Below are 72,089 nucleotides of genomic sequence, written 5' to 3'. Positions count from 1 at the left end.
AAGGAGTTTGTGGTGAGATGGCTGTTGGTCTCTTCTCTCAAGAAATGCAACAGGAAGAGAGGAAATGACTCCAAATTGTGCCAGGGAAGGTTTGGATGAGATATTAGGGAGAATTTCTGCAATGAAAGGGTAGGCATGTGAAAAAGCTGCCAGGGAAGTTGCGGAATCATCATAATTGAAAATATTCAAAAGGTGTGTGAATGTGACATTGGGGACATGGTTTAGTGGTGAACAAGGTGGTGCTGAGTTAACAGTTTGACTCAATAATTTCAGGAGTCTTTTCCAACCTTAATGATTCTATGATTCTACATAATGACTAGGAAGGAAGATTGTTCAGACATAATTAGGTGACAACTATAAAGTGCTGGGATAAAATAAAAACAAAGATGAAGGCATATGCCTATTTTTATTATTCAGAATAATTATAAAAACCTAAATTTAAGTTAGTAAGAAAATATCCCCATTTGTCACATAATTATTGTCAATGACTGACGAATAAAGTAGTTCATCTAGGCTTTTTTTTTGTGGATTCTGTCAAGTGCCAGCTCTAAATCACCACACAAAAGAGACATGATGCATGTTTAAAGTAGCTCAGGCCATGGTAACAAATGAGCTTGGATAGGATGGAAGTATAATGATTTCTACATTAACAAGTAATGCAGGTCAACAGGACTGCATCTGGAGAAAAACAGATGGCACTCAGGAGCTGACATTCATTCCATAAGCATTTAGAAGGATTATTACTTCAGGTGGTCTCTAAACCAAGCCAATGGGTTCAGTGCCTGGGAGTAGTTAAGAGAGCATTAGAGGTACCCCTGGAGTGCATATTTCATTTTAGATTCATACAAAAGATTCTTGTTTTCGTCCCAGAGACTGGTCTGAAATGTGAATCAAAGCACATTTGAAGGGCTGTTCAGAAGATTGGATTCAAAACCTGTATTAGAACTGAACTAAAATGTTAATGCAGATGCACCAAATACATGCATATCTCCTCTGGGAAACAGAGCAAAGATTAGTCTGAGATCTGTGCTATTTTCACTTGCCATAGCGGAACTTTTACTGCTATAAAGCTTTTTATTTTCTATGAATGTCTATATGTTTTTTACTTAAGAGGCTGAGATCTTTCTATCTTGGAGAAAGTAACCTTTATACCACAGGTTTTGAAAGATGAAAAGTGATTGAAGGAAAAGAAAGAATGGCTGAGAGGGCTCAACATTTTATAAGTCTAAAATTTTAGATAAATATACATTTCTTAGTGTATATGTGTCCTCTTCTCTTATTTAGAGAGAAGGAGGTTATGACGGACTGCGTCAAAGGCTTTGCAGAAGTCCAGATAAATGACACCTGTATCCCTTTCCTTGCTCACTGATGTAGTCACTCCATCATAGAAGGCCACTGGGTTGGTCAGGCAGGACTTGCCCTTGGAGAAGCCCAAATCCCCTCCCTGTTCTCCATGTGCCCTGGCATGGCTTCCGGAAGGATCTGTTCCATGATCTTCCCAGGAACAGATGCTGGTGCTGCTGATGGGTCTGTAGTTCCCAGGGTCCTCCTTTTGACCCTTTTTGGAGATGGGTACAATGGTTCCTCTTTTCCAGTTACCAGGGACTTTACCTGACTGTCAGGACTTTTCAAATACCATGGAGAGAGGCTCGGCAACTACACCAGTCAATTCCCTCAGGACTCTGGAATGCATCTTATCAGATCCCATAGACTTACATCCATTCAGGTGCCTCGGGTGGTCACAAACTTGATCTTTACTTACAGAGGGAGAGACTTTGCCCTCCCAGCCCCCATCCTGCTTTCTATCCACTCAAGGGGTGGGAAGAAAGGTTGCCATTGAATATTGAAACAAAAAATTTTCTCCTCAGCTGTTGTTACCAGTTTTCCAGCATTGTTTATCAGGAATGTGTGTCTGTGTGTGAGTGATACAATAATGCTGCACACTTTTAGAAGATTTTATGGTTTAAAATTAAAAAAAAAATGTATCTTTATAGCAGAATAAATTATTTTAGCTATTTCATACTTACATTATCTGAGTCCTGGAGAGATCAGATAAAGGAAATGGAAAAAATTACCCTACAATAATAGGGCTTCATGGTGTGCACAGAACATAATTTAATAGTGCTTCTTTCTGAATGCCTACCAATAGTACAGCAGTCCACTATCTGTTATTATCTATAAACCATATAGTCTGAGAGACCATATTTTATACAGGAAAATAGGAAGTTTAAAATGAATGTGGCAAGATGAAACATAACAAGGAACAGACACGATTTGAAAGGATCTACTGCACATTCTTAATTCTCAATGTAGTTCAGCATCTGGTATTTACTTCTGCAGGGTTTATGTTGATTGTGTAAGCATACCCACAATGTATTTTGAAGTATGAGTTTGGTATTGTAGCTTAGGTGTCTGGAATATCTGAAGACACTACTACATGAAGACCAACATTGTCTTTTTGGTGGAAAAGAAAGTATTTACATTTCTTTTCCATTGCTCAAGGTACTTTAGCTTTTAAAATACTTTTATGCAAAGTGAATTACTAAAATTAGGGTGTGGCTCAATCATGTAAATGGAAAACTACATTAAAGGAAATACATGTTAGAAGATTGCTATACAAAAAATAAGAAAAATCTTTTATGTAAATAAGTCTAAAATGCTCTGAGTATCTTAAGCTATTAGATAGCAACTAAAAATTGTATACCCAAAGTACAGAGTTTAAGAGCTTTTGGCACATCTTTTTCTACTCTTCATCATTTTGTATTCATATCATCAGTATTGCAAGGAGAATTTGGCAAGATGTCCTCCTAAAGTAGCTATGAATTTGAAAGTTACTTCTTTGTAAATATGCAGGTTAAAAGCTTTTAAAGATAAAATTACAGAAAGCAGAAGTTTAAAAGCATTTGTTTTTTCATGAAAGAGTCTACTAGAAATAAACTAAATCTTGGATGGAATAGAGGTTTTATTTAACAAAAGAGTTGTGTAAATAGTAGCATGATAGTATGCACTTATTGGCAATATTTAATTGTTCAGAAAAGTACACATTATTCAACCACCATTAGAAAAATTGTATTAATAAAACACCAGACTAATCTGTTTTTTTTTTTTTCTTGGTTTCTACTATGCTACAAAATCTAGAACATAAAAAATTTAAGAGAAGAAAGACAATGAATTTGCTAATTAAAATAAACCCACTATGCAAATTCACATCAAGAAACGATTTTGCAAATATAGAGTGTTCTTGTGGCAGTTTAGTACAAAACCCTGAAAACAGCCTTCTCTCCCTTTACCAATCTCACAGTTTTACACAAGTGGCTTCTCTCATTAGATATGCTACAAGCTTCAGGTCTACCACAGAGCTGGTCCATTAACAAACAGTTTGTTGTTAAATATTTCATCGTTATGAGCTCATACTTAAACTTAAAAAGCAATCTGTGGAAGAATGGACTGTTAAAGATTTTATTGCCCATAAAACAACAGGAAAGTAACTTTGAAAAAGCTGTAGATTCTGGAAAAGGATGTCTTTCTTTTGCATTTTACTGCTTTTTGGTGAATATCTTCTGTTTAGTGTGTCCCTATAGTAATCACAGGATGAATGTTAAGTATCTTGTACAAAGAAATAAATTGATTGGAAAATCTGAATATTTCTAGTCAACTGTCTCCATGTCTTTTGGGGTGGTGCCCCTACACCCATGAGCACAGAATAATTGAAAAAAAATCTAGTTTATGAATCTTGATTCAACCTTGGATTATTTATTACTCAAGGACTGAAATTTAGCACTGGTAAAATAACCTACAATGGCTGGTGTGATGATGAAATTTTACCCAAGAATCAACACAGTTCTAAAGACAGATGTGTTGTCCAGGGAGAGGAAGCTAGAAAGGGATTATACAGTTTAATCATTTTGTGTTATTCTTCAGTTCGGAGTGCTGGTTTTGAGCTGATCTTTCTTAGAGGAAGTTGCTGAGGTTCCATCACTTAAGGACCTTCCTCTTTTGGCAAAACATGGGACATGGGCTTGCTACCTTTGGCAAGATGAACTGAATATGTAAATTGCTGCAGTTAATACTTTAGGATGGCTTTATTTTGCCTTGTATATGATTGTTATTCAGCTTCTTTAAAGCTGAAACCTCTTTTCACATTCATGTGCTTCAACTTTGTGCTTGTATTCAAAACCCAAATCTATCAAAATATCTACTAAATAATAGATATTAATAAATATATTATTTGAAACAAGAAGGAAACCTTTCTCAGATATATAGATATATATTTTAATGAAAAGAAAACAAGGTTTTCCCTTCGTTTGGAGTGTATACTGTTTTTTTTAAGATTTTGTTTTTTGAGATGGGAATTTTCTTACCTTGCAAATATGTGAGGTGTTCTAGCAAATATTCACCCTTTTTTCTTGAGTGGATACAGTAGAAGTACTTCCAAACAATTCTATTTCAAATGGCTGTATAATTTCACAAGAATTGAAGGCTTTTGCAGATTCAGAGAGTGGCAACTCAATCAGGGCTTGCATACATGCCACAGTTGCTGTGTTGCATTTAAAATCACCAAGTAGTGATGCAGGTAGTGCTTTCTCTCAGTGACAGGAAAATTGAATTCATTGTTGAGGCACATGCTCATTTTTTTTTTTCCAGGCCATTTACACATTAGATACAGAGCTGCAGTCACAGAGACATGATATGGTCTGCCCTTCTAGCAATTAGTGCACTCCATCAGCACATTCTTGTGTTTCTGAGATACAAGCAGAGCAATGATGTTACCTCTCAATTTTCTGAACCATGAACTCAGCTGAGGAATATACTGAAAGGACATAAACAATCGTAGAAGATAAAGAATGTTGGCAAGAGATTCAAAAAGGACTCATGGATAATGGCAGTACTTCAGACAGAGGTCTATTGATGTCATCTGAGAACTATAGTGAAACGGAAATCAGTTTAAAAAGCTCATAAATAAACCAGGAAATGAATGGGCCAAAGCTCATAGATTCTAAATTAGGCCTAACTTTTGAATGAATACTGTGAAGATGATTAGTTCCTTTTTCTCTTTTCTTTTTTAAAAGACTGAACTCAGGAGTAATGTGGAAAATGATTTTGTTTAATTTGAAATATTATTTTTTCTGCTTTTCTGTCTCCATTCTCTGCCTTTGGAAGGTTTCAACTGATAGTGAGACCAACACCTCTATACAACATCAATATGATGAGGTAAAATTGCCCATCCAGCTCTTTCCACTTTGAAATTATACCTCATCCATAAACACTGCCAAAACCCAGCTATAATGATGCCAAATCCTTGTCAGAAGCTCACTTAGTCTAACACAGGCCCATGCATTAGTATGAACCAGTGTACACTTCTCTCATCTCTCAGCTGTGTGTACCATAAACTCTTAAATTGTTTTGCGGATGGCTGCAGCTGTGGGAAATGCTTCTTGCTTTTATGTAGGATTTTAGAGGATTTTATTAGCTTGTTGAAATGAAACTGTAGTTGATATGAACAGCTCTGATATGAAAACAGGGCCTGGAATTAGAAAGACTTGGTGTCTTGCCAAATACTCATATCCTGACCAGGCCCCTCGTCTGGTGGCCATTCCCAGGAAGAAGATCAGGAGGGTGAATGTGTAGGTAGTTTGATGGCAACACTGGAATGATGGCAGTCCCCTTAAGAAGAGAGAAAGTAAACTGTCCAAGATCCCACCTCTCCCATTAAACAATAATGTGTCTGGCTCATGGACTGGTTGGTGTGGGCAGGTTGAGGAGTGGCTGTTTTAGTCACTGGTGTGAGTTGTGGAACTGCCTGCAGCTCATTGTGTTCTGGTGTAGCTGTAGACAAGTCATGGTAACTAGCAAAGACTTCTGAAGTCATTGTGTTTGTCTTGGTTCCTTAAAACAAAAGTTTTGTGCAATAAAAAGGATTGTCTCTGACTGCTAGAAATGTGCAATGTTCAGACTTGAGAAGGCAGCCAGGATCCAGAGCAAAAGTTGCTGCTAACAGATTTGTCATCTAAAGTATCTTTTTCACTAAGTGTTATCTTCTCTTTGATCTGAGAACTTTCAAAAAGGGCTGTAATCTTTCCAATATCTGTTTTTTATTGTCTTAATTTTTTTTTCAAAACCAGGAACATCCCTGACACTTTCTTACAGATGACTTCAAATTTTATCAGGCCTAATCTTTATGAAGCATGCTTTTGAATAAGTCTCAAACTGAATGTGTTCATTAAAAAAAATAATTTCAATGTAATAATTTTTGATTTCTTTTTTTCTGAGCTATATGCTTTTAATTTATGTCATGGATTTTTTGACTTTTACAATCAAGGGCACAAAACATGGTTAACTTTGATATAAATGACAAATCATTTGTATTATGTTGGAATTTCTGTGTCCAATAGTTTCATTGAAATTAATGCAATTTTTCAGCTCTAAAAAAATTTAAAATATTATCTGGATGAAGAAATTCTGTGATTCCTACTGCACAGCTCAAATTCTAACTTTCAAATTTCATACTAAAATACACCTTAGAAAGTGCATTTTTCTAATTTATAGGAAGAAAAAGGACATATTTATCTCAAGGAAAGCTACTTCAGTGAAGGAGCAAATGTGCTGATTTATTGACAATGATACACCCCCAAATGACCACTGCAAACATCTGTGAGGTTGCCAATTACAGCCACATATATTTGATCATGGAGGAGGTGACCAACTGGCCCTGTCACACCAGTCAGTCTGTGGCAGTACAGTTACTGAAGTTTAATATTAAAGATGTTCTATCCTGTTGGCATTCAGCACTAGCCTATATAAGCAGAAATTTTTCTCATTATGCAAGTACGTGCAAGCACAGTGGAGTTTTTAAAGTTACACAGAGGCATCTGACTCATAAATCATTTTGTTCTTAAATAAAAAAGAGATAGGAAAGATGGCTTGTATTTTGTCCTCTGACTGGAAGTGCTCATAGCTGATTAACCTGCTGTGAATTCGAGCCACTGCTGCTGCTGTATCCCTTTGTGTTATCAAAAAGATTGACAAGGGAAAGCTCTACATGAATGCTCATCTTGTCTCCAAGGCTGGAGACCTTTGAGAGACACAGAGGACTCAGAGCAGGGCAGCCTCCCCAGGGCCTCCCGTGTGTAGGTGGTCTCTTCTTGGAGAGTGGCAGAGAAAGGAGGCAGAACACTTGTTTTTGTCTGTCCTGAGAGCCAGAGAATTCTTCTCTAAGAGTGACCCTAAGTGACAGTGTGACATTACAGAGATTGGTAACACTGGGGGTGTGTATGATTTCCATGCAGAGAACAGGGAAAAGAAGCTCCAGAATGACATCCAGATGGGTTGCCCTGGTCTAGTTTCATGTTTTAAACAGTTCATACCTCTGAGACATAATTTATTGTAATTTACTCAACATTATACTATCTTAATGGTATTGAATTATATACTGGGATTTCTATAAACACATAAAAATGTCACTCTCCCACACTCTCACTGTCCTTTCACATCTGTTGGTTAGCACCTGCCAAAATTCTCTTGCATGAGAAGAATCTTTTGAAAAGTAATATAAAAACAGAGAAGAAAATAGAGAGATTCCATGGACTGAGATCTGTCCTATTGACCAGGACTCACATGGCTTTATAATAAAAAGAAACAGCGTAAAATCATTGAGGGACTATTTGATAATTTTAAATATATGACTGAAGAGGTATTGTTCACTGCATAAAACAAATGAAAGTAGAGGTCTAAAAGTGAGTGGTTATTAATTTGAGTGCATAGAAATCACTCCCCCTAAAGAAAGACATGAGAATGTCACTGCTAGAGAGGAGGGACATTCTTTCTGGTAGACCCAAGTGGTTGTCTAAACATCATGGAAAATTCTAAAAATTCTGTTCTGAAGTGGCTTTGCTTTTTGGTTACATTTAGAAATCATGAGATTTAATGAAGATCTAACATAGATCTTCATAAATATTCACTAAAAATCAAAAAGTCCCATTGAAAGACTGTATTTTAAGTATATGATGTAAATGAACTTATGAGGTCACTACAGAGGTTTCTTTTGTAAAAGATCCACAAGAAAAAAGCCCCAAAAGCTGACACATTACTGTCTTTCAAGTAAAGCCATCACAGAAAGAAGGCTCTTAGAAAGTCCTTAGAGAGCCCTGAACTTCATTTTCCCTTCTCAGTGTAAAGAAGCAAATAGAACACAACTGAGTTCAACAAACCCATGTTTTATTCTAAATGAATTATGGAAAAGGTGGGTAAGAGATATTAAAAAACAATAGTATACTCTGCAGTGTTTGCAAAGATACTGCCAGGAAACTGTCCAGAAAAACATTTTTGAAATCCCAGAAATATCCTTTGCAATAATTGAATGGCTATGATAACATTCATGAAGATACTGACACTCCTGGCTTTTTAACTCATTATACCTAATGTATACCTAATGTATACCTAGAGTATCTTAGCCTGTAAATTCCTACTTACAATAAATTGCAATAAAAGACCTGGAGGTTGAGATAGGAGAATAACAGTAAATAATAAGGTAGAAGATAAAGAAAGATGAAGAATATTGCAAGAATAATGGATAAATATGACAGTTTGATGCGTATAAATATAAAGAATTGATCATTCAGACAAATTTCTATCACACAGAACCATAGAATGTTTTGAGTTAGATGGAACCTTAAAGATCATCTGGCTCCACCCGCCTGCCCCAGGAAGGGACAGATTTCACTAGACCAGGTTGCTCAGAGCTCCATCAATCCTGGCTTTGAACACTGCCAGGGATGAGACACTCACAGGTTCTCTGGAATATTTGTGCCAGTGCCTCACAATTCTCACAACAGAGAATTTCTTCCTAATAGCTAATCTAAACCTATTCTCTGTTTAAAGGCATTCTCCCTTCTCCTATCACTGCACACCCTTCTCAAAAGTCCCCATCCACCCTTCCTATAGATCTCCTTTAGGTACTGGAGGCTGCACTGAGATCAATCTGAAGCCTTTTCCAGGATGAGCAACCCCAACTCTCTCAGTCTGTCTCCACAGCAGAGATGCTCCATCTCTCTGATCATCTTTGTGGCCTCCTCTGGATTCACTCCAGCAGCTCCATGTCCTTCCTTTGCTGGGACCCCAGAGCTGGAGGCAGCCCTGCAGGTGGGACTCACCACAGCAGGGGGACAGAATCCCCTCCCTTGCTCTGCTGGCCATGCTGCTTTGGATACAGCCGAGGACACTCCTGGTTTTCTGGGCTGTGGACGCTCATGTTGAGCTTTTCATCAATGAAAACACCAAAGTCCTTCTCCTCAGGGCTACACTCAATCCATTCTCAGAGCAGATAAGAAATGGAATGCAAGCAAAGACTGCTTGTTCCATTGCTGATTGATGAGAAATTCCAAAGAGAAAATAAAATAAAATTATGATATCTACAGACTAGTAATGGTTCACAATGCTTATTATGTAGTCCTTTAAATTTCATTAAGTAGAAAGACTACCAAAAATAGGAATAATAAAATCCTGCTATTGTCATATTTCAAATCCTGTATTCCTAAGTAAATGTGAAGGAACAGAAAATTGAGGAAGCAAAACTGAGGTGTGTCAATTATAAAAGAAGAATATACAAAGGGACATGAATATGTCCCAGACCTTTAAGCATGAATGTAACCCAGACAAAACCAGACAGCTTGCAAAGCCTGCAATTTACCATTAAGTTGGGATGGAGAAATCACCAAAGAAAACACAATGGTAATGACATCAGAAGTCTTATCTGATGAGAAAAAGCAGGGCAAGCTGGGTCAGGAACATAGGAGCTGCCATAGCAAATTAAATCAGTAACTCATTTGTTCTGTTATCCTGTCTTTGACAGGGAGCGGTTATCAGTGCTTCAGACAACACAGAAAAATAATAAAATGCATAGAATTCTGCAGTGACCATCTCATTTGATATGTTTTTTTCCCTGTATGTGTGGGTTAGAGGTTGTCTTATCATCTCAAGATTTAATCTTATTACTACTTTCAAGGAAACGCTTTAAATATTATCTAGCAAATATAGCAAATGCTGAATTTTATTCATGTCCATATTTTTATTTACAATTTTGTACAAAAATGCCTGTGAAAATAAAAACTTAAGAGCTGGAAGGAAGAGATTGTACCCCAAGCATCAAAGCATTTTATTATGCTTTCAAGGCTGGCTGAGAAGCTGTGGTAACAAGGTAAGTCCTGTTCTTCAGCATGTTGATTTAAATGTGGAAGTTCTATGTTGACCAGAAACACCCACAGTTTAATTAAAGCCATGTAAAATAAACAAATCCTCATCTTTGACCCTTGATTTCTGGAAAAACAATCAATTTCAGAGGAGGAGTTCTAAAAACACTCGATACCCTTAAATGAGACTTAAGAATTTGCTGTGATGATTGCCAGATTTAGAACATTGACTTTTCACAGACACCCTGCCTTTACATCATTCACTGGTTTACTTGTTCTGGGCCTTAGGGATTTTACCCATACTTAATCCCCCTTAAGGCTTTAAGCAAGTATTTTTAAGCTCTGATGATTCTTTCCAAGATGTCACTCATTTGAAATTCACTTGCTTGCCCTCCCTATTCCTCTTCCATCCCATAGGTGAGATGGTGGTTTTATATTTGTCATGTTCTCAGCCAGACTAAGAGAACAAAGTTTTTTTTTTTTTTTTTTTTTTCAGTCCCATGTGCCTTGACATGTAGCACAGAGTGATTCAGAGATCCCAGGTGAGTGCTGAAGGAGCTGCTGGTGGAGTCAGTGTGCCAGGGTCAGCTTGCCCAGACACCTGCCCTGAGGTGAGGAGCTAAGCAGCCATAGGGCAGCACTTCAGAAAAGCAGCCTCATTTATTCCAGCCCTGTGTGACATCTGAATATTGTCCTTGTCTGGCCTGAGGAGCCATCACTGTGGTGGTTCAGGAGAAAATGGGATTGAAACTCTCAGACTGAGATAAGAAAAAGACCAGTATTTGTAAGAGTAGGATAATGAAAATGTAGCAAGGATTTTGTTTCTGCACCGTCTGAATGATGGCAGGGCCGAGTAACTTTTTGTCACCAAATGTAGGTGATTATTCTTTGAAAAAGTCTTTGCATTTACTCTGTAGAGAAGCCATAGTAGATGTAAGAGAATTTGCTTAGAATGGAGTTTATTATGTATTTTGGTGCTTGAGAATTTCTTAAAAATGTCGTCATCTTTTCAGTAAAACTGTAGAAGTTCATGAGAATCATCCAAGGAAAAAAGATCTGAACAGCATGTTTTCCCTATAACATGCAACATGCCTCGGGAAAATATAAAAAGAAAAAGCAGATTTAGGAAAAGACTCTTCCAATTCTGTTTGCCTATTCCATTTGTATTAGAAGATGCCAAATGAAGATTATAAAACTATACAGAGATATACATTCAATATTCTCCTAAACACACAATTATCAGCCAGAAGTTGAGAAACTTTTACTTTTTAAAGCTTTTGAAAATGTACCCATCAACTTAGGATTTGTGGAAAAATTGGATTTCAGTTTGATTTTAGGTGAAGAAGGACTTCACCATTGACAAGAAACAGAATTTGGTTTGGTCTATTTATAGATGGAGTGGGAACATGGTGTTGTTTCCTAAAGGCTAAAAGCTTTCCTTAACTCACAAGTAGACAGGTTCTGTGACTTTTTTTCTCAAAAGGTTTTATACAAAAGTTTATAGTCTTATGAATTGCAACTTGAAAAGTTTCAGAATTGTTCTAGAAGTAATACACAAATAGCACCACTGTGAAGTAGTAGACAAAGCCACATTATTTGATTCTCTAAAGTCTGGCCTATAGACATTTAGTTTAAACCACAAAATAATGCCAACAGTGAAAAAATGTCATTCATTAAAGTGTTTCCATGATTCTGGTCTTCTCTTAATGAAGAGGTTGTTTACAGGTATGACAGAATTACATCTCCTTAATGGTTCTGTGTGGGGGCTCAGTGCATCTCTTGGGACCTTTGCCCGCGCTCCCTGGCTAGCTCTGGCACTGGCCCCCCGTTAAAGGTATGGTTCCGTATTCTGGAACCATATTGGCAGGGTCCCTGATCCTGTGGGTCCTTTTGTGCTCTGCAGAAGTGTGAACAGTGGCGAAGGAATAAAGGGAGGACTCTGGTGGGGAACTTCAGCTGGGTTTTATAAAGTCCATGCGTGACCTCTTCACACCCAGAGAGTCAGCCCTCCAAAGCTGGGTTTCCTCTCTGTACAGCACCTTAAGTACGGGGATGGGGAAATGGAAAGGAATAGCTTGGGACCAATCCAAAGGGTGGAGAGAGTGACCCTGAAAAAAGTGACCAAGTCAATAGAAGCAATCCATAAATCAAGGGAGGGGAGAACAGGGACCCTGCCAATCACTTGACGTCCTCACTAGAATCTTCTAGACAACAGGGCGAGGCTGTGAAGTGATGGACAGGACCCATGATTGTGATTGACACCTGACAATCACTTGGGGGAAACCAAGAAGGGTTTAACATGGGGCTACATGGGACAAACCATTATGACTTATGAAAAACAGTATAAAACAAAGAACAAATGCATACAGAAAACTGGTAAACCCCAAAATGCACCACTACAGTTCTGTTAAGACAGAATTAAAACATACATGGAGCTCATGACTCAGTTTCATTCTATTCAGTCTATTTACACTGTTCTGATCGTAACTGGTGCTTATAAGTCATATGTACTCCTTCACAAGCCCTTCTTATTTCTGCAGAATAATCTAAGTTCATATTCAACAGCATTGGCAATGAGCCCACCAATCTCTGAATTTTGCAAATGTTTAATTTAAAATTTATGTGCTTAAGAAATCTGAAGCCTTTGAGGGAAATTAGGCATTAGTCAGGAAAATCTGAGGGTCCATTGCATTTGACAACAATGCATGGAAAGTCTTCCATGCCTCTTCTGACTAACCATAGATTTTTTGGCTTGACTGTTAATTACGTTAATTATTTGAACTTTTTTCAGGAAGGGAAAAATGGCTTGGCTGTAAAGAAAAATGGCACGAAGGGGAGTTTACCCGTGAAATTCTACATCATTAGAGAAACAGAAAAAAGTCCAAAGGTAGTTCAGTAAAATGCTTTGCTACATGTCACTAACCTCAGAACTTTATAAACTCTTGGTAAGATGTAGATGGAAATGATCTTTTAGCTTGGCAGTTCCAGTGAAAAATGTGCTCTGTACTAGAAAGAGGCTACATACACCATTGTATGTGTACATGCTCAGCAGAGTAGTGTGGGACACTCATCCTGACCTCTGTCAGAATAAATCAGTTTGGATTAGATGAAATACTTCAAACATTAGATTTAAGTTGGTGGATTTTGCTCAAAGGAGGATCCCCTGATACAGCCCCTCCAGCAGAACAAATCCAGGCTCTGTGCATTTGTGGAGAGCTGGTGGTTGTGACCCATTTTGCAAATCTGGCTGAACCCTGTGTAAACTTCTTAATAAGTTATAAATACTTCATTTTAGACTTTTTCTATGTGTTTTACCTTTTTAGAAATAAAACTCATGCATTCAGCTAAAGAATCCCAAATACTATGTTGTACCTCTTATATCAGACTAGCTGAATTTAGATTGTTCTAAAAGGATGGGTATTCAATTTATATATCTCACTAGATTCTCACTAGATTTCAAGACTTCTCAGTATGAAATTAAAGATTTAAGAAACTTTACTGTTCTTCCAGTGAATTTCTCGTTTCCTTTATGGTGATTCTTTTCTTTGTATTATGTCTTAGAAGATTTGGGAAAAACTTTTCCTGAAAGTAAATTAAAAAAAACCCAAACCAAACAAACTGTGGGTTGGACTTCAACTGTATAAATTAGATTAACTTCACCAGAACAGAAAAAAACCAACAACTTGAGTTCCCTACATGAGTGGGAAATCTCTGCGTGATAGGAAAAGTGATTTCAACCCTCTTGTCATTATAGCCCATTTTGTTTAAAAAAACCCAGTATTTTTTCTATGTTTTTTCCTGAATAAACAAATCTAGGAAGTCTTTTTTCACCCTTCTTCTGGGATATTTTTTTTAAATCTCTTCACACAATATATTTACAAAAAATGATAGAAAGTTTAGATGAATAACCGCAGCCTACAAAGAGGATGACTGTGAAACAACACCTGCTTTTAGTCAGAGCAAATTATTTTTTAAAAAAAGCCCAGACCCAAACCTATTTCATGCTTCCACGAAGTGGCTGCCATCTCTCAAAGAGGAACCGTTATATTTCCTCAAGATGTGTCTTTCTAACAGTTTTAGAGTCCAGTGTTAAGACATCTCAGCTGACTTTAAGTGGCAGATGATTCCAGCTGATTCCACAGTAAACTCAAGGAGGAATTAGGGACAAGCCTCTGGTCACAGTCGTAGCAGTGAGGGATGGAGAGGACTTTCTCCCCCTCGCAACTTTAGTGTATCTTGCTAGGAAGATGGACTAAACTGAAGTTTATAATTTGTTCCTAAGCTCCTAAGAAAGGTGAAACAGGAAAAGTGAGTGTGAATGAAAGGTATGATGACTCATCTCTAATATCTCTGGGTTGTAATTACCAGCATTTGAAAATACAGATGAATGTCGTTACTTCTTACATGGTTTAGTCTAGCCTTGCTCTCTACCAGTCCAGCAAACCACTGCCACAAACTGTTAAAAAAAAAAAAAAAAGAAAAAAAAAAAAAAAGAAAATAGAAATCTCTCACTACTACTGCATCAGGCACTTATTTGGGAACAGGGAGAGAGCTCATCTTAATTTGAAGAAATGCCATTTTAGTATTTATTCTTGACTGTGTGCAATCCCTTTTTATTTTTTTTCCCCTTTACTAAACAATTCCAGGTAATTCTGCCTATCTTTTTTTACCATGGAAATCCACACACTCCATCCACTTTTAACTCAAAACTTAATTCCCTGAAGGTGTTTCCGTCTGCACTTGAAGAATGCAATTTAAGCTTATTCTGAGAGTGTTCATGGGATGAGAAAACATTGTCACTATTTCTCTTTGTCCTCAGAGGCCTTTTGAGCCTCTGCTGGGAGACTTTCCCTTCTGCCTGGCACTCTTGAAGGAACTTCTGATAATCCACTTGGTTCTTTTGAGACTAATAATTATTTGCTAAGCCAGCATCTGGAAAACCCTCGTGGCAGAGACTTTATTTGGTGATGAGCAGACCAACCCCTGGGTGAGTTGTACACTCAGTGCTTGCAAAGCATTAAGGCAAACAAGAAAAGGGCAGAAGTTACTTTTCTTAGCACGATAGCTAATAACTACTCCATGTACCTATCGCACTTGACTGTAATAGTGTTATATGAAGATAGTAATGCTACATGGATGTCAGTAAACCCTAATTAGGTCCTGAATTTCCTTAAATTTTATGATGTAAAAAAAAAAGGCAGTAGGACTTCTCAGTTTACAGATACCACAGAGAGGTGTGTAATATAACCATACTCAGTTTAGGCAGATTTCATGAGAGGCTGAAACTCTAAACTCAGATAAACATTTCAGTAAAATTCTCTGGATAGGCCAACAAGGTATACTTTATAAACCTCTTTTCAGCTTTTAAACAGCTCATAGATAATTTCATGCTGTTTATATCATTGTCAAAGTTTGCTCCATAACTAGTATGAAAGCAATTTTTGCTACTGTTATCAGCCCTTCGAGACAATCACTTTAATGGCCACGTGCAGGGATATCAGTGCAATATGTGAAAACGCTGTACAGTCATGATATTTTTTATTATTTTCCCCATTTATTTTCTGTGATTTTAAATTAAAAATTAAATGAAAAAAAAGTGCCTGTTTTCTGGTGTTTTCCTTTTCTAATGCTTATTTCAAGAGTATGCCCAACCATGCTGCTGACTCTGGCCCAAAGTTTTCAGCAGTACTGGAAAGAACCTTCAATAACTACAGAAATCACTCCCAACAGCCACAAGGAATTCATGTGTGAAGGGTGCCTTTTGCAACTTGCTATTTACAACTGAAAGGCAAATAAACACACGGAACTTATAAAAAGTGGTGACCTTACCATTAATTCAGCATAATCCTTAAGCTTTGAGAAGCATTAAGAGCTTTACCTTGATAGTCAGGTTTGACTTATTGGTTTGGCTTATTGATAGCTCTTTTTCATTTGCTTGATTGACATTTGCTCTTCTCATAACAGGCTGTTGTTGGTCCGGTTCTTCATCATCTGTAGTGCACAGTATAGATGAAAAACAAGGAAAAAACCCTGCAATATGAGACTACATATGAAAAAGCTTGAGAACCAGCACATCTTAGATTACACAATTTCTTTATAAACTTTCTTAAGAGGAAAAATTCTTTTTTCTGGAACATGTGTGTTTCTAAAACAAAGGCAAAATGAAATGTAGGTTTTAGAACAATTACCAATACTTGCCTTTTGTAAAAAAAGGCAAGTTGTGGTAGTGCTGTGGAAGTTAGAGCACTCCTGCTTTTGGGACAAGGGATGGAATTTTACAAAGTAAATTATTCCATTGAGTTCAGAAAAAGAAACACTTCCCACAAATACAGAGGAGGTTCTCCTTTAGTAGTGCAGTGTGAAGACAAGTATGTCTGAGAGGTCCAGATAAAAAAAGTGTAAATTTCTATAAATATGGAGTAAAAAACAAAAACAAAACCAAAACAAAACAGTACATGACACTGTCTAATTCATCTTTTGGGTCCAACTTCTGTGATTTAAAAGCACCAGAATAAAAAGGTTTTCATTAACTTTTGAATTTTTATGAGCTCTGCTTAGAAGCAGAAACATTCAAATCTAATGCAATATTTCTCATATTCAAAATACTGGAAGTTTACTCACAAAACCTTGAGTGTTTGTCACATGAGAAGGAGCAGTTTGACAGAGAAGAAAAGATCATTCTTCTGAGATTTCCCTAGCAAAACTGGGAGCTGAGAAACCTAGATAATTTAGATAAGATTCAAACAGGCATCAAAACATGAATTTCCTTATTTGAACTGAACTCTGCTTCCTCCGTTTTAGAAGTGCTTATGACATCTACAAGATTCAGTAATGAATGACTGAATGGCACAGAAGAAAAATTACAGCTGAAATGCTTTTTTTTTTTAAGAAAGGAAGAGCTGCAAGGTACAGTTCCTGAGAGCAACAACAACAAAAAATGGACAGCTTTTGTTCATGTTAGAAATATAAACTAGAAATGTTCTCTGCCTTGCTTTCAGGGAATTGTCACAAGATAAACTGCTCCCACTGATGCCAGCTGAAAAGTCATTTAGTAACTTGGTCTTCTGGTAAACTTTGCATTTGGTTTGAGCTGGAATGAGCATTATATCAAGAAGAATTTCTAGCTCATTTAAGAATGAAAAGTGTAGGCACATTCCTAAGATCATCATTATTTTCCAAGTTGTCTTAATTTACTAAAGTCAAATGCCATGTGATTATTGGGGAAAAGTACCTGTCCCTTAAGCTTGGAGCTAGAACTATTGAATTAGAAATTATATAAAGAGAAATACATATTTTCTTCCATTTTAGTTGGAATAAATTTCTCTCAGGACTGTGCCTGTTGTGTCAAATTTCTTATCTTGAAAAACTCTCCACATTCTTCTTTGAAAAATACAAAAAATAAATTTCTCCAGTTCTACTGGAAGAAGTTTTAAAACATGAAATTCTTCAAAAATCCACAGTCAAAGTGAAACAATAAATGATTGAAACAAGGTGTTTCAGATTATTGCAATATCACTTCCTTTACATATTCTCACTTGATATTTTTCATTTTATTTTGTGCTAAAGCTGGGAAAAATACAAAAGATGGGCAAATAACAGAAATATTCAAAGTTAGAGCAAGATGGAAGGTCAGATTCCTTTCTGCTTTGCGGAAAGAATTCAGTTACTATGAAAATCATGTCAGATTACATGTAATGATAAAAGGATGATGCACTGTTTCAGTGCACCTAGCCACCCAGAAACTCTACCTGGTGCATAAAATATACTTTTCTGCTCACAGGATCTATGAAGAGATGGATCAACTGTTCATGGAATGTGCCTTGAGAGGCTAGAGGACAGTGTCATTTTTGTGTTGTGGGGGGAAGTGAGTGAGGTAAAACATTCATAGAATCACAGAACCACAGAAGGTTTGAAATTGGAAAGGACCTTTGGAAGTTGTCTGGTCCAGCTCCTCTGCTCAAGGAGCGCCACCTAAAGCCACTTGCCCAGGCCTATGTCTAATTTTATTTTTTTTTTGTTATCTCCAAGGAGGAGATTCCATAACTCTCCTGGGGAATCTGTGTCAGGGTTTAGTCACCCTTAGTCACAGAGAAAGTGGTTCCTGATGTTCTGAGTGCTGCACAGACCCTCCTGTGTCTCAGTCTGTGCCCTTTGTCTCTCATCATGCACCACTGAAAAGAGCCTGCCTCCATTATCTTTGCAGCATTCCTCCAGTACTTACATGAACTAGTAAAATCTCCCCTGAGCCTTCTCTTGAGGCTGAAAAGCCCCAGCTTTCTCAGCATTTCCTTGTAGGATTCCTCTCATTGGAGATTTTCTAGTCCCTTAATTAATGTTGTGCCCCTTTGTTGGGCTCCCTCCAGTATTCCCATGCCTCTCTGGTACTGGGGAGCCCAGACTTGGACTCAGCACTCCAGGTGTGGCTTCACCAGTGCCACAAGGAAGAATCTCTTCCCTCAGCCTGCTGCCAAGACTTTGCCTAATGAGGTGTAGGATAACACTCACCTTCTGTCCTTACAGGGGCACATCACTGGCTCATGTTCAACTTGGCATCCACCAGCATGCCCAAGGCTTTTCCTATCAAGCTGTGTTGCAGCTGGGTGGTCCCCAGCATATACCAGCCCTTGGGGTTGTTCTTTGGTTAAAATGAGATCTGTTGAAAACTTAAGTGAGTCAATGCCACAGCTAATTTTTGACAAGAAAGAAAAGAGGTCTCATAATGGGTTTGTCCTTTCATACTTGGAAGTAGACACTGTTATTTTCTGTTAAATTTTGATTTAACCCTGGGATATATATCAGGCTCAAGAAGTTAAACATCAGTTAAAAATATCTTTAGTATCCAGAAAAAAATAGCCTTCACCAGCTCTCACCCTTTTCCTTACCAATCAGCCAGAGTGACAAGAGAACTTTTCTCTCCTGTTCAAAGCTGTTCCTTCCTCCTGGGTTGATGATGACACTTGCATCCATGGAGTACCCCATTTCTCTGCACTGCAGGTGGAGATGTGCTTGGCTGGACTGAGTGTGTGCTACAGGGACCAGCCAAGGTGATCCATGGCCAGCTTTCTGACATATAAACACAGAGTGAGATTAAGTTTGATTTATGAACAAGTGATGTACTAGAAATATGTGACAGTTCTGGAAAATCTGGGAGTTAATCCAGATTCCTAAAGTAACCTTTCCCCCTCTGCCTCAGTTTTAATGTTGCTTTATTACAGCAGTTGAAAGTGTTGTTCGGTCCTTATGATTGTGATCTTCCTTACGCTATAGAGTTCATTTTGTTGCATTTTGCTTTCTTTGCATTATTTGGATATTAAGAAAAAAAAAGACATTTAAAGTCATCTTAAAATCCATTTTTATCACTATGAACAAATGTAAATATGGATCAAAACCCTTTGTAACATTTCTTCTTTCTGAAAATATTTTGTTCATAAGTGCCTTTTCACTGCAGTTTTATTTTTCAAAAGCAGATATTACAACTGCTTAATTCTGAGACAAATGCTTTTTTTTTTTTCTCTTCACAGCTTTGAGGAGCTGAAACAAAAAAACATCAAAGGAGGTCTCATGCTATTTGAACAAATTGAATTCATATCAGAGGCAGGGTTCTCAATACTTTATCCTACAGTGTCAGATGTTTATGGGATAGGCAACAGTCACAGCCATAAAAATAATAAATTGAAGAGTGCTGGAACAGAGCTCTACTACATGCTTCACACTTCTGATTAATGGAAACTGAAATCTGAATTATCAAAATTCACTTAGCACGTCAATGTATTTTGTTGCAAAATACCCTCAATAAGCATTTTGTATGATCTCAGGTTATTAATTATCATTATTTTACTCCTTCTCTCCCCTCTCTTCTCCCCCACTTCTACAATACCAATATAGGTGTAACCTATATTTCAATTAGATCTAGAGGCCAAGAATACAAATTTTGGGGGACTACACCCTGGAATCAAATTTCCTTGTGTTTTCCCATTATAGTAGTGTAATTTTTTGTGCTATCCACATAATGGCTATAAAATACTGTCACTTCTGAATTCTACACCCTGTCATACCTAAACATCCTTTTTGCCTACATTTGTGTGTAAAATTCATGCATCACCCTTCGTGATGGAGCTCTACTCCTGGTTTTCCCCATGATCTAGTCAAGAGGCAATAGAGATCCCCTACTGACATCATAGATTGAGAAAAATGTTGAAAGGGTTGCTAAGAACAGCCATAAATTGCACAGTTATGAAGAAATTTGGCTCAGCTATCAAAAGATAGTGTTTCACCCCAAATACCATGATGAAACTAGAATAGCACATCCTTGTCTTAGTGGTTTTATACATTGACAAAGAGGGTTGAAAACACCTTCTCACTTTCCCATTAGTCCCCCAGATATTTGTTGCCACCTCTCACAGCTGCAAATTGCAGCTATTCCCATTGTCTGTCAGCTTCACAAGTCACGTTACGACTTGGCTCGAGACAATATTGGCAGCTGCCACAGAATGGGATTAGGAAAAATCACTAGGATGAAGTAAAAAGAAAATGTACATATAAACAGAATGAAATGATCTTCCTCCTAAAGTGCAAAATCCAGAGTGAAAGCAGAAGGTGCTGGGCTCGAGTATGTAATCTTGGAATTGATAACATTTACCTCTAGAGGAAACAATGTTTTCTTTTCAGCACAAAATGCAAATATTTGTTCGTAGTTCGAGTATACAAATAACTTGTATTCCATTGTCACTGCTGAAGTCAATGCACCAACAACTAAGTGCCTCTTTCTCTGACCTGCTGAGGGCTTGTTACAAGGGTATCCAGATAGAAGGAAAATTGTAGGTAGGTTTGGGAGCAGGAGGACAGTGTATGTTTAGTCTCTGCTATCTGTCTTTGAGGTTTGCTGTTTTTCAGAGCTAGGACAGTTCATTCTCGATTAATTGGGGTCAGGGGATCAGTTATAAACGTAGATTGTATTCCTGCAATGCCAATCATCTCCCTTTTGTAGAAGGTGTAAGCAGTCATAAAAAATGAATACAGAAAATGTATGAATTATCTGGATGCTTGCAGGAAATGTTCAATGGGTGCGCTGAGCCATTGCTCACCTGTTGACAGGACTCCCTTCTGAGCACAGCTTTCTCTGTGTCCCTGTGGGTTTCTTGGGAATACCTGTCAGCAGCCATTGGTTATGGCATTTGTCATTGCTCTGTTCTCTATTGCAGGGACAACTTGCTGGAGAGAACCTGCCAGGCCTCTGGGACTTCACTTTCTACCGACACAGCTCAACAAATGAAAATGTTCCCTTCTGTTCTTTGGTGACTTCATCTGGGAGGTTCTGCAGGGATATTTGCAGAGTGGGGAGGCACAGCAGCAGGGCTGAGCAGATCTGGCAAAGGTCATCATGAGAGACTGAGCTTGGCACAGCTCTCAAGGGCAGAAAGGGCAGATTGTGGCCACAGCTCTCTTTAGAGATGCTCAGCCCGCTAAACGAGAGGCTGGAAGGTGCTCGAGGCTGTGACACACTTACAGCCTAAATTTATTTCCACACAGTTACACTTTTGGATTCTCAAGTCAGCACAGTTTTTAAAGCTTACTCAGCCCTTCTTTTTTCCTGGTGTTTAGCTACCCCATCAGCTATATTTGCAGAGTTCAATAATATTCCCAATTGCCTGATTTTTACTAGACCGAACAGTTGAGAGTTTTTCAGTCTCCTCTTATGCAAGAGGTTATGCATTTCTTGAATATTTCTAGTAGCTGTTCTGTGTAGCTCTTACAGTACAAGGTAATTTTTTGGTGTGTGTGGCTAAAATTAATCACAGTACTTTATCCTCAATAATGTCCTCATTTTACTGGAAATACATTCCTGAATTTCAGGGTTTGGAAGTAAATAACTCTTTGTTTACTATGGATTACACTAAACAAGCCAGTATAAGTCAGTCTAAAAATCGAAATATATTTATAGAATAGAAGAAGTTGGCATGGAGTAATGTGGAAGTTTATATGCTTCAATTATACAGCTAGAAACAAGCAGCAAGGATGATTTTTATAATTTCTAGGATGTTAGTAAATCTCACCTGTTTTCTTTCCAGCCTCCTCAGAGATGCATGTATGTTTGTTTTTACTGACCCAGTACTGGGTTTGCTGCATTGTGTTTAGCTTCACGGATGGGATCATCCAGAAACTTGTTTGGAAAGAACTTCCCATAATGATGTGGTATTTGAATATCCAGTGGGATAAACAAGGCATTTCACCCTTATACTATGTAAGCAGTCATTTTCTCTTTTAGTCAAATGAATTCAGAAAAGTACACAGGGCTATTTTTATTGTCCAAGTCATTAGAAATTTTCACATTGTTCATTGTCTTCAGGCTTATAATAATTATTTTCAGTACCTATATCTCAAATATTTTCTAATAATGTACAAATATCAAAGTAATAGTGCACAGCAATGTGTGCTATGTACACCACCATTCTTGCACTGCTGCTATAATATATATATAAAATAGACAGAAATTGTTGAAAAAGCACAGCAAGACAAATAAACACTTCATAACAAATGTGATACTGAAAGGAGAAAATACAGAACTAAAACATCAGCACAGGTTAACATGTTGTTGATACAGAGAGAAACAAAGAATTCAGATCAAGGCTCAACAATCTTTCAAAGGCAAAAGTAAGCAGAACCGAATATAAAGGAAAGTCAGAAATGGCTTGCACTGCTTTATCTCTGGGAGCAAGACAGAGATGGGAAGAAAATAAAAAAGAAAAACAAAAGAACTGAAGCAGGTTTGAAATAGGAAGAAAGATTAAGCTAGACAGAAACAAATATGGAGCAGTAACAGTGGAATGAAAGAAAATAATGACGTTCTATCAAAGGAAAACAGAAGTAAGTTTTCCTCAGAATGGAAGAGGTGATTGTTATTCTGTGCAGATAATCTACATTTGCTACTCCAAAGCAGTTTAGAAATTTTATCTCAGTAAAATCAGGGGGGGTTTGTTCATTATGAAGGTCCAGGTTCTCTATATTTTTAAATCTATACCAGGCTAAGTTCTCCCAGTGTTGTGCAGTGATGTGCTATGCCCCTGGGAAAGAACGCATGCTTTACAGATTTGTAGTTCTACTAAACAAAAGTGAAAAAGAGAAAGAAAAATAAATTAAAGAATAGTTGTGTTGATTTTAGAATTATTTTATATGGTGCAGTGTTTCTCTTTTTCATTCTGTCTGTACCATTTTTATTAATGAGCTGCAAAGTACACTTTAGGTTATTCTACAACAGCAGTGCTTACAATTGTACAGCTAAGTCCCTGGGAGATTATTTTTTTCTTTCTTATGCATTTCCTGGTTATTTGTAGCATATTTTTACTTTCTGCAGAGATTTCTGAAGATTTGGGTTATGTTAAGTCAGTACTAGAAAGTAAAATAAAAATGGGTGAAGGAAGTATTGCAAATACATTTTAAATAAATGCCCAAGAGGAATTCCTTTGCATAACATATGCTTCTGTCCCCAGTCTCCACCACCAAGTGCTGCCAGCTCTGCATTTATTTGATGTATAGAATAGTTAGAGAAGGATGTCTTTAAAAAGGTGAGACTTGCCACTGGTCTTAAGAAATAAAATATACCACAGGAACGATTTACATATTAGACAAGTCTTTAGCAAGACAGGAATTTTGAAGGCATTTGTTCATTGTGACTACTGCAGGAGCATTCTGCTTTTCATCATGGGAAGCAACATGAAGAGAGAATAAGCTTTCTTCAAATACTGTGTCTCTTAAAAAAATAGTGTTTGTCCTTGAAGGTGACATTCCCTGACATTTTCCTCATTGTCCTTCTTGTGTCATTACTGAAATTGCAGAAGATATTTAGGAGAAAGAAATGTTAGTTACCAGATCTTCCTCTCAGCACAACTACAGGGGCAGGATAACAGTCTGAAAATGGTGACTAAAATAGGGTGAGTTTGGGAAGCTGAAATTCCAAAGACATTCAATTTGATCAAAAGTGTGAAGAAAAAAATAAAGTATCTCATTGATCCATTTTTTTCTTTTTTAATGTATACCATCACATCTTCATGGCATTTGGGTCTATTCCCCCTTATTTAATTACTTTTCAGCTAGTTGCAAAGAGCAATGAAATGCATAATTATCTTTGACTACTGAGTCCACAATATTCTCTTTAATAGCCAACTGCCAGTAGAGATAGACTGAGATCTGATGATGTCTCAAATGCTCTACATATATGTGTACTTACAACTGTGATTTTAAGTATATAGACAACTTCTTTATTCTTGTCACTATAGAGGAGATGGTATTGAATTGGTTTCTTCATGATATGGTTAACATAATGGCATATCACTCCTCCAGGTTTATACACTCACAGAACACAAGTTTGATAATGACCGTGATAAATGTCAGGATTTCTTGATAACTTGGATCACATTTTGTAAGTATTCTCCAATTCTAAATAAATACCTTTTGGTGGAAGTAGAATTTGAAGAGGGTTTGATTGTGATCTCTTCTCTGTGGTGATCAGTGACAGGACCCTCAGGAATGGCCTGAAGCTGTGCCAGGGGAGGTTTAGGCTGGATATCAGGAAAATATTTTTGAGCCAGAGGGGCTTGGGCACTGGAACAGGCTCCCCAGGGAAGTGGCCACAGCACTAAGGCTGGCAGAGTGACAAAAGCATTTGAACAATGGTCTCAGGCCCCTGGTGTGATTTTTGGGGCACCCTGTGCAGGGCCAGGAACTGGACTTGATGATCCCTGTGGGTTCCATCCAACTCAGCATATTTTGTGATTCTGTGAAGTTAAAAGAAAACCCATGTAGCAAGTTCTAACAGTTCATCAATTCACTGGAAAAGAATTCCTTTTTGTTTCCCAATTTAGACACCATGTCTGAATTAGATGAATTACTTAACAATAGCTAGACATAGTTCTAAAACTTGCAACATGTATTAAAGATAAAGGTTTAAAAAGGAGCAGGTTATACACCATAAGAAGAAAATATGAGGCTTTAAACACTGTTTTCTACAATAAATCTATCCTGAACTTGTCATATTTTGTCTTCATGACATTTGCAAATTGTCTCAGAACAGTATATGCCTGTTACAGGAAATCCTGAGTTCATCATCACACGCAGTAGGTATTTTAAATCTACAGTTAACTTTTCATGTATGATTAATAGGTCTGTTATTTCAAATTTGATGTGCAGTTCACACAATACACAAGTGAGTTATGTTTAATAAAACATAAGAGTGAGCTTCAGCTTTACAGTTCTAACTATGCTTGGCAATTTTTTTCACTATTGATTCAGATTCTCCTTGACTTTCAAACTTTCTTTTTTTTTTCTCTTGTAACAAGATCTTTTACTATCATACTAGGCAGACTGCATCTGTAAGCTAATTTCCTTTGATATCCTTATGGGAGTCCTCTTGATAGAATAAAAGTTCCTGATAGATTTCCAGTACCTATGACAGCCTAACAAGTGTCCTCCATTATTTAGTTCTATGAATATCATATTTAGTTGAAATATAAAATACAAAATTGAGATCATTGGCAGCTTCTAACATGTCCAAAGAAACTGTCTACAACAGTTTCACTTTTAATAAATATTGCAAAAAATTCACAAGAATTTAGGTGGGAGCCATTGAATTATAAAATAACTCAAGTTGGAAGGAACCTCTAAGGGTCATTAAGCCTAAGAACATGAAAGAATAAACAAAAATAAAGGCCCTGAACCATCTCCCAAATGCAGATGACCCCTCTGTGCAATCTAATTTTATTTACTCCAAAGTAGGCCAGGGCCCCTCAGGCATAGGAAAAATTGTTTAGGGGGTAGGTTTGTGAAAAGAAAGGATATAAATGTGGTGGTGGTGTTTATTAGTTTCTTTTTTCTTTGTTTTATTAGTTTGGGTTTTTTTGTTTTACTCTTTTCATAAATGGTTCCAGGAGGCCTCAAAGGTTTACACATCAGATATTTCTGACTGGATTACATTGATGAGATTTCAGTTTGTAGCAGATAATGTATTTCTAAACTATAGTTTAAATTTAGGCAAAAAAAATCCTGAGCGAAAACTGATTTTAAGCACTGTCCTTCGACCCTATGATAATCTAATACTCAACGGTTGCCAAGAGTATTCATTAGCAGAAATGCAATTTGGTTTTGACAGTCAATACTTTAGACACTGCTTTCTGATATCCAAAGAAAGAAATACTTACTATTATTACTACTGTTTAAGCAATATTTTTGTTGATTATTGCTAGTGAAGTCATGATTTTAGTATTTCCTTTTCAGTTCTAATTATCTGAATTATTCAATTAAACCATCATAACATGAAGTGAAATAGGTCCAAAATAGCTGTGTATAGCTCTGTAATTCAAGAAATGCAAAAAATATAACAATTGTTTTAAGACTGCTTATAACATCTTAAATTCACATGCATTTTTCAAGGTTATATATTCTTTATGTTGCTGGAGCACCTCCATGCATGTCTTGCAAAAGCTCCCAATGCCAGCACTGATTATAAACTCTACCAACCAGATGTTCCTTGGAATAGCTTTTTATATCTTCTATGTTATTAACTGGTGGCTTCTTCCAGGTAAAGCAATGCTTGCGACAGGTTATATGTTTGATTCTAACTGTGACTCAACTGCTTTTCTTTTCCGCCTCTTTCTCCTTTAAAGTCTTTTTTCTCTTGGCTAAAGTTTCTGCTGCTCTGTCACTATAATTTTGCTATTACAAGTCATAGATGTTTTCAATTTATTACATATTTAACAATCAAATACATTTACAATGTGTAAAGAAGAAGGATTAATTTATAACCTGAAAGTACCTTGTCTGTGTTTCTATAGAAAAGCCCATGTTATTTAAAGCACACTTTAGAATTCCTGTGCAATTTCCTGGTCCAGAGGAGTTTAGTATGTATTTATGACATTTTCTATCTATAGGAACATTCTTTTAAAATTATACCCAACTAAAACAATACACATTCCGGGCATGTGTTTTCATTTAAACTTATTTCAGTGCTGTTTTTGTATTGCATTCTTTTAATGCTTTTTAATGAAAAAGCTCTTGGAAAAGATATAAAATTATATGATATTGATTTTTTCCTATACAAATATTTATTCTAATAATCTTTTTTGACTTAGGAACAGAAAAACAGAGACTCTTTTGTCTGCTTGTCTTATGAAAGGCACGAATCTTATTAATGCATTCAATTCCTGACTGTCAGGGACAGTTGGCTGAGCAGGTACGTGCAGATACTGGCATGAAAGCTAAACAACAATTAGAAGAAAAGTTTGGTTCTACTCGTCACATTGGCATCTACCAAGCTACAAGCAATGCAATCCACTATTTTTATTTTTATTTTTATTTTTATTTTTATTTTTATTTTTATTTTTATTTTTAATTTAATTTAATTTTTTTTTTTTTGAAAGCACATAAACAGTCCTGAATCTCATGCTCATGGTGGAGGAAACTGGAGGAAACACACATTCAAAAGTCAGGTTAGAGAAAGTCTTATCAGCTGAAAGGTGTTTCCATCCCATCTTTCATTTGTGTCAGCAAACTGTGAGTAGAGATTGCCTCACAGCCAGGAATTTTAAAGGGAGCCCAGATTCTGCCTGTGTAACACTAAAAATAATTTTTATTCAAAGATAAAAAATCCTTTCCAAAAAGATTAGAGTAAACTTAATAATGAATTCATCCTTGAGTTTATTCCTTTGAAATTAATTAAGTTTCTCACTTTTATTTTCCCCTCTTTGACATTTTTATTGGTGTTAACAGGAGTTTCTCATGGTGGTGTCTGGAAAACACTGGGCACTGAGGTTTGACAGTATAAACCTCCACCTGGGAACAGCATGAAGTATCCTCTGCCTTGTCATTGACATCTGTGGGACTTCGTGTACAGGCAATATTCTCAGCTGCTGTAAAGTACAGACTTTTGGTATTTACATGACTCTGACACCTGGCCCAGAATTGCCTCACTGATTATTTAAACATGAATGGGGGTAGCAGCTCTGCAGAGCATAACAGAAGTTCAGCAGAAACCACAGAGAAGTCAGCCCAGATTAATGCCTCTGGAATCCCTGGCAAAAAAATTGAGTGTTCGAATTTTCTGTATAAAGCCATACTTTGTTTTCCATGTAAGCATATTCTGAAGTTTTTGCTGTATAAGGAATAGGACCATCTTTGCTCACTTTAAAGCAATAGCTGAGCAAGATTTGGTTTGAAACACAGCAATACAGTAAATCCTCAGAGGTCACCAAAATTATTTCCCACTGATGTCAGGGTAATTAAAACAATGATAAAAAAATACTGTCTTACTGCGATCTTATGATGTTCCTCTGGGACCTTAAAACAAGATTAAATTTTAATTCACAAAGACAAAGGGAACGGGTAGTTTCTCTGCATCAACAAAGTAAGGAATTACAACTTATCCAGATCATTCTTGGTCAGCACTTTTGATATTGATTTGTGAGCTAGTCTTACAATATGCAGACTTAATCTGAGAATAATTAGGATGGTGGGATCAAATATTGTGTGATCTCAAACCAGGAACTGGGATGCAAATGCCAAAATAGTGGTCACTCAGAGAAAAGGTAGGCTTAATCTAGCATCTCAGCTATTAAATTTTTGTGTTAGCAAGTAGTTATGTGCTTACAGCTATGAATTTATGGCAGTTTAATGTGTCTCTAGAATTTCTGGGGTTCAACCCTCGAACTTCCTCAAAAATTAATTTAAAATAAAAAATTAACAATAAAACTCCTGTCATTTCCATCAACTTTCAAGCAGAAATAAAAATTTTTCAAATAATACAACTTGCACCTCCTTTATCTGTTTATATCTGCTTTACAACTGGGCCTGGACACGGGCATATGTGCTAAATGAAAATAAATTGATTTCTGATTAGGGTCAACACAGCATGTGTCACAAAGCAAGCAGCTCTCTCTCACAAGATAAAGGGTTACTAAGCCATCAGGCAGAGTCTCACTTTTTTAATTGTTCAGGTTTATGATGTACTCATGGAATATTTCACTAAACCATAATCCTTTAATCATTTAGTAAATATTAAGAAGAACACATTATTCTCATGTGGGCTGTTGACTCTTAGGGTTCAAAAGTAGGCAAAGTACATTACTTCCATTTCTCTTCTTGAATAATAAGAATCTGAAGGTTAATTAAAGGATTTTGAGAGAAGATATTAGAGAATTAGATGCTTAATGTTCTTTTTCTTTAATAAGAATAACCTGAATAGGTATACAGGGATATCCATTCATATATATAGTCCTACTACACATTAGGACAGACATGTGACCTTTACCAGTGTCAGAATGTGGTCCAAACCCCTTATTTGCTAAGAAACATTGCCTAATTTGGTCTTAGGAAAATACCTTTCTGACTTCTTTATATCTTCATCTTCTGTTTTCTCTCCTTTGTAAAATAAGTCTATGGATTATCAGATGAAAATTGTAAACATTCACGACTGGAAGTCTCTCTGTGAAGTTCTTGAAGAAATATGGATAAAATCTTATACTTTATTGTCACTTTCATATTATGCTTTTTTCAGAAGGGTAGAGTAGTTTGTTTAGGACATTGGTTGAAAAGAGTTTGGTGGTATTAGGACATATTATTATTAGATGAATGTGGTGGTTTAGCAAAACTAGTCTACTACATGATTTGGTGTTTCCGCCCAGTTATGAACTTCAACCATCACGATGAGTTAATAGCATTTTGTTTGGGTTTGGAAATAATGACAGACCTTGAGAGTTTCACAAGTTGAACCACAGTATTGGCAGATGTGGACTACTACCTAAATGAACATAGCTAAGGATAGACAGGACAAAAGTCAGAAAAAGACCTCTGAAGTACTTGGCTTCTACTACCACATTTTGTCTTCACCTTTTATTTTTTACTTTTGAAAGAATATACTGAACACAAAACGACATGCTCTAAATGTTTTCTGGTTTTTCTGGGTGTCTGTTCTGTTAGTGATTACAATACAGCAAATAAATCCTGGGAAAAACAAAACCATGGATGTTTAGAAGGAGCACTGTGACATGAACTGATTAGCAAAACAGCTGTTCCATATATGTCATCATCCCACCAAGTATTGCTTTTTATATCAGATTTGTTCAATGCCATACTTTGTTACAGACTGTTGTTTCCAAGGACTAGATATACTGTGTTTAGTCTTTAAGCAAATGCATTGAATTCTGAACCTAAATCTCTAGCCAATTATGTACAGTCCTGACCAGTCATTACACAAAAGCATTTTTAGAGTAATTTGAAATCAATGAGGCAAAACACTTCTGTAGGAGGAGCAGGGCAAAAATTGTGAAGGATCTATGATATGCCTGCAGGTATAAAATACATTTTGTTACATATATATATATATATATTTACACACACATACGTATGCACATTTGTAGTCACAATTACACACAAATATAAATACATGCATTCAAAGTGACACTACTGGGAAAAAAAGAATATATTAAGGATTCTGCTCTCTATCATATGAATTTTAATCACAGACAGGGAAATCTACTCCTTTTAGAAGATGTTAAATTAATGAATCTGCTTTCACAGTGGGGACCAAAGCCACAGTGGAAATTTTGCTGAAAAACTGTCAGCATTAATCATGAAAAGAAAATCCTGTAAAATATTGTTAGGATATTGGTAAGTAGCTTGGTGAATAATGTAATGAATAATAAACAATCAATTTACTCAATTAGAGCAATAATTGAGTGGAGGTGTGAGCTGCTTAATAAGTCAGCCTGGTTGGCAGCCTGGCTATTAAAGAAGCTGCTCTGGAAGCATTGGACAGACTCTTGATTCTGGTTTTGAATCCAAAAACATCAAAGAAAACCAAGAAATGCTGGGGTAAACTTGTTCTGAAATAAGTCCTGACATTTTGGATGAATCTCCAAACTTGTAGCCATTAAATGTCTCTTCTACTTTTTAATTTTTTAACTCAGTAATGCCCAGTCTGGTGCTATAAACCATATGAATAAATGTTTTTTCCTGTGGCACAATTGGCAGATGAGTTGCATGATGTAAACTTTTATTTGTTTATTAAATGTGTTAAAAATTCTCATAGCCAGTGTCTTTGCTGATGGATAAAAAGATACAGAAATAAGGATGAGACATGGGGATATATATATATACATATTATTTAAATTAGTGGATCACAAGGTGTTGGACAATTAGACCATATTTTAATTTTACAGATGGGAAAAAAACCCCAAATATGTTTTCCGAAATTTTTTGCTAATTAATTAAAATAGGAAACTGAGGTATACCTCTTTCAAAATATGACTAGACCAGAGTGACCAGAGAATTCATGCCTGAGATTACCAAGCATTTGATCCAAATCCCATTGAACTCAGCAGGAGACCTTTTTGTCAGCTTCAGCAAGATCTGGATGAAGCTAATTTTTTTTTCCTGTATCTTCAAAGAAGATGCTACAAATGTAATTAAAAATAAAGGAAGAGAGTTACTTTAGTTCTTTCAGATAAACCCCCACACAGTTATTTCAGATTAACAAATATATATTTTCTTTTTTTGTTGTTACACTAAAATTCAGGCACAAATGTAGAAGTATTCAAAAATATATGTTAATTGCACTTTATGAAAGCAACAATAACGCACACCTATCTGTTATCCCAGCATCAACTAGCTCTTAACCTGACTATTCTCATCTATTTACAGTATTCATACACAGAACCAACAATTTGTGCTTCCCTTTATTTTTCACTGCTGGGAATAACTTCTAATATTTTGTTTTTGCTTTATCTAGAATAGCATTAAGTAATCAGTTGCCACCTTCATTTTAATGCTCATTCAGTATCAGTTTCAGTTAAAGTTTCTCAGTTTCAATCTGAGAAAGAAGGAGCAGCACTTATATTACTGCTCTTAATCTGCCTCAATATTAAATACATTTAGTTAATCACTTAGAATGTCCCTGTAGTCATTGGCAAGGCATGAGGCTCAGTTCACTCTTGAATGTATATCTAAACAAATAAAATATTTGTGCCCATTTTCTGTAAAAAAAGGAGTGATAGGGAGTAATCCATCCTTAATTTTATAACAAGAGTCCTATCCAGTCTTTGGAACACAGCTAAGATATTTCCCTTGGTGAACATTGTTGATGTAAGGTACCCTGGATAATTGATCTCAACCTTAAAAAAATACAAAGAAGCAGTTGTAGCTTCTATATTCAAAACTGCCCCTGTGTGGAGGTGGTGTGTTACAGAACACCTACTGAACTATGGTGTGACACACGTCCTTCCACTGGGACACCTGGGTAGAAACACATTTACTTTCAAGCAGGCTACGAGCTGCTCAGCAATGATCTCGGCTGAGGTGTTTGTGCAGAAGAGCAGAAGCACAAAAATTGCTGAGTAAAGCATTTTACAGTAAATCCCCTCAAATAATAGCGTCCTGATTATTGATTTTTGGTGTCTCCAGAGGTGGAAGGCACCCGCAGTGTAGTTTTAGTCCTGCAGTTATGCATGGGAAGAACTGGCTTCCATCCACAATCCACATGATTTTTTTTCATTTTATTTTCAACAATTGGCTTAATTTTTAATGTGAACTGAAAATTAAACTTGTTGAAGTAATATGTCACTTTTGAATTCAAGAAAGCCTGAATGCTTGTAGGATCAACAAAAATAAATAACCTTAAAATGAACTAGAAAAAGTCATAGTTTAGAAAACAAGAAAGAGTCTAGCCTATTAAAGCAATAATAAAGAGATATATTTAAAGTTTGTTTCTTTTGAACTCTGACAGCTGTTAACACAACTTATTTAAATAAGACAGACAAAGCACCTTTTTATAGGCAATAGATAATGTTGCCCTGCTTCTAATGTCACAGCCTAAGTGAACAGATTTCAAAAACAAATTTATAAAAATGAGGATAAACATAGTAGTAAAGGGAATAAAATACCATACAGGAATAGAAGTAGAACCTTGGACAGTACTGTTTGTGGGTCACAGTGTGCTGGAAATAAACAAGAATTGATGAGTTTTGCTCATGAAAATAGTGATTTTCAGCATTATCAATAAAGATAATGCCTGGAGTCTAAAAGAAAATATAGTAATATATTATAATATATTATAATGAAAGATTTTTTTCAGTATTTAAGGTCAGTTTCTCAAATGAATCATTAAATGTGGGAGATTTACAGAAGTAAATCTACATTTCCATGAAGTAATCATTATTTCTTTACCTCCTATCAGAAAAGAACCCTACAGCAGGCAAAGCTGGAATGACAGTAACTGATTTGAATTACAAAAGAGTACAAGACTGCAAGGTTGGTGCACCTGCTATGCTGAAGGTGGGAAGAATTAACCTAGTTCACCATCTTCCCTTATCCTTATATGAAGATATGTAAATAAGAGCAAAGGAGTAGCCCAATTTTTCTATTAGTAAACTAGTAAAGATACAGGTCTCCTAAGGCAGGGATACAGAGAAGTACAAAGCATACAGAGTACTTGCACACATGCAAGCTTCTGAACTGCTGTGCCTTTGAGTCACATTCTCTCAAATAATTGTCTAGTCATTTTACTTCAAATTGTGTTATGATTTTGCTAGAGGAAATTGCCTGAATGTCATTTATCATCAAGCAGCTGCAAGATGTAAGGCAAAATCTAAAAGCTTCAACAAGTTGAAGGGGGTTCTGCATTTGAGTTGCAACAAGCCCATGCAGTGCTCCAGGCTTGAGGCAGAGTGGCTGGAAAACTGCCCTTTGGTAAAGGAGCTGGAGGTGCTGGTTGACAGTGGCTGAACATGAGCCAGGTGTGCCCAGGGGCCAGGAAGGCCAATGGCACCTGGCTCGGATCAGCAATAGTGTGGCAGCAGGACCAGGGCAGGGACTGTCCCCCTGTGCTGGGCACTGGTGACCAAAATCCTGTGTCAGTTTTGAGCCTCTCACTCCAAGAAAAGCATTGAGGGGCTGGAGAGAGTCCAGAGAAGGGGAATAGAGCTGGGGAATGTCAGTCATAATGGAGTGAGTGTTTAGCCTGGAGAAAAGGAGGCTCAGGGGAGATCTCATCCCTCTCTACAGCTGCCTGAAAGGAGATTGTAACAAGGTGGGGGGCTGTTACTTCTACCAGGTAACAAATGATAGGTTGAGGAAATGACCTCAAGGCGCACCTAGGGAGGATTAGATTGGATATAATAAAAAATTTCTTCACTGAAAAAGATTGTAAAACACTTGAATAGTCTGCCCAGGGAAGTGCTGGATTCACCATCCTTGGAGGAATTTAAAAGACATGCAGATGTGACACTACATGATTTAGTGGTGGACTTGGCAATGATTGGTTAATGGTTGGATGCAATTCTTTCTTAGAGGTATTTTCCAAGCTAAATGTTAAGATCCCATGTATTTTCCTGCAAAAATCCCATTTACTTTTAGGGACTAACAATGCTTGGCAAACTTTAGTCTTAATGTAACTCAGCAGAAAATAATAACCTTAACAGGTGGAAATAATGATAATAATATTAATAATAATAATAATAATAATAGCAGTAAAGTCTAAAACATGTAGTCTCTTCTCTCTTACATGTCAGTTTGACAAAGTATTATTTGGCATTACAAAAAGTATTCCACTTCCTTTAACAATCAGTTTGGATGATGTATTTTCCTCTAAATAAGTTACTTTATTTGATGCAGTTTGTGACAATGTTACTAAGAAGTAATTTGATAATAAGATTACTTAACTATTAAACTGGTGTATCTGACACTAGCAAACCTAATCATGGTTGCCAGTGGCTATGACTTGGGGTTCATCCCAGTGCTTTCCCAGCTAATTGTCCCTTTCCTACTTTATACAAATTCCTTGTTTTGTTGCAGCTGTTAAACACTGTAATTTGGTTGGTGTACACTTGGATTATATAGGGGTTCAAAAAATAAAAGCAGTCTTATCTCAAATAGAATCTCTGAGTTCCAAAAAGCTCAAATGTTTATTTCTACTGGAGTCTGACAATTAAGCAGCTTCTAAACACAGTAAGAATAATATACATGAAATAGTGTTAAAAATGTCAATCTTATTTGAGTATGGAAAATAGATTTAAATTTGTGTTCTCTGGCAAGTATATTATTATGTCCATTATACTATTTCCACAGTTAGATGCCTTCTAGAACCTGACCAGTAAATATCTGGTTTTGATACAAAAATGTAGTGTTTCTAGGTGTTAGCAGTACAGAATTTCAGCATCTGGGAAAAAGATAATGGCCTTTCCTTTCAAGCGTGTCTTCAAAACTTGTGTACAGGTTCACAGTGAGAATGGCTAAATGTTATTACAAGGTGATGGCTGCTTAGTGCCCCTCTTGAAATTATTAGAGTGGGTTCAGCCCAGGCACAACATTCACATCTCAATTAACTGGTACTGGCAGAAATAGGATAGAATGATCTTTCTTTAAAAGGCAAAAAGGTCACTGTGAATATCCAGTGCTATTCCAGAATTTAATGAGGACTGTTTTCACACAGTCCCAACGGGTGAGGGAGGATGACAGTTCGCTCCTGTAACAACGCTGTTAGATGCTCACTCAGGTTTTGTATTTTCCACTCCCTTTTCTACTATGCTTTAAAAGAAGCCTCTCAACATGAAAGATACAGCACAGACTCCAAATCTAAGAACTGCAAACAAATGACTAATACATATGAGAGTGTTTGAAAAGGCTCTCCATTGAAAGTTGCTCTTCAAGGGAAAATACATCTCCTTAGACTGTAAATGGATCTCTTAGACTCTCTAAGCAACCATTCAACCACCTAAGGCAGCCTTGACCTGGAAGATACCAGGATGAATACTTCTAAGAAGATACATAGGAAGGAAACTTTCAGATCTAACCCTAGTCAAAACTTTAACCTTAACTCTGCCCACCTTTGCAGACCTCAGGGAGGAGTCACACTTGGCAGGCCTGGGCTGATGTCAAGGAAAAAGAAGTCAAAAAAGAGGGTCTGCAAAAAGTGGATGTTCTTGTGGGCCAGGCAGATGTAGCTGGGGTGCCTGAGGTCAGATAAGTGTATGTCTCTGCTAAACAGTGTGGGTAAGGGCTATGTCTCTGGTTTGCGTAACATTCTTTGAATTTTGCATCAGCAGTGCTTTTGCTCCACCTGTATTTGGCACACAGAACAACCCCTGCCCTCCTGTCCTGAGATTCACAGACACCTGCTGACTTCACATAAATATTTTCTCTGCTTCACTGGGTATTTTGCTTAGTGTGGGGTGCTTCTGCTTGTAAGGAGGAAAGAAGAGAAGGATCATTACCCATTTCCATCCCTTCCTGGTAGGAAGCTGTCCCAGGTACCAGTACCAAACACTGGAGAACTGGCTGCTCTTTGTGCCATTGATAGTGGAGTTATGCAATGGGAGACAGGTATCACAGAGGAGAAGATAGCTGCTGATAAAGTGTTCATATGCAGCTTTCACAGCTGTGGACCTAGAAGGACTCTGGAAACAGCAAACATGATGTTACCTCTAGCTCATTGTAATAAACTTCATTAATGATGTGTAGTTTATTTCAGAACTCAAAGGATGACATCAAACATGACAAAAAACTTGATATGTTCAACTTAAAACCTGTTCAACAGGACCACCCCAGGGTTTTCATTCATTGCCCATGAACGTCAAATTTTCCTATCCCTGGGACACTCAGCAATGTCTCACTTCTGATTCAGATTGTTGTTAAAATTAATCTGAAGGAACTTCAAATAATATCTCAGGAGGTATCTGTCTCACCTCAAATATCCTGTTTATTAAAAATCCGTAATGTAGTTGGTGATACAAATTTGTTTCTAAAGTAATACCTAAATAAGATACTTGCCACATTTTACATACAAATACTGTCATACTTCTTTTCCACGAAAAGACATCTTTTTAAAAGGTGAGATTCACCTTCGTTTCTGGATTTTTTTTTTTTTTTTTTTTTTTTTTTTTTTTTTTTTTTTTTTTTTTTTTTTTTTTTATCTTGTTTGAGCCCATTTGTAGATTTAAGATTGACAGTCTTCTGAAGAAAACAGAATCTACATTCTTTTGCTCTGGCAGCCAGGGGAGCCAATCATGTCCTGGGGGAGATCAGGCGCAGCATCACCAGCAGGCAAGGAAGGGGTTTGTCCCACTCTGCTCTGTGACGACCTTTTATTGAATATTATCAGCAGTTTTGGGCACCACAGTGTAAGAAAAATATTATTCTCTTAGGGAGTGTCCAAAGGAGAGAGGCAAAGATGGAGAAGGGCCTTGAGGTGAAGCCACATGAGGAGTGGCTGCAGTCACTTGGTCTGTCCAGCCTAGAGGGACACTGAGGGGAGACCTCACTGCAGTTACAGCTTCCTTGTGAGGGGAAGAGCAAGGGCAGGCTCTATCTCTGCTCTGTGGCCAGTGACAGGACCCAAGGGAATGGCTTAAAGTTGTGTCAGAGGAGGTATAGGTTGGATACCAGGAAAAGGTTCTTCACCGTGAGACTGGCTGGGCACCGGAACAGGCTCCCAAGGGAAGTGCTCACAGCACCAAGCTTGGCAGAATTCAAGAAATGTCTGGATAACTTTCTCAGGCACATGGTGTGACTCCTGAGGATGGTCCTGTGCAGGGCCAGGAGTTGGACTCAGTGATCCTGATGGACCCCTTGAAACTCAGCATATTCTGTAATTTTGTGAAGAAAACTGGAAATAAAAATATTTTGCCTGATATGCCATTTGATGCATGACAGGATAAACACAGAAACAAAAATTTTGCTGCAGATCACATGCTGTTCAGCAGGTCAGCTGTGTTACCTTCTCACCAGAGAGTTCATGCTTTCTCTTACTGTCTTTTAGGCTTTCTGCATTTTGTGTAAATGTCCTTTCTCTGCTCCTTTGATTCTTCTCACTTTCTTTACTCTTTCTAACTTTTCACACTTCTTGTGTCTTCCCTCCATTACCTTTCTGCATTTTCACTTGCCCTTGACAGGTTTCTGTAGTGTGGGGTTTATTTGTTCATTTTTCCTGTGACCTTAAAGCATTCTATACCTTGCAGATATGCATTCTGAATTATCTGAGAGATCACACTACTAGTAATAGTACAGCATTTTTTGTAAAAGGATTGATTAGTTTTTCATCCATGCACTGTGCTGTAGCACAGGTGATTTCTCTGTAAAAATGGCCCTCAAATCCTCTTAATTCCTGATTTTCATTTCCATTTATTTTTAGAGATGAAAGAAGAAAAAGCATAGGAATAAATGGTCTTTAAAGTATGCTTTCAATTTTTTTGCTCTCCTACTGTGATTGTTTTCTCTCATAATTTTCTCACTCTTCTCCTTCCATTGCTCTCCTTTGTATTTTAAAACACCGATGCCTACCTTATATAATAATAATGCTATTGTTTTAGATGAGCAAGTATAGTGCATATATTTAATCCAAATAATATTTTATATTCCCAAAACAGTATTTCAGAGTGTCCAAAGGAAAAGTTATTTTTTTTTTCAAAATTAGAAAAACTGCTCAATAAATTTTTTAGAAAATTGCTATATGTTACTCTATATGATAAGCCTATTTATCACATGCAAGTTACCTCATTTTAGACATTTTTCTAAAATTTAAATTTTAAATTTTTCTACTAAGATCACTACATGCTCATTACATTCCCCACCTATTTTAAATCTCAGTGATTAAAACAAAACACCCTTCTAAAGGTAAGGTCTACCTCATCTCAGATTCAACAGAATGATTTCTTTCCTGTTTTTGCACCTTGTTTTGGAGCCATATGCTTTAATTATTTGTAAACAGTCCAGTAATCACTGGAGCAGCTAATATTCACTCAGCAGATAGTCAATTCTTCATCTGACACTCTAGTGTCTGACCACTTAATTTCCACTTTGTTCTTCATTCCTTATTTATGAGAACCATGCTAAAGTTCTCTTCTTAGTAATTCTATTTTTACAGCTGCAATAATTTATTATCAAAATTTTCCTGCAGATGCTGTAAATCTCATGCACTTAATATAAACAAGCCTTTGATTTATTTTAACCTCAAATCTTGTATTCACCATTGTATTCTTTATGATTTTAATGAAAATGTGGAAAATTAAACTCTATGGTGGGCTTAGGGAGCTGATCCCCCACTTGTAGAGGTAGATGAGCTTTACCCTTCTCAGCTGCACTCCTCAGATTTCTACCAATAAAAGTAGAAGTTTGGTGTGTGTGAGAGCTGAGTAACATCCCTGGAGGAAGTTAGGATATTTCTACAGTGCACAGTGCAAACTGCAAGCAGCAGAGAATTTAAAAATCCAATATTTTAGAAATAGATTAAGGGATAAAGAATAGATGAAAAACCCTCCAAGGAATTATCAAGGATATTTTTCTATGTTTTTGGCTCGATTATTGTCCATATTATTCCACCTTTGATCCACTTTCTTTGTAGTGTTCATTTGATGTGGAGTGGTTTTGGATTACGGAAGAGGAGGATGAGATAAGGAAAATCAACCAGGATTTAAGAAAGAGGATGGAGAATTTCCTGAAGACAGGAGTTGCTTCAAGTTAGTTCTGAAAAAGAAAGAGCCTTCCAGAAGGTGAAGTTCTAACAATGTCACTGCAGGCTGTGTCCTGTTGTGCTCTCAGTGACCTGCTGAGGGTCTGAGCTCTGTTGAGACACAGCAGTGTGTGGTTCTGCTGTGCTCAGACCATGTCACAGTGCACATCTGTGCCGTAAAGTCACAGTCACGTCCTGCTACAAGTGCTCAGGAAGTTAATCTCAGTGCTTTAACTGCTGGAGAGGCAGTAATGGGAAATATATAAGAAGATTAATGTTATAAAACACCTGTGAGAAACCATTTAAGGCAGAAGACATTTCTGCATCACTGAAGCCATAACTCTGCATTTCACACTTCACAATGCTTTCAGTGGAAAATCCAAGGCTATTAATGGTTATATTTCAATAACTTCTCTGTACTTTATGTCACCTCATAGCCATCCCAGAGAAGTACATATAACAAACATATAATCATGAAATTGTTATGAAAGCTGATGGTCGAGTGGATGGACAAGTCTCATGGTCTGCTTGGCAACTGTATTTTGTACATCCAAATTTATCTTTTTCTGAATGAGAAACTTCAGTGATAGTACTGATAGCTAAACCAAGAGAATGAAAATAATATTTTTTCTGTTTCAATGCAAACAAAGTCATTGGTTAATTATGCAGTCTTTGGTAAATCACTTCAGGTGTGAGGACCAGCTTCAGAAAAAGCTGTGAAGGGTTGAAGGCAGACAGGCAGCTGTTGAGAACTCTCACTTATGTTCTGAATGGCAGTGGTGTGAACCAGGTCATGTCTAGGAGTACAAGGTCTTGCGATGAATACAGAGTCATGCCTGTGCTGATATGACCACTGGAGAGGCAGAACTACATCCTGTGAACACAGTGAAATGCTGCAACGTCCCAGGGAACTCTGGATCAAAGCTAGCTTGAAGCACAGGCAGAACTCAGGCATCCACTGAATCAAGTTTAGCCTCCAGTTCTGTGTAAGTAAATCCTTCAATGGGTCTGGCTTTCCTGTTAAATCCTTAATGGCAGTGCATCATGAAATATTAACTTAAAGGAAGGTAAATGCTGTTATATAATTTGCAAAATTTGAAATTTTGAAGGGATGAAGTTATTTAAATATTTTAAATTTTATTCAGCTTTTCTAAATGTAGACCTTTTCTTCAGAGTTTATCCCCATCCTTTTTTGATACTGCAACAGTGCCCAGCAGGCAGTGACAGATTAGAGGTTTCTTGGTAGAAAGGAGAGAGAGTGCTGAGCTTCCTCTATGGAATTTTCCAGACTTTGAGGACTTCTTTAGTTCAGGGCCACTGACTTACAAGCATTTATCATAGCAAAGTCCATCTTTGTATGTTCTGTTGCCAGAAAGGAAAGAGTACTTTGAAAATGAAGATATTTTTGTATTTCTGTTTTGTGATCAGTGAATTACAGAACAGCCAAAGTATAGGATTATTTTAAATTGATGGAAATTAGAAAGTAAATGTTCAGTGAATAAACACTAATAATTATTTTTAATAATAGGTATTAATTAGTAAATCAGGAATTTTAATGGAAGCTGTAACTTACCAAATGAAATACAGATTTAACATATCTCTGTACTGAAAAGCTGAAATTCAGTATAAACTTGTTGTTATTTACTAGGAGAAATCCCCATGAAAGAAAGAAGGTCACTGTCATCCTATGACCAGTGCATTTGGTCTTTTTTCTGAAAATGTTGAGACATAGACTTTAAAGAATTATGAATTTTAGAGAAGTTAAGATTTTAGGTAGAGATAAGCTTTGTAGAAATTAATTGAACTTTGTTAAAAATTAAAAGTTTGTGGTTAGTTAAGAGAAACCAGATTTGAGTTAACTTTCCCAGGCTTTAATAACTGATTGCTTGTCAACTTTATGCTTTGCTTAGCCGGGTTTGTATTGAAGAACAGAGAACCTGATAAATAGATTTAGGAACACAAGACAATTACAGAAACTCCCCTACTCCGAACCCATTGAGAGTCACGCACCTGGGGAAATGGGTGTCCTACCAGAGCTCATTTGTCACATCTGCATTGAAAAGGTAGAAAGTTCAGAGCAAGGAACAGTTCTCTTACTTCCTCATTTGAAGGCCCTCCCCTTGAAAAAAGACCACCGACCCATTTCAAAGGGGAAACTATGCATTCTTAATTGTTTTTTATCTAATTACTATACGAAGCAGAGAATGGGATGTACCTGAGCCATGAATATGCATTTGTGTTTTGGGTATTCAACACCTTTGTAAATAAAAGTACTCTGTGATTATCTGTAAATTGCAGTGTGCATTTGGGAGCTGTCCAGAACCTGTCCGGTGCTGCAATAAACATACACTTTCTAACCTTAAACTGTTAGAGAGTTTTTGTCTGTCTCAGTTGGATATTGATATTAGATCTATATTCATTTTTTTTTTTAATGAATCAATGTTATTGTGTCAAAGGTGGTGGCTGGGGAGCTCATTTCCCTTATTCAGTGGGTGCCCTTTGGCAGAAAATTGAGGCTGAGTTTGGGTTTACAAACACAGAGTACATTGAGCCAGGAGGAGCAGCAGGTTTGTAGCATGAGCAGGAAAGCAAACACACCAGACAAGCTGAGACAGTCACATACTCTTTGTTCTACAGAGTCAAAATCAAAATATTTTGATTTGATGAATTATTTCCTAATTTTCTGCAGACATCTCTGTACCAACTCTACTGGTGATTGGGTTCCAGATCAGTACTCAGACTATGCAGAACTACAACAGAAACTTCCTGATGGAGAAACTTTGGATTTTGGCTCAGCTTTCATTAACCTATAAAATGGAAAAGGAATAGAAAACATAAAACTTTTGATATACATTGTAACTGAAACAATGAAACAATGAAAACATCTTTAAACGACAGTTGTTTTAGAGACCACAAATCCTCTGAACTCTTCAATTGCTGATCAAAAGTGAGATTTTTTTTTTTTTACAGATGTGCTATAACTGCAAAAGGGGCTGTTCTCTGCTGTAATAGGCCATCTGATATGAACTGCAGGGAATGTATCAAAGCACATTGTTTTTACTCTGCAAAACATAGAAGTAATGAGTGAAATAGTTTTACCAAGTATGATCTTTTTCCTCATAAGTTTTGATTCTCAAGAGAACTATTGATTTCCTGTAACCTTGGCTCCATGCTTTCTGAAATACACACAAAAGAAATAACTATAAAAATTTTCAATATTTGCTACAGGCTGCAGCAGTAACTTTCTATCATATCTCTTTCCCCTCTGATATGTCCTGTTGTACAGAAAATTCTGTAGTGGAATACAAAAAACAGCTGTAAGCAACTTCTCTTTTATATTGTTTTGAACTCTTGTTTTGAGGAGGAAAGGGCACATTGTGAATTGTATAAAATACTGTCATCACATGTTTTATGGATTGTTTTGCTGTCATGCTGAATATAGTATGGCACGAGATCCCAAATACATGAATCCAGATGAGATAGCAAACTTGCAATGCCAGGAGAGACTTAAGGCTGAGCTGTCACTCATATCTCTGCTTTCCTCATATTCATGACTTATGAGATAACTTCTTCTACAAACATAGAAAAATATGAAGTATTAATAATATCTTTCACCGTTGGAATTTGAAGGAAAGAATATGGTTCTGGCCTTCATGGACCTGTGTACATCTAGCTCTAATAAGTGAGATTTGGACAGAAAGATGTGTCTAATTCAGTTCCTATGTGCCCTGAGCATCTAATGGCTTCGGCACACCTAGTGTAGATAAGTCTGGAATTGGACAAATCTTAAATGCAATTAATTATTTTCTCAGAACAAAAAACAAAGTTTTTGATCTTTTTCTTGTTCTAAATCTGTTTGTGGTGGCATAGTCTGCTTCAACAGTGTGTGTGCTGAAGGCATTCACTGGCTTACGGCTGCTGTAATGTGGCATCAGTTTGGTTCATGAAAGGATTGCATTGCATCCTTAAACTTTGGTTCATCATATATCTTAGATTTTGAAAAATTTGGGCAGTTTCATGTAAATTTAACAAATACAGTATCAACAAGAAACATCAGAAAAGAGAAGGCTGTAGTCTCTGATTAAATTTCTCTGCAGTTGATACTTTGAGATGTAGGGAGAACGAACCTGGTTTTGGGAAGGCTTTCTCTTTATGTTTATGCCAGCAAGATAAAAAAAATAGGTTTATATGAGCAAGAGGAAGGATGGGGACAAATTTTCAGTGATTAGGGAAAAGGAAAAGATATGTAAAAGAAGAAAAATGATAGATATTATAAAGAAATAAATATATCTATTTATATAGATAAATTATAGATATTAGAGGAAACAAAACTTTGCCTCTTATATCTGAACTGTCATTGGTTATTATGTTCCTTTCCAGTTCTTAACTTAACCTTATAAATTTTAGAGGGAAATGTGGGATTTCTTTTAGCGAACTTGTCTGGGAGATGCTTGGTAAAGCAAAATGTCCATTAGAATTTGAATCTATTCCATTACTGCTGTAAAGCAAAGAAAAAATAAGCATAAATATGTACACAGTTACACTCTAACACTTGTCAGATTCTCTCCAGTAGCACTTTTTTTGCCTTTGCTTCTCTCAGTGAAAACTTTTGTGCATTAGAGGTGTTGAGCTTACAAAGAAACACTTGAAAATATATCTAAAAAGGCAAACTGTGTTTTGTACAGAAAAGAACAGTAAATTGGAAAGAGAATGAATTCTCTTTCTGAATCAGTAAATCAATCCTGTGTTAAAAACAAATAACCCCCCAAACAACAAACAAAAAAACCTCCCAAATGCACCAGCCAACTCTTCAGACAAACACCGTGGCACAAATGACTCAACACTTGTTAAAGAAACTTTTGGCAGAATTTTGGATTTATGATCTCTGCTCCCTGTCAGCCTTTGTGAGTTTACAAGACTTGGCATCCTAACTTGTTATTTTTCTTCTTTATTCATACTTCTGAATAGTCCAAGTCTATGTCAAGTCTTGATTTTTCCTTTTCTTATCTGATATATACATCCTTCCACCTGTCAAAACTTGAATGCTTAGATAAAGGCGTGATAAAGGCCTGAGGAAAAAACATTTTAAGGTAATCATGTCATAAGCTTAAACAAAGGTTTACAATAAACATTTTTTGCTCTAACTTCCGATTTGTATTTCTTGTGGCATTTTGATCAAGATTTCAGAAATTCTAACAGGAACAAAGGAGGTTCAGGATTAAAATGCTGTGTTCTTGAGGATGTGCATGTGGATTTTATCGGTAGTTTTGTTGTCTCAGTATTCACAAGGCTTTCTCAAGAACTACAATAATGCAGATGCCAAAATTAAGGCTGCTGAAATTGAATTTTTCCTCCTCTATCTATGGAAATGCAATTAAATAGGACGATACAAAGGAAAACCTATTCTTTAAAACTGCTTTCATTCCAGTTTGCAGTTTTTCCTTTATTCCACAAAGTTCTTTTCTGATCAATGTGGGGTCACACAAAGACAATAAAAAGAATAACTGAAATGTGCCTTTGGCATCACAGAAACTTCAGCTCTGAAGACCATTTTGGTTGCCTGAAGTAGGTCATGCATTTCCAAATGAAAGCATAAAGCAGAATGGGAATGATATGCAAATTGGAAAAATTAGGCGCAGTTATGCTTACACAGGACTAGAGATAAACAAACTGCCTTGTTTGTATTCTATAGCAATAAGTTTCACCAAAAAGAAGTTGTAGGGGTTTTTTTGAGTGTGTGAGTGCTTTTCTAAATAAAACATTTCTTAACAACACAAGTGACTAACTCGGAATGGAAAGTCTGTTGAATCTTGGTGTTGGCCCAGTTTTTGGAAACACAGAGTAAATAAACTAAAGGCAAGAGAATTCCTGTGGAATTGAAGTGCATCTTACAGCAGATGACTCTCTTGTTGTATATGTGAATATAAGTGCATTTATACACATGAATATTTAAAGTAAGGAATGTTTTGGAAAAAAAAGAAAATACAAATCTGTGATATCAGTCTGTAGATTTTTTGTCATTAAATCTACCATGATGCAGTCAAAATCTAAGAATGTCTGAGTGTGTTTTGACCCAAGTCATTACTATATTTTGATACAGTCATTAAATAATGCATTCAAGGAATTACTGTACACTTAAACATGTTTAAACATAGTTTAATTATTAGAAAGTCTGGGTTAAAATTTCAAGTGTTTAAAATTTTCTTGCTTTGCATCAGAATCTAGGAAAACAGGAGGGCATTATGTTGCTCCTAGCACACAAAGCAAACAGTGGCCATAAATAACAGTAATTTTGTCTTATATTAAAACCTAAACTATTTTGTGGAAAAGGTCAGCAAAAAATCTGAAAAGGAAGGACTGACTGCCCCTGAAGGGTTGGTACACAGTGGAAAAATGACTTCAGAGCTAGAGCTCTAGTGAGGTAAATGTTCTGAAAAGAGTCACAGATAGTGTAAGGGCAGAGAGGGGAATATATATTAAAAAAATGGAAAGTCAAAGGTATAAATTAAATCAGCTTTGGAAAAGTGCACTTCTATAATACCTGTGAAATAAACTGATTTGGAGAAAGAAAAACACTTTGCAAGTTTGTAGAAAATTTGGGGTAAATTTTGTTTATTCTGGCACCAGCTTTTTAAACTTCTGTGCAGATACTGTAGTCTTGGACTCCTGAGGGCTTCATCTTTCCCCAGAAATTTCACCTGTCGTCAGAAAGCTTAGTTACAAAAAAATTGTGGTTTTTTTTTTTTTTTTTTTTTGTGTGTGTGTTTCAACTATGTTATTTTTTTTCCTTGAAAATATATTAGTAATTTTAGTCCTTGAATTACAGAATGATAGGTTGTTAATTCTCCCTGTGAAGTAATCTTATATATAATCCCTGTTCTTAGATCTAGATAATGATTTCACTTAGGTCTCCACAGAACATGGAGAATTGTAAACTGTAAAATAAAAATGTTATATGCAGTATGTTAAGCTCTGGAAGCCAAATAGATTAATGACATAATTGCCTTAAAAGCAGAAACAAGTAACAAAAAGTGAAAGTTCACAAAATTAATGAGGATGGTTCTAAACAACAGTTGTAGTTGCCAATTTTTTATTAGATATGCACCTATAATTTCAATGACTGTGTGGGCCTGCCTGATTAAAGCAACTCATGATATAGAGTATGAGACATCACTCTCTATGGTGTTTTTTAAATGATAATAAAATATAAAATAAATAAGTATAGAGGTTTGATTAATGAACAACTGTTCTGGTAAAGTTAATTAATGATTTTTTTAAGGCAAGGAAGTAACTTAAAAATCTGTCATTAATATCAATAAGTGGAAATCTCAAACAATTTTTAAAGTTTGAAAGTTTTAAATACCACAAATTATATCTTCTACCAGAAAAAGTGTCATTCATGAAATGTTATTCACTTTTTTCTCTTCACTGATTAGTGGTATAGATAGTAAATTTTTCATTTTGTCAAGTATAGCTTTCTAATTCTTTTGAAACCCAATCAGGCTATCCAATTTTTTTGGGTTGTTTACATTCTGACATTTTTAATTAAAAACATAATGGCCCTGCTTAGTCATTTAATATAATGTCTTTTTCTCATATGATTGCTTGCTTTTGATATAAACCTAATATTGACAGGAAATGCCACATTCAGCTCAGAGTTGTATGGGCAAAACTGTCTACAAAGTTAAAAAAGAAAAAATTTAGAGCTAGAAAAATGAAATAATTATACACTAAGAAATAATCAACTAAAGATCCTTGATTACACAACTCCCTAGGGACCTTTTTCACATGCTACAGGCTGTTTATTATTCTTAAAAAAACCCCCAGGGATCTTGTGAGGCTGTTTACATTATTGCATTTTGAATTATGACACCAATAAATGGTGATATTTCCATATGCCCATGGTGTGTTAACTTACAAAATGTTAGAGTATTGATCAGTGCTGGAGCTCTGCACTACCAAGACCAAGGCAGTGGCAGAAAATGAGTGTGACTACCATGCTGCTACTCTTTAAAAAAGTTTTTAAAAAATTACCCAGAGAAACCAGGGTGTGGCAATCACAACATGAATGAATGACACTCACCTGACAGGTTGAGAAGTGAGGGGAGAAAGAGACAGTTTATTATGATTTGGGGTTTAAATAGGGTTTGGAATTTGATTAAGGATTGGGGGATGAGAGGACCACTTCTCTGACCCCAGTGGTTAACTTAGAAGTTTATCAATTTGTCTTTCTCTTTAGAAAGAATGAATGTTTATAAAAATATAAGTCTTTGTTTATGTTTAAATCATGAGAAAGCTCCAATAAAATGAAAAACAATCAGAAGATTGAAAAATCAAGGCAACACCAGGGAACCACTCATGTACCCAGCAGAGCAGAGGATGAGATCTTTATTAGTTTCAGTCAAGAAGGTAAAAGCCCTGGCTTTTGGTGACTACAAAATTAGACTTCATGAGTTAATATTTTTCTTGTACTGTAGAATGAAAATTAATTATGCAAATAATCTCATAGTCTCAGATTCCTGGGTCAAAGTTCCTGACAGAGAATACATTCAACATTTTTTTCTTGTGCACCTCAGAAAATTTTTCTTTCACTCACTGTAGTCTGTGATGCAATCCAACATTTAATCCATCACAAACCGAGAAAGGTGGATTTATTTGAAGAAGCAAGTAGGAAGTACAATAAACTAGATATCAGATTGTAAACAGCCTCTTACCAGACAGGGGCTGGAAATAGTGCAAATGACTTGCAGTAAAATTGAAAATGGTCAGTGTAAAATCTGTGGCACAATCAGAGTAAAATATTATGACACCATTCGGTTAAATAATTTGCTGGCTTTTAACATCAAGACCTGGAAGAATGGAAGAGACTGTGGCTGTGAACTGGAGGAGACATTTGTCCCCTTCAGACCTGCATGGCATTTTACAGACTTCAGACTCACGGCAGAAGGGCATGAGCTTCATTCGTCTCTCTGAGAACCACAAGCCATGCCAGGGAGACGGTATTAGGTTTTCGTAGTTCAATGGAAATATGAAATTTGATCCTAAGTTTTTTCTTCCTATTTTAGTTCTCACACTGAAGAAAGACTAATACAGGACCTCACTTGCTATCTTCCTAAACTCAGTAAGAAACATCCTTTATTTGTCTTGGTTCAACCCATGTATCATGAGCCAAAACATCCTGGCTCACTGTCTTCAGATTTTCTAACAGATCCCATACATTGATATTAAGAGGTTACAAAAGATCAGACCCAAAGTGGACCTGTTTTGTAAACACCTGTGAACCTGTAGCATCCCAGTACTATGCTATATTTGTGCATAAATGAGTTCAGAACATCCTGCATTGTGCACTGATATTTGCCAGTCTCAACTGTGTAATGCAAGGAAGGAACAGAAGTGGCTAACTCTGTCTTTCTACTGAATGTGGTGACATGCAGATATCCATTCTCATTTTCTCTGTCATGTTTGATGTCTGTAGGTGGGCTGGCCTGGGTTTGAGAACAGCTAGCACACATGCATCCTGATGCTGGCTGGTGACTCATTGGGCAGACCACAGTGATGTGTCCTATAAAGTCATGAGTGCTCTGATGAGTAGGAGATTGTAGCAATCACAGGCTTTGACAGAAGATCTTCTCAGTGGTGGCCAAGAGCATATCAAAACTGACAGAGAATATTGAATTCAGATCAAAATCTACCCATGCTTGTGTAACAGTCACGGACAAATCTGAAGATACCTAAAGGAGTCTTCAAAGCTCCAGTACAAACACTCTGGTGAGAATTTTGTATCTTCTATCACTGTGGTGCAGGACTGTAGAGAATTTTTTTTTTCTCATAGCTTATAATCACCACAAAATTCAGCAGTCTTTGGTCCCAGAATAAGGTCCTACTCCTTGAATTTGTCTTTTCTACTCTAAATAAATTGCAAAATGTAAACTAAAGGCTAATAGTACTTTTCCCAAGCACAAAACATCCTAACCATCCAAGCTGTCATTCTGTACATGGTGTTGTCTCAACAGAATTAACAAGCTTTGTACAAGTTATGCAGTCTGGTGTAAACCTGTCCACCACAAGGAGAAGGATGCAGCCTCACTCTATCATTCCCTGGGGAGTTGGCTGGACAGACCTTGTCTCTGTCATCATTTGACACAGAAGTGTTATTCCTGTCACAAACAGAGTGCTTAGGAATGTCTATATATAGAGCAAGAGCTCTTGGGGATGGATGTTTTTCCTGTCCTGGTTACACCATGGCCACACTTATGAGATGTTCTTAACTGTCTGAGAGCCTGAAAGAGTTGTGGCAGCACAGGGAGGTGGTGAGCAATGATAAGAAGCATCGTGTCTGTCGAACAGAAGCAAATTTGAGTTACAGGTTACAATTAGAAATGGCTGGCATGCAGAATAAGCCTTGCAAGCTCTTACTTGATTCATAAACCAAACATTATTGGCTCTAAATCTTATTAGACTGACAATTGTGTCTTACTGGTGACTGAAGAAGCTAAATGCTATTATAATGGGACCCAGTAAGACTCACTTCCAAAATATGTTTTATTACATTTTGAAATAGCTTGTATTAAGCTAAACAATGAGGGATTTAATTACTTTAAGGCCTGTTGATTCATTATGAGACAAAAGTTTTTAGTACAATATTTGGCAGCTGACTCATCTCACGATGAGATGAGGTGGTGCCTTACATAACATAATGTGGTGATTGAGACACAGCATAAATCACGCAGGACTGAATATCTGAGAAAAATACATCCACAGTTGTAAATAGCATCATGTTGAATAGAGAAAAATCAATATCAAACCAAGTATCAGTTTCCTATTCAGACATAAAAAAACACTGCATATTCAATTACTTTTTCTGTTGCTCACAAATTTCCTTGCTATTTTTTATATCAGGATTTCTTACCGACCCTGCCATCTCTCATAAATAAAACAGCTGTGTAGGCTGGTAGTTTTCACTTACCAAATTAGACTTGAGCCCCTTATATTGTTTCACCTGCTGTTATAATTAGGCCCAAGAGAAAAGAAAGGCAGCTGTTTTACCTCTCTCTCATTGTGTCATCTTATTTGTATTAAAACTGAAAAAATCCCTTATAGTGCAGAGTATTGTTCTGTAGCAGAAACCTGCAGAGTCATTAGGCTGAACAGAGACTGACCCTTTTCCTGCTGTGCCTTGACTTTTCAGCACATATGGCATTACTCCACATTTATTATGATTTAAAATATATGTGGTGTGTGCTTCTTGCTCTACTCAAAACCAAATCTGTTTGAACCATATGGAAGGATCCTAGAATAATGATGTGAGTTCGTCTTAGGTTGCATTCCATAAGTGAATTTTATGCCAAAGTGTTTCTTACTTGAAGAGATATGAGAAAAAGAGAAGATAATTTTATGCTACACCTAAGGAATGCACTGTTATAAAATCTGAATCTTGTGCTTTAGTTGTTGGAGCTACATTTTCATGTTAGCTGTAGGCTAAAATCCCTGGCTATCCTCTGTGTCTGTGTGTTGGCCCTCACTCTGGTGCTAACCTGCAGTGAGTCTGGAAAGGGAAATGGAGGAGGGCTGGCAGGGCAAGAGGAGACCTAGACCCATGTGTTTGACTTCTCCCCTGTGGGCAATATATGCCCAGCTGGACTGACTCCCATGGCTGCACACAGACAGGGGTGTCTATCAAAGCAATCTTCATTTAATACCCTTCATTTTAGTTAAATCTGAGCCACAGTACCTGTTACCGCCTTGTATAAATTCTGTGCTATTGATCCATGGCTAATGGAAAGAAGACAACTCTCTGTTGATGTAACTTCAAGAACTGCTGTAATATGAATGCATAGCAAATTAAATGGAATAAGGAATATTAAGTGCAACGGTTTGGTACAAAATCACAAATTAATTAGCTCTCATAATCTGTAAAAAATTTTTCAATTGCCAACAACCTCTACTTTACTTCACTTATCTTCTTGCCTCTGGTAAAATCACATGGAAAATTAAGGAGATGCTCTGTTGGCCAAATCCTGACCTCTGTCTTTGCTTTGAAGTGACATACAATTTCTGCTAAGAAAATAATGACTCTTTAGCAGACTGAGATGTACACTCATGGTGAAATCCAACATGTTCATAAGCCATAAAGTTGTCAAAAAATCTTTTCCAAACCAGGTTATTTCCGGCACTATATTAATTTTCATTTTCAATAGGTATTCCTACATTGAAGAGATTTAACAAATCTACATTTGAAAGTTTTGGTGAATTCCCAAATTGGCATTTTAATGCCTGTAATTTCTGATTTATGCCATAAAGTTGAACAATCCCTCAAAATACTAAAGTAAAAAACCCCCAACTATCTGTGGTAATTTATTGCAGTCTGTATGTTTGAAACTGTGCAGGACAAAAAATTTAGAACAGCCATTAGTTAACTCATTATGGCATCTTTTTCAGCTACATTGTCAGACAAAATGCTCTTAAATTGAGAAAATACTACTCTTAGCTACCTTGTTTTTATTTTATCAACACACATTAAAAGGCTGAAAAGTTAATATTAATAATTCCCAATGGCCCAAAGTATAACAAACATTATTGTTATGCTTCATTGAGTTAAAATCAGAAAAGGTTTTGTAATGTATTTTACTTGAACTGATTTTCTTGTGGTGGCTGTGTTTGCAAGGTAACTGTTAACATATCAATAGGCGTTGAGGCATAGACCTCAAACATGCAGAGCACATAAATGTCTCTCTAGTCAGCAACAAAGATGGGTAGTTGGATTCTGTGGAATTTCCCAGCCTTGTAACCCATCCATATTTCTTTGCTGGTGAAAAATCTACACAGAAAGTTATTAAATGTGGAAGCAGTGCCAAATGCTCTGTGATGTAAAAAGGTAACAGAGAATCCAGTTCAACAAGCTCTTTCCTGGTGTATTTAAAATGTGCACAGATGCATGTAGGCTGACAAGGGTCTCCTTCAGAAGGGCCTGACACAGAGTGCTAGAGGGAGAAGCAGGTCTGCGAGCAGCCTGAGCTGAGCCTGCATTTATGGCAGTTTAGCCATGCAGGGCTAAGCCTCAGGCAGTCTGTGCTCAGTGGTGGCATGCACACAGCTGAGTCAGAAAACAGGATGCACTTCATCTGCTCCATGCCTTGTGTTCCCAGGGACAGGGTGGACACAGCCTGAATCTAAATAAAAGCATGCTGTTGAGGTTTTGGGTAAGTTCTTGAGAAAAAAAAAGATATTACACATACTGGAAAGAGTCTTAATATGACATCTACTAAACAGTATCAGGAGGTCGTAAAGAAGTGGGACTCAATGATGTGTAAGAGATGAGATATTGCGGATAGGAAAAGGAAGACATGATGGTTGAGAGAATGCAGAAGGAATGTGCAATTAATGAAAAGGAACCAAAAAATCCTGGCAGGTTTATTGATAACATTATGATATTTATGAAGAAAACTTCTAATTTGGTGTAAAAAGGTGAAAACCCCTCAGCATAACTGTCTAATGCATGAAGAAATGCCAGATTTTTAGAAAAGAAAAATGGCTTCTGCTAGATCAACTGTTGGAAAACAAGATTGAATTTTGGATAAGTGAGGTCTTCATCAAAGAGAATTTTTGAATTTCTTTACTATTATTGTTTTTTTTTCTGAAGAGAACCATTATCAGTTTTTTCTTTGTGTATAATAAAAATAGCTTCTTAAAATCTGCTCAGTGATCATCAAAAGAAATTTAAGTTCAGTGGAAAAAAACCTGTCTAATTCTTAGAGAAATACCAGAAGTGAAACAGTGACACTATGAATTGTTTTATTTTGGAGGTGTTTTAAAAATAGATAAACAATCATGTAGCCTATCTATCCAAGGCACGTTCGTCAGTCTTTCTAGTCTTAGTTGGAAATTCACTTAGTGGTATGGTTGACCTCTGATTTTCAAAGACATGTTCATGTGAGAGTTCCTTATTTTCTTTTCCCCTTTAACTAATAGCTGCTACTTGGTGATTCTTGCGATATTTGCTGCTATCAAAAGGAAATTAAATGTTCAGTAAAATTTTAATGCTGTGATCTACATGCAAAAATGGGAATACTTTTAAATAATTTCAGGTTGTTCCCATAAACATGTGAAACACTGATAATTATGTGACCATCAAAGTGATAAGGCTCTTGCTGAATATACAGATTCTCTTGTGAAAGTCAGTATGTTGCAAAGGAGGGAGGGAGCAGATTTTCACAATCAAATTTCCTGATTAAAAAACCCAATCAAATCATCAAGAAACATCACTGAAAGGCAAAAATGAAACTCTCAACATAAAGTGAACTAGTACTAGAAAATTCCAGAAGAGGATGTATCACGAAAGAAAAGCCAAAGAAAGGGTCAAAAAATAAATGTTTTGTTTTATTTTATTTATGTATTAGATGAGTGCTTCTATGTTCTCTGGGGTAGAGTGAAATGCCTGAAGGGATTTCTGTTAGTGCTTGAAGAACAGCTTCTCCATTATTTTAAGACTCCACTCACCAATTTAATTTTGTAATTTAAAAAAACCCCAAAAAACTATATCTCATACTGCAGATATCCTGACTGATTATAAAAAGTAATCCCCAGATATTGTAGATATTACTTATAATACAACAAACTGCACACACACACACACACACACACACACACACACACACACACAAAAATATATGAAAAAGAAAGACCCAAAATATGGGTTTGTGCTCATGATGAAACTCCTGCAAATCCTTGCCTCTCTTCTGTCTTTACCAGCTCAGCCTCATAAATTTTTGGGCAGTTTGTCCTAAAGCCCAAGACTTTTTGCATGTCACAACTACAACAGTGAGAAAGCTTGTGGAGAAAGTTCTGTCAGAATCCCTTTCTTCTAGACCACTGTAGCATTTTCCCATGTTCCCCTGCTGAAAGCAGCACAGCAGTGTTTGAATATGAATAAGGCACTGACAAACCTCACCTCTGTCTAGATAAATAATATATAATAACTTAAGGACTAGAGGACTAAACTTCAGCAGCAGGTACCAGCTTTACATCAGCAGGGACCCAAGATATCACAGAAGTGGATGTTTGTAGCAGAATCTTCCCTTTGATCAATGTCCTTCATTCCTTGCAGCTTCAGTGCAGGTCATGTTTCCTTACTCCCTTAGCTCCATGAGAGCATGCCAGGGGCACAAGTCAACTATCAGTGAGGAAACTTCTCACCCTCAGCACATGCTAATTGGATGAAGCAGACAGAATCACTGCTGATTTTTGATTGTCACACAGAATTTTGTGATTGGACACAATGTTCATCAAGGCGGATGTGCTTTTAACCATCTTTTCCAATAAGAAAAAAAAATCACCTCATTTTCAGTGTCAGTGTCAATTAAAGAGTAGATTTGTGTTATATACATCCCAATCAGTCAAGATTATAACCTGATTACACCAGATTGTATGGTATCCCATTGCTCATGGCTGATTAAAAACCTCATGAGCAGCTCTGACACATACATTAGATAGACTCAGTGTTTGCTTAACTTTAAAGAACCTCATTCAGATTTGCACATGGACTGTTGTTACATGTGCCATTCCCATTTCTTTCTTTGATGTTAGTTGGCACTACTGCTTTGGACCCTCTGATCCTGAAGCCTGGGTCTTGGAGCCACTGAATAATAGAAGCAAGTCTGGGGTTAGAGCAGTGCCACCTGAATTCCCTGATGTGGAAGCAGAAATTCTAGTTTTCATCTTGTGGCTGAGGATCAAATTGGGCATGGAGAGACAGAGAGAGCTCTGTTGTTTATGGGAAGTTTTATTTGATATACATATACTATTTTGTTTTCATCCCATACTGCAGTTTATCTGTATAAGCCAGACGAAAGCTCCTGTTCCAACTATGGAATGAAATCTTATCTCTGCATAGAATAAAATTTAATTTCTCAGCATTTTACAATACGGGTAGTTTAAGAAGCTACTTTGCATATTTTGAATAACAACACAGTACTTTAGTGGTTTATGGTTGTTTCAGGTCATAAAGAATAATTTAAAAGTGAAATTTCATTGGGAATATTAAAGCTCAACAAATTTTTCATGGGGGAAAGAGTAGATTTTAATTTCAATTAGCCATTACCGGTGTTAACGTTTTATTCACTGCAGGTTATATTGTATTTCCTCTCATATTAGCCTGTGATTGTGATCTCTCCAAGCAAATACATTTGCTTGTGTCAGACTTACTGTAATTTCTACCTTTTATGAGAAAAATCTGGGTTATAACAAAAGCTATTAGAAATGTTCTTTTCCCACTCTGCAAACCCAGAGAATTTTATACTGCTCTGTAGTGCTGCTAGAACAATGCTCCAGAGAGGCGTGAGGTGGCTTTGGGTCAATCATGCTAATTGTTTCTGTATTTTGCTAAGCTACTGCTATCTTCAGTTGCAATTAACATGACATCTGGCAAAGCACTGGGCTGGAACATTGATTATTCTAATGTTTCTCATTAGTAATCATTAATAACAAATGAATAATTAAACCGATTATCAATTAACCTCTGGCTAAGGTTTTTGACACTATTTTTCCTCTGCAGAGACTCACAGCATGTACTGTTTAACTTGCTCTCATGTTCACTTCATCTTCCTTAGAAGATAAAATTGTATTTCATTTTACTCCGAAGCAGCAGAATATGTACCCTCTGCTTCACGAGCACAACAGCCACTGTGCTCTATTCATTGAGACTGCATTTGAATTCTATTTCTAGAAGCATTGTGTGATTTCTTAAGCCTAAGTGCTTACTCACACAAGGATATAAAGCTCTACTTAGTGGGAATGGGTACATAGACCATAAAGAGGGTGAGGAAGGGTAGCTGATAACTTGGCAGTGGTTATGCACTGTAACCTAAGTGCTTCCTTCCAGAAAGGCTCTTTCTCCATCCAGGACATTAGGAGGGAACACTTATTTCTTACCTGTAACACCTTTCCTGGGAAACTGTTCTCTGGTGAAAAACGGCTGTGATTTTGTGATGTGTGGCTTAGCCAAATGTAGTTTGCTTAGCACAATGACTCAGTTCCCTATAATTTGCTATTCTCACATATATACATATATTTTCTTACACATATATATATATATATCTCTAAAGCTACAGAAATATCATGGTGGTCCACACTGTTTATTTTTATGAATAAAATGTAATTGGGGTACATCTGAAAAGGCTTAATACAGTGACTGGGGGAAAAAAAGGAAAGATTACTTGTGGCTTATTAACTTTGTTGCCTCTTATCACCGGTGCTCCTGATGGTTACATCCTCAGGGAGTGGTATGAACACCTGAATAAGCACGTATATATTCATGCTTACAGTTTTCTGGCTAAAGGTAGGAGCTTATACTTCTTGGAGTAAAGAACTGTATTTAATAGCCCACAGATGACAAGCTGCCTAGACAATCAGACCCCAGCCTTCATCTGTTCTTGTGTTAAAGATGATCTTCAAGAAGGTGATGGCCACCTGGGAAGACAGATGTGGCGTGGGAGAGAGAGCTCAGTGTTCCACTGAACACCTGGGGTGCATCAGAGCACACTCAAGACATATCTGCCTTCTGTCAACCCAAGAAAAATCTCTGTGAGCACAACTGTGTGGCACAAGTCAATGACTGATCTGAACTACACCTTGTTCCTCATGCCCTAAGGGATTGTATTCCCAAGACTATTCCCAAGTATACCCTTCACATTGGTTTCAGAACTGATTGATGACAAATGAGAAGCTTTTCTAATGTTTTTCCAGCACACACCTATTATACCAGATTATTATCTTGGACCTAGATGGCTTTTGAGAAGTTTTGAAAAGGAAGAACAAATCAATCTTTAGCCAGAATCTAAATGTTGAAGCTGAAAAGACAGGTGTCAGAGAGAAATACTGACTTGTTAAGCTGCTCTGCATGGCTGAGTTTGAAATGTCAGTAGAAAACTGTTCCTCTTTTCTGCTCATGGATGAGGAGGAAGCAGTAAGATGATGATCTGCTACTGAGTCACAACTGCTGGGAAGATGGTACAATGAGTAAGGAACTTAAATTTCTCTTCAGAAGCAGTGCTGACTGAATTACACACCAACAGGCACTGCCCAAAGTGATTGAGCTTTAGGAAAATGGATGAGTTTGGAGATTTTTAAAATCTCCTACAAGAATTCAAAATTTAGGTCCTTAAAGATATTAGAAAGAGAACCTGGAAAACTGCTCCACCTTAGACTAATGAAATGCTCCTCTGTAGCATTGCTACATGTAGATGTGGCACTTAGGGACATAGTTTGGCAGAGCAGAGTTTGTGAGTTTGTGAAGTGACTAAAAGCCTGTATCTTAGAGGACTTTCCCAGCCAAAGATTCTATGATTCTGTGATTCGGGTGCAAACCAGCATAGAGAAACTGGTGCTATTGCCATTTCTAAAGCCTCAAGCAAACAAAAAAAGGAAAGAAGTTTTGCCCATCATTTTCAAATCCAGCTTAAGAAACATGAATCAAACTCCCATAACTACAAACATATGCAGAGCCACAGGCTTTACTTTGTCAGAGAAAACTGAGAATCAATGCTAACGAATGCACAATTCTTCAGGTTGCTAAATGTTTGACGTCTGAGGCTCTTTTGTATCCTTAACACTTCTTATTTATCAAAGAGTAAAATACAAAGTCCTGAACACATTTAGCCTGAAGACGGAATTTTTTTAAAAAAATTAAAAATGGAGACAATATTAATGACCTCTATTTTCTTCAGGAGGAAGATTTTTTTTCCCTAGAAATTTGTCATTTCTAAATATGGTTAAACTACTATACTCTTTTTCTGCTAAATGTTAAGGCTCTTTCACATCTCAACTTTAAGATATGAATCAATACTGCTCATGTAAAAGTGCTTTTTCTTTAAAAGTACTCACTGACTAATTTACATGAGATATTTCAGGCTGAGGAATTTTTATGAAGAATCTGTTAAGCTTTGTGCTGACATTTGATTAATCACTTGTTTTTAACAAGAATATTGGCTAATTCTGTCAATGTGACAACAGATGTGGTCAAATATCAATGACACTGTTGGTGCAAAAAACTCTTAAATCATTTAATGATCAAGAGAAAGAAAAGAGTATATTTAAACCCATATTACTTCCATCTAAACCAGACATACAATGAGTGAAATATGGTCAAATGGCTCCTTTTGCAGTACATTTTATTTCCTTTGTTCTATAGGAACTTTCAGACACATACAGCAAGTAGATCTACAGAAGAGGTCTATAGAACCTGACTTTCCTGGCATGTAACAGGGTAATAATGTCTCTAATTGGGCAGATGGTGAGTATCTGCTTTTGAACAAAGTTCAAGAGGCCAGACTGTTCAAATGTTATTATACCTGAATAAAAATGACTGTGTCTCATTTTGAAAAGGTGTCAATGGCTACAGAGCATGCAAAGTAGATCTGGCACATTTTATTCATACGTCTCTTCAGCTCAGCCAGCTTGTAGTCATTTTGATTCATTGCTTTCAGTAATCTTCAGTATTTCAATCTTTGTAGCCACCCCAGGAATACAGCTCAGATTGCCTTCAGTTCTGTGTTTAATGTGAAGGCCTTAACAGGATGCCATGCATCATTACAGTGACACGAGACCCTCTGGAAATGTAACATGATGTGTTTTGCTTGCAGACATGGCTAAAGAGACTACAACTGAGATGAAGCACAGAAGAAAGGCAGATAAGAGCAGTCATTCTATCTGTCTTTCCGAATGATGTTTAAACAGAAAAAAATATTGCTGATCTTGTAAAAGAAATTTGTTTATTTCCTTATAGCTTTGAGGAATGAATTGAGTGACTAAAAGTCTGTATCAAGGCAGCACTAAGAACACACTGATGGGGAACACAGGAGTGTGGAATTTTCTTTTTATTTTCTTACCCTTTCCTCACCCCACCCCCAATCTCATGCGTAGATACACATACTACCTCCTCTATCTCCTTTTTCCTCCTTTTAGGTTCTTTCTGCCATTCCACCTACTATATTCCTATTATACAGGGCAGGAAAAGAGAGAACACAGGACCCACCAATGTATTAAATGCATTAAAAGTAAATTGATACAGAACTCAATAATGAGAACGGTAAACAGAACTTCTTGCCAGAAGCTGAAATCTCAACTTTCAGCTGAAGCAAAGATAAAATAAAATAAATAACTACCTTCCCATGATTCAGTCAAGAGTAAAACTCTTGGTGCTGTTGTACTTTTACGGAGGTTGGGCTGCAAGATACTAATTATACTCTTGACTTTGACATAAAATAAACACCTTCTACACATCTTATTTTAAATATTAGGGAGTGATATTTGAGCAAAACTAGCACTGAAGATGTGAAGTATTAGCAAATTCCTGTAAGAGTATCTTTCTTTCTGAGGTCATTAATAAAAAACTTTAGTGTGTGCATCGCACATTACATAAAATTACGAAAATTCAAGTAACATAAAATTGACATATCAATTGAACATTTTGTTCTCACACTGATGCAGAAGATGAGGGTACCACCTGGGGCCTCAAGTATCCCCTTATACTGGCTCTGTAAATGCCTAGAGTGTTTCAGAAATTATGTAGAAGTGTTTACGGGAGGATCACATCCTGCTTAGTAATTCTTCAAAGGTCAAAGGATCAAATGTTTACTTTGTTCTTGGGCCTTTCAGCTGGAGATGGGTGGCAGGTTCAGAGTTATGTGCTTGGATCAGGAGGGAGATACTTAGACTGCTTCTGTCTGTGCTCTCACCAACAGCTATACTGTAGAATATAAACTTTTAGTTTTGCTTTCCTACCTTGTACTTTGAGATGGTTCTGACTTATTTCATATTCAATGATTTTCCTATAAATTAGGATCTTAAATCTTCCCTGCATCTTAAGTCCAGGATATCCTGGTCTGTGTTCTGTCAAAAGGGGTATCTACTGCTGATTTTAATGCTTTCTAAAAAGGCTCACTAATGTATAAACTTTCTTATTACAGTACTTTAGAGCAGGACAAAAGAAAAAAACTAAAGGAATGTTTTCTTTTCCTTGGAAACTTCAAATATTCTTGTTGCTCTTTTCCAATAGCAATGACCATAGAATTGCATAAACTGAGTTCTCCACAGTATCAGATTACCAACTTTATTCCACTGTTTTCTACAGCAGCAGAGATGAACTAACACTGGTATGAACTTGCAGTAGTTCATTCCAGCTCAATGAACTTAGCAGGACTGCATGGCATACTTTGTTTCTTCTGAACCCTATCAAGGACTGTCCAGGTGGTCAGGGATTTTCATGCACATAAGGTTACAGAACTTGAAGAACCTTTTCTTTTTTGTAGGCTCCATTCTTCGACACTCATGCGTCTTCTGTTAAAATAACATCTAGGAAAAAGTTCCATTTTTCAGAACACTTCACAGTATGATGTAGTTATATTTGACAAATTTACATTGTTAATGCTATAAAGGCATTACTGCAGACAAGTTTTAGTCTTAGCAGAGCAATGCAAAGGAAAGTTGTGTCTTCCTGAGGAATGTCATCTGAAATAGAATGTGAAAATAGGGATTTCATACTCCATTAGATATTTTTACAGTCATGACATAGATAATTGAAGAAATTTAAACTGCAGACTTTATAAGCATATTTGGAAGGAACAATTACAGGTAATTCTTACCTACTTTTATCTAGTGCCTCCTGATGTATGTAAATTCTTCACTTAGACCTGGCAGAGTATCTCTACAGATGAGTAAGGAATATGAGGGATATCCAGTCTATGAATTGGATCTAGTGACTAGCATTTAACTTCTTTCCCTTCTACCACTTCCTTTTCTCCACCTTTTTTTTTTTTTTCCAAATGGTAAAGTTTTGCCATTTATAACACTTGAATTATGTCAATTTCCCATTATGAAGGTGACCTGACAAATATCCTTTATTTCAGCAGACCTTAATGTCTGACTCCAAGTGGTTTGCAGCACAAAATGTGTGCTGCTCTTTGCACTCACTGAAATGGAATGGCACACAGGCAGAACATCACTGTTGGGAGCTCAGGAATCTGAACTGTGTGCCCACACTGCATACCGTGTCCGTGCTGAGGTCTTGTGGAAAGCCCAGTGTTGCAGTGTACATTTTGAGATTTCTAAAGTTCTGTATGATTTTTAAATTGAATTTCTGTAATAGTTCATTCCTACCCACCCCCCTTTCCTTAATCCCTGTTGTTATCCTCCTCAGTAGGCCTCTCCCTCCCCATTGCACCCCCTCAATAGCCTCTCCCAGTATATTGTACCTCCCATTGTACCTTATCAATGGACACACCCTGGTACTTGAGTACCCTGGCAAAGCCAGATGGCTCAGCCAAGGCTTCAGGTATCCCCACACCCCTTTTGTCCCAAAATGGCAATGTCAATGCTCCTTTACCTAAGTCACTCCCCCTCATTTCCATCAGTAACACCCCTGTTCATAAGGGCAGGGGAGACCCAAAATCAACTCTCAGATTCACACGCAGGAATAAACAACTTCCTAATTACCACCAAGTGTGAGCCGCTCTTTCTTCCAAGCAAGATCACATCTCTATCTGAAATCTGGACTCAAAGGAATAACTCATTTATATGGTATCTGAAGAGCAAGCTAGCTGAGAAACAAGCTCGGAAGAACCATGACCCAGAAGTTGTGAAGCTTTGCAAGGTGATGCTGCAGAGAAAGGCAGATCTTCCTGCCCTGCATCAGAGCATTTACCTTTTCTCTCCCACTGAACCTTCCCATGTATGTAAATGAAATGAAAACAGGTGGTGATGTGGGACTTAAGGCTATTAAACTTCAAAAATAAAATAATTAAAAAGTCTTCCACATTTAATACTACTTGACAGGGGGAAAATAATGGATTTTTAGGATACCTAAAAGAACCAAAAGGTAGAAGAGAAAAATTATATGTTCCAGCCTAGCAGAGCATATTTGGCATCACTTTCAGTCTCATTTTATGAGGACTGAAACTCAATTCAGGTAACTTTCACTGCTTTTATTCCAATGAGAGAGATTTGCAATGAGCTCATTGCTGTAGAATCAACAAAAATCAACATTGTGATTTCAAATGCTATTTCTGGCCTGCAAGCAGTAATTTTGTATGTACTGTGGACATTTGTACCACAGGTTTGGAGACTCCCATGTGTATTTCAGTACAGTTCAAAAAACAGAAGCAACCTCAGAGCCTTGTATATTGTAGTCTGAGGCTTTCCCGTTCAGACTAAAATTCATTTACAGCATCAAAAGTTTTTCTCTACTTTCTGCAAAAAAGCTTTGGATACTGTTGTGGTTTGACTCTGGCCCAATGCCAGACATCCATGAAAGTTGCTTGTTCACCCTCCCCTGCCTCAGCTGGGCAAAGGAGGGAAAATGAAAAAAAGAGTTAACAAAGGCTTAATGAGTGAGGTAAGAACCGGGGGAAATATCTCAAGGGCAAAACTGGCTCAACTTTAGTTACAAAGTGAAATTTATTACTAGTAGAATCAGAGGAGGATAATGAGAAGTAAAATAAGCCCTTAAAGCACCTTCTTCCCCCCATCCCCTCTCTCCTTCCCAGGGAGACAGGGCAGGGAGGTTTTGGTCAGTTCATCAATGAGATTCTCTTCCCTTTCTCCAGGAGAGGGTCCTTCTGATGTGGGGCCATGGGTCCCTCCCACAGGACACAGCCCTCCCTGAACTTCCCTGGCATGGGTCCACTCCCATGAGCAGCAGCCAAACCACACCTGCTGCAGGGTGAGTCCCTCCCACAGGCTGCCCCAAACTGCTGCGACGTGGGTCACTCTTCCCACAGGGTGCAGTGCTCCAAGAACAGGCTGCTCCAGCATGAAAATAGGGGCCCCTCTCTCCTCTGGGTCTCCCACAGATCACAGCCTCCTCCAGGCATCCCCCTGCTCTGGCATGGGCACCTCCTCCATGGGCTGCAGGCGGATCTCTGCATCCCCCATGGATCACCATGGGCTGTGGGTGGATCTCTGCATCCCTTGTGGATCCCCAGAGGCTGTGGGTGGATCTCTTCATTCCCTGTGGATCCCCAGAGGCTGTGGGTGGATCTCTTCATTCCCTGTGGATCCCCATGGGCTGTGCGTGGATCTCTGCATCCCCCATGGATCCCCATGGGCTGCAGGGGCACAGCTGCTCCACCATGGTCTCACCATGGCCTGCAGAGGACTCTTGGCTCTGGCACCCAGAGCTCCTCCTCCCCTCCTTCTCCACTGACCTTGGTGTCTCCATGTTTCCCTCACATGTTCTCACCTCCTTTTTGACTAGAAGCAAAACCCCATGACTGTGTTTTGATTTTGTTCTTACATATGTCATCACAGAGGAGTTACCAGCCTCGTGTCCATCCTCAGAGCCATCAGAGATTGGCTCTGCTGGACGTGGTGGATGCTTCCAGCAGCTTCTCACAGGAGGCATCTTTGTGGCTCCCCTGCTACCCAAAGCCAGGCTGTGCCAGACCAATACAGATATGCAACAGAAACTCACTAAAATCCACTCTTCCCTCTCCCCCTGCCAAAAAAAAAGAGAAAATTCTGTATCTAATCTAAATCTGTATCTAAATCTGTATCTATCTCTATCCTTAGAGAAAGAGGTAGGTTAAATTAAAAAAAAAAAATTGTGAAGATTTTATGCAGGCTGTGCTAGCGTTCTGGCTAAAGCCAGGCTGAGATCCACTTGAAATAGTCCCCATGAGTTAGTTATCTACAGACAGAAGTTCCTTGAGAAAAGGAAAAAAAAAAAGCTGTTGAACCACTTAAATTAACTAAAACTGTATTTAAATTTCTGATATTACTTTCTGTCATTTATGCCAATCTCCTTCCAACCAAGGAAAAAGACAAGGAAAATAGGAAAAAGAAATACTTGATTCTTAGTTATTTTCTAGGTAGGTATTTTTTATGGATTCATTCAAGTGCAACATATTTATTGCAACTTGATACACGATCTAAGCCTCACAAGTAAAACAGAATAACTTTATTTCATGATCTCTCCTTACCAAGATGAGACAACCAAAATTGATTAAATTTCAGAATTAATATCAATCTCATCCCTAGCTGTCACATACATACTGACTCTGAGAAAGCATGTTCCACAGTAGACCAGAAAAGTAATTAGGGAAATACAGAATATTCTGCTTTTTTCTCATATATGACTGCTGCCATTTTTAGAATATTTAGTGAAGCACATCAAATACTCTGTGAAACAAACAGCTCTTCCTAAAACTTTCCTCCTTTCCATTCTATGCCTATTCTCTGTACAATTATGCTTGAACAAAATTTTGAAAAGAAATTTAATTTGGTAGGAAGTAGATGACTCATAATTTGTACAGTGCATTTAATGAACCACAAGAGACTGAATTACTGTATGACACAATAGATGCCTTTCAACCTGCATTGCCATCTACCCTAAATATGCAAACATTTATTTAAAAATTATTGTTATTCTAATGAAAACAAAACTTCTCTGTAACATTAACAAAAAATACTAAAGCACATGCAAAAGCACAGTAAATCTGATAAAGCTGTAAAAGCATCATGCAACCTGCAGTGAAAATAAGCTTCATTGCATTAGCCCATTTGCAACATGGATCAATGCCATAATTGAATTGGGAGAAAAATTGTTGTTAAGATAGGTAATATTAGATTAAAAATATAGAGATCCGTGCAAAGGAGGAAGCCTTTGGAGATAGTTAAAGAAAGTGCAGACTTCATGAAGTGTTGTTCTCATGACTTGCAATAACAGCATTGGCTCTGATTTAGTAATCTCATGAGATTGCCTATTCCTACTCTTCATATAAGAGTACCATCACTCTTCTAATTTAATCAAAAATTATAAAAAAGCAAAGCACACAAAGCTTCAGCAATCTGGGTACTGCATTTCAGTGTGACTTCTGTTCTGGGGTGATTTTATGATGCTTATATCCCCAGCTGTCTGTTCTGTTTATGCTGGATATTAAGTTCTGCACCTTTAAGGCTGGTTCTGAGAGCTAAGGGGGGAGAAAGAGTGCGGGGTTTGTTTGCAGACACTGCACTTGCTGCCCTGCATTGCCTCTCACAGACTGTGCTGTCTGCAGCACAGAGAGCAGGGAGAGCTCTCTTTTGCTTTTAGTTAGACTTTTTTTTATCTAGCTGAGGTAGAGAAGTTCCCCAGACCATGGCTTTTCTTTTTCTTGGAACTTATTAGCCCTGCTCTGAGCTGAAAACGCATAAAAACACCTGGAGTTCACACCTGTGGCCCAGCAGGCCCAGGACGTGGCGTTTTCCAGTGCAGGAGGGACTGATAAGAGACTGAGTGAGCTGAGCTACACCCCGCAAAAAGGACCTTCTGTATTTGCCATCTCTTCAGAATAGTGAGAGGTTTTGTTGTTTGATATTATTCATTTTTTATGCTTGGTGAATGATCTCTCGCAGTCCCTATCTCAACTCACAAATTCTTTGTTATCTTTTCTCTCCTCTGTCCAACTGTGGAGAGGAATGACAGAGTGTTTTGGTTGGTGCCTGGCATCCAGCCAGGGTCAAAACACTACAGCTCCTCTCAGTTGAAACCCCGTCCAGCTCTGAGATCCTCAGCACAAGAAAGATATCAACATGTTGGAGCAAGTCTAGAGGAGGACCACCAAGATATTTAGACCTCTTGTGTGAGGATAGGCTGAGAGAATGAAGTCTGGAAAAGAGAAGACTTCAAGGTGACCTAATTGCAACCATACAGGACCTGAAGGCAAATTATGAAAAAGTAAAGAGGAGCTTTTACAAGAACATGTAGTCACAGAAGGGGAATGGATTAAACCTAAAAGGGAGTAGGTTTAGATTAGATATTTGGAGGAAGTCAGTTCTTTATGATGTAGCTGGTGAGACACTGATACAGGTTACCCAGAGAAGCTTTGGGTGCTGCGTCCCTGGAGGTGTTTAAGGTCACACTGGATGGAGCTCTGAGAACCTGGCCTTCCCATGGCAGGGGAGTTGGTTTGAGATAATCTTTAATCTTTCTTTAGTCCTTTCCAAATCAAACCATCCTATGATTCTATGATTTTGTGATCTTTCATTCACATCAGTAAATAAATGCAGCATTTGGGACATTGAGGAAAAGCTACAGTTTCTGGAAATAACCTTTTAAAATGTAACAAGAATATACAATCTACTAATCCAGCTGCAGCATCTACTTTAATATAAAAACTTTTCAAGAGCCTCCTGAACTTGAATAAATCATGCTCTAATGGAAATCACGCACAAATAATGATCTAAAAAATTTTACCAATTTTTTTTTTTTTACCTGTATGGGAAATGTCTGTAATCCTCCGGTTCTAAAAAAATGGCTTGATGCTATTTTTGTGGGAATGAACAATGTTTTGGTAAAGGGTAGCAAGATGCGTTTTTCCTGAATAAATACTCACTTTGTCTTTAGAAATATTCAGAGAATAATTGCTTGTGAGATCCCTCAAGTGCCAATTTCAAGGATAATCATGAGCTGTGCAATAGTATAAATATCAAGAACATGAATTTATACCTGAAGCAATATGTCTGAATTGTTTCTTCTCTGTTTTAATTTCACGCATTGTTTTCTGTTTTCAAGCAGAATTTTAGGGTTTTTTTTATAAAATCTGTCTGAGTTGAAAGAAGCAGCAATATCTCTGATTAAGACGTGCTATTGGGAGCTACTTAACAAGCAAAGACTGTGTAAGAGCTCTAGTCTTCCTCTGCTTTGTATTTCCTGAAAGCAGAACCACTTCCGATTCCTATCTCCCAAAGCCCTTTGAATTCCTCATTTCTTACATATAAAGGAGAATCTATATGTTACTCAGAAAATTAGCCTTATGTAAAAAAAAAAAATCATTAAAAAATTAATAAAATATTTTATTCTTTCATACTTTAGCCTTTCTGTAATCAAGCATTTTTTAATAAAAAGCTCCCTCCAATCTTTCTAATTTCTTTCTTTTCTTGTTTTTGCTTTAATTTCAGGTGCCACCACACTCTTTCTGATCACAGGTGTTTGAGGCATATGCTACCATCTCATAAAGAAGATAAAAAGATTAAAAGAAAGGGTTGAGATAGCTAATGCTTGAATCCTGCAGGAATTTTTTCCTGACTAACATTTGTTGTGCAACTTTTCTGCTATTTTGAGCTCTCTTTCTTCTGCCCTATTAGTACCTACCTGATTTTCCCTGTAATTGTCCTTTATAGTCAATGTTACAGAAAACCACCCTGAATTAGAGTTTTACAGACATCAGAAATTACACTACCTCTCTTTAGTTTCATTGCATCCATGTATTTTACTTCAACTTTGTGGTAGGGTCTTTTTTATCTTTGTTCTGATTTTTTTTAGAAATAATCAAAGACCAGACTGGCTGGAGATTACTCACCAGAGAAAGACATATTTACTGAATGCAGAGTAAAAGCAGAAGCCAACGTTTTTGCCTTAGGAGAGTAGGGAAAGGGGTTCTGGAGTTCTTCTCCCTTCTGGCTCCTAGTTTTGGGCTCTGTTGGCCTGGACTATGCCTCCTCATTTCCTGTCTCTCCAGTGGAGCCTGAATTGCCTTCTTGTTCAAAGAACTCCCTTCCCTCTTTCCACACCAGACCTACTCGTACAGTAGTAGTGAGTAAAAGAGGAAAGCCCAAGCTTCAATGAAGGTGCTTAAAGGCACTTACTCAGGTTGCAAAAGGCCAAACGTTAAATGCTTTAGAAGGTCAAGAGTAAGAAGACCCAGAGGTGTGAATTCTGCTTACTTTTGTGAACAAAGCTCCTTCTGTGTGTGTGAGAGAGAGAGTAAACAGAAAACCCAGATAGAACACAGAACAGCATGAAACACAATTTTATTTTAATGTGTATGCCAACAGCGAGCCATGGGATAGGGAAATGGAGACTGTTTAGTATATTAATTTGCTGAGAAATGAAGAGGGGTTTTGGACAGGGAGTTCAGTCCTTCAAAATATGTGTTTCAGAACCCAATGGAAATGAAAAGGCCATGCCCTGCAGATGTACACGTTTCCTGTCACAGATCACAGTTGGTTCCTAATGGGAATTCATTCCTGGTGGGAAAAATGGTCAGTTAGAGTTTGGAGAGGAGTGCCAGGAAGCTAGTCAGCAATACCATATATTTTAGGACAAAGTATGTAAGATAACCAGCTTCCAGTGTAGAAAAACAAGGTATTTAAAGGAAAAATAATACAAAATTACTTTAGGTTAGAAACTTCTCACTATAAGGAGCAGTTGGGGGAGATGGGAATGTTAAGCCTGGAAGTAAGGAGTCTCAAGGAAGACCTCGTTGTCTACAGCTAACTGAAAGGTGGATGTAGGGATGCCTAAACTTTTTTTTTTTTTTTTTTTTTTTTTTTTTTTTTTTTTTTTTTTTTTTTTTTTTTTTTTTTTTTCCATCTGTTTGTAGCCTTGTAGATTTTTAAAATATTGTTGTATGGTTTCTAGTGCTTTCCCTGCCTTTTCTCACAATAAGATGACCGTTACTAACACATTCTTGAAATTCTTGTTCTTAAGAAGAGAATTCCTGACAAGAACATCTATTTTCCCCCAGAACTTAAGAGAGATAACAAAACAGTGGAGCAAAGAAGCCCCTGGACCAACTCTAAGGGGCAGAGCCAAGGGTGGATTACTGGGGCAACTGATCTTCTATTGGATATACCTGCCAATATACTTACCAATACCTGATCTTCTATTGGATATGCTAATTAATTAACCTTAAAAAAAGTTAAAGATCCTTTATCACACATGTACAGTGGCACATTTGTGAACCTTAAAGCTTTCATTAAAAAATTGCTTTTTTTATCTTACCACTTTAACACTGTTGCAAGTTTTGTCTTTTGAATGCAGACAACAGCAGCAAGTAAGGAATGAGCCTCTTCTTACAGAAAACTGTAACAGGACAAGAGGAAATGACCTCAGGATACACCAGAGGAGCTCAGGCTCAGCCAGAAAGAATTTCTTCACTGAAAGGCTGGTTAGGCATTGGAATGGGCTGCCCTGGGAAGTGGTAGAGCTACTAGAAAGTGTTCAAGAAATGACTGGGTGTGCACTCAATGCTATGTTTAGTTGACATGAAGGTGTTTGGCCAAAGGTTGCACTCAATAATCTTGGAAGTCTCTCCTAAGCCTTCATGATTCTGTGATGTCTCCATCCCTTATTTTTTTTTTTTTTTTAAAGGCTTATTTCAGTGGAGCTAGGAGTGCCCCACCCCTCCTTTGTTTTCATTTAAGGCTTGTTCATAAACCAAAGTATTTTGATACATATCATGAAGACTTAAATCATGTTTCTATTTATATTGAGGCCTTGTGACAAAAGAATACATTTTATGAAATATGTTAAATTATGTAAAAAAATTATTGAGTATTCAAATGGTAAAAAAAGTAAAAAATGTAAAAGGAACAATCAGGTTATTTCTGCAAAGCCAGGTCTGAACGCAGGTAATTACAGTCTTGAAAAAGACACAGGAGGGGTTAAAGTACTGTGTGCCTCTTCTGGCTGTCTCTTAAGAATTAATGTGCAAAAGAAATCTGTAAGTTTATTTTAATGGTGTGTTTTCGATAACTTCTTATAAAATATATATGGCCTGCGTGGTGCACTATATCATTAAGCTGTAGTATTTTACAGCAAAGATATTTTTGCAAGAGCCAACCTGCAATTTAATCATAACTACAGTATTTCATTCTTAGTATATAAATACATTCTTTATGAAACATGCAATTCTAATTTAGAATTTAAAAGGACTGATTAAGTGCACACTGAAGTCAACAAATAAAAATCTTTGTCTGCAAGCACTGGACTTTACTGTCAGTTTAGGTAAAAATGTTTAAATCAAATAACATTTTTTTAATATGTGATGTTATTTAGGACCACTTCACATCTTTTGAAACAATGTTGTGGAAGAGACAACGTGTTTTTTGAAAGAGTGAGTATGCATCTGGGAGGATCTCATATGACACATCTTTAGATGAACTGCTAGAAAAATAAAATGACAGTCCATAAATAGAAGCCGGCATGCTGCAGCAGAATAATTATTCTTCCCTTTGGTATTCTGGACAAAGAAGACAAAGCCAATTCAATCTGCACTACACTGCATTATGGCATATTACATCCATTATTCCAAACAAGCTTGATTAAAATGTAATTAATGTGATGTTAGCTTCCTATTAATGTCTCATGAATAAGATATTTTATATCGTTTACTGGTACATTGTTTTTGTTTGCAATGTGTATCGCAAATATACTTGATCAGTTTTATTGTGTTTATTTAATTTTTTTCCACTTCCTACTTTTACTGGTAAGTATATTTTATGTTCTCATCTTCATTATTTGAGATCCAACCTCTCTGACCAGTCTCAGAGAAAAGATGAATCCAGGAAGGCTGGGTGTTCTCCAAGAAGGAAATATAAGAAAATGATGACTTAGCAAAATAATTCCACTTATTTATTCTTGTTTGGGAAAACTTTCATATGAAAATATGCTTCAGGATTTGTTCATGGTTCCTGTGGAACCATGAAGGTCAGAAAACCCAAAATCTATTCTGTCCTTGGTACAATCCAAAAGAAAAAAAGTAAAAACATTTATATTTTCAAGATATTTAGTGCATTTGGAAATGTTCTGTACAAATGCCCTTCCTAAATGAGTAATACCTTGTAATAATACCTCTCCATCTCAAATATGTATTAAGTATCAGGTAGAGAAATTTCAAAGCTTTTTCTGTATCCTTTGATAAATGCTGACTCTTAACAGTTGAATTAGGAAGTGCATTGGTAAAAGTTAGCTGGTTTTGAGAAGTGAGTTTTCTGATAAGCTGATGGTTCCACTATTATGCTCTTCCTCTGCCTCCTACTTAATTCTCTTGTGGCCATCGATTTACATCAAAAATTTGCTGATGCTTCAAAATTCTCATCTTGTACCTATGACTTGTAGAAGAATGCCATACAACCTAGATCAGATTATTCATGAGAGATGAAATTCCTTTACCTGAGAAACAGAACAGAAGAGTATTATTACTATACTGCAGTTCTTATAGTGCTACATCATTATGACACCCAAAACTAAAGAACATGGCAGATGGTAAAGGCAGCTGTGTTAATGTACTGGGTGTGGGTGTCTGTGTAAAGCAGATTTCAATTCAAATATAAAATACATTGATTCCTCAGTGCTTTAAAAATGCTTTACACAAAAGAAACAGGTATTTAGATATGATAAGTTGTTGATGAAAAATGAACTGTTCATAGCTGATATGATTTATGATGTTTGGTAAATCAAAACTTACATTTGATGTTGAATACATTTTTGTCCTTGCCCTTTCAGCAGCATAATTAGAGAATACTTAAATGTCAACTAACACTTAAATATAAGTCTGAACATTTACAGTCATCTAATTTCATGCTTATTTGGCTTGGGAAAAAAATTATTATTTCATAATTTATATGAAGCTTGAGAAATTGTCTAACAATACATAGAAACTTTTTATAAA

The 72,089-nt window shown here is 37.0% G+C and overlaps 1 long non-coding RNA gene across 1 annotated transcript; it reads left to right on the top strand.

Annotated features, from left to right (window-relative positions):
* The first annotated feature begins 36,855 nt into the window (after positions 1-36,855).
* On the top strand, positions 36,856-68,997 carry LOC310906152. Its single transcript, XR_014589361.1, has 2 exons — positions 36,856-37,149; positions 68,929-68,997. It is a non-coding gene; the product is annotated as an uncharacterized lncRNA (long non-coding RNA).
* Positions 68,998-72,089: the final 3,092 nt, after the last annotated feature.

The sequence above is a fragment of the Zosterops lateralis genome, assembly GCF_965231275.1.
Source record: "Zosterops lateralis genome assembly, chromosome: 2".
NCBI lineage: Eukaryota > Metazoa > Chordata > Aves > Passeriformes > Zosteropidae > Zosterops > Zosterops lateralis.
This window is presented reverse-complemented; position numbering and strand designations above follow the sequence as displayed.